Source organism: Eumetopias jubatus, unplaced genomic scaffold, assembly GCF_037043125.1.
Source record: "Eumetopias jubatus isolate StellerSeaLion01/CBP00866 unplaced genomic scaffold, mEumJub1_p1.0 scaffold_3, whole genome shotgun sequence".
NCBI lineage: Eukaryota > Metazoa > Chordata > Mammalia > Carnivora > Otariidae > Eumetopias > Eumetopias jubatus.
Genome location: NW_028274809.1, coordinates 154,175,246 through 154,247,334, shown reverse-complemented (window position 1 = coordinate 154,247,334; position 72,089 = coordinate 154,175,246). Strand labels below are relative to the sequence as shown.

Here is a 72,089-nt window from a genome sequence, read left to right as displayed (position 1 = left end):
ACTGTGTAAAGCATAAGTATTTTATTTATTCTTGCTGGGCAATATTCCATTAAATGAATGAATAAACCAAAATTTATGTATCACTAATAGAAATTTGGATTGTTTACCACATTTGGCATTTTATGAATGAAACTGCTATAAATATTTTGTACAAATCTCTTTGGTGGCAAATGCTCTCATTATTTTGGGACTTTATGCCTAGGAATATATATTCAGGGATAAAGGGTAGGCTTATGATTAGTCTTGGTAGAGCCTGTTGAACAGTTTTTCAAAATAGTTATGCCAATTTATACTGCCACCAAGCAATATGTGAGAGTTCAATAATTGTGTTTTTTTTAAGATTTTATTTATTTATTTATTTGACAGAGAAAGAGAGAGCACAAATAGGCAGAGTGGCAGGCAGAGGGAGAGGGAGACAGGTTCTCCACTGAGCAGGGAGCACGATGTGGTGCTCGATGCCAGGACCCCAAGAACCTGACCTGAGCCAGAAGGCCACCGCTTAGCCAAATGAGCCACCCAGGTGCCCCTCAAAAATTGTTTTTGTAAGTTATTTAGTTTTAGCCATTGTGATGGGTTTGTGGTTATAGCCGACTTGGAATTACGTCTCGCAGATATCCTTCAAAGGAGAACCTGACACAAAGAAGATAGTTGGCTAATAGCCACCAGCAGTTAATCATATTATCTGCCTTGGATTTTGAGCTCAGACCATGTGCTTTTCTGGTACTATCAAGCCAGATCAAGTAGAGCATTGCTGTAAGATCTTGCAACTTCTCAAAAGTGCAGAATTTCCCTGTGGGCAACATTTGTGCTGGCTCTCCTCTTTGGGCTGGCTAAAACATTCTCAGGACTCCCCTGAAGACTGAGGTTCTTCCTTCCCAATCCTCCATGTTCCTCCCTCTTCTTTCACAGACCTGCACTGAAAACTTTAGTATTTTACTTGCTTCCTCTACCATTGATCTTTTACAGGTGTTATCCCCAATACATCTCATTATATCAACCCTCCTCCTAACCTCAGTGTCCCAGAGGAGCCAATCAGTACAGTAGTGATATTTCACACTGGCCAAAATATTCATTTTCCTAATAAAAGCAAAAGTTGATCACCTTGTCTTATATATCTAATGGCTATGTAAATATCTTCTTTTGTACTGTGCCAATGCAAGCCTTTTGCTGACATGTCTATTGGGATACTTGCCTTCTTATTGGGAATATTTTTATATATTCTGGATAAGAGTAATTTTTCCAATACAGTACTATAAATATATTTTACCAATTTGTGAATTGCTGACTCACAATTTTGGTGTTTCCTAATGATCAGAATTTTGTAATTTTAATAATAACATTCTTTTCATATATTTTCTTATGGACAGTGGGTGTTTTCTCTTTATGTTTTTGGTCCTTTTTCTTTTAACTATTTCTTCCTTCTTTACTAATACAGTATTTAATATTCTAATTCCATTTCATTTCCGTATAAATTAAACACATAACAAAATAAAGGGGATAACAACATGATCGTTGCATTCAGTGCGAAAACTATTTGGAAAAAAAATCCAACAACCACTTGTGTTAAAAACTTTCAGCAATTGTAAATAGAAAAGATCTCACTTAAACACAGACAAGATATCTATATAAACCTTCAATGAATATATTATTTAAATGTTAAATTAAATGTCTCTGTCCTGTTTAGAATCAAGCCAAGGATGTGTACTATGAGACTTTCTACTAAACATTGAACTGGCAATCCTAGGAAGTATCATAACAAAAGAAAGGAAAAAAAAGAATATGGTATTTGAAGAAAAAGAAGTAAAGCTATCATGATTTGCAAATTTCATGGTTGTATTTATATATAGAGAGAGAAAAATAGAAACTATGAAGCTACGAAGAGATGAAAAGAGTTAATAAATGAACTAGGTATATTGCTAGATAAAGGTAAATATATATAAAAACCAGCATTATTTCTATATATTAGCAATAAACCATCAAAATTTGAAACTAAAAGTAATGCTAATTTGGTGTAAAATATAAAAATATAAAATAATGAACTATCCAGGAATTTTTTTTAAAGATTTTATTTATTTATTTATATATATATTTTTTAATATTTTATTTATTTATTCATGAGAGACAGAGGGGGAGAGAGAGAGAGAGAGAGAGAAGCAGAGGGAGAAGCAGGCTCCCAAGGAACAGGGGGCCTGATGCGGGACTCGATCCCAGGACCCTGGGATCATGACCTGAGCCGAAAGCAGACGCTTAACCATCTGAGACACCCAGGCGCCCTACCCAGGAATTTTTAAAAATATACCATATGTCCCCACTTAAAAATTCCAAACATTGCTAATGTGGTGCTTTATAAAATTTGAAGACTCTTTTGATAGCATGAAGGAATACATTAACATTTGTATAGATGAAAGGCAGCACTATTTGTTATTTACAGCTCCAAATGAGAGAAGGCCACCAGGTAGTACCACACAGGAAGTTGTACCTGGGAACAGGGTAACAGCAAGCTGGAACTGTGGGGGGAGGGTGCTGGGGGGGGGAAGCTTACATATGGCAGATGAGGAGGCTTCGCTAGGTTTTGCAGGCTCACTGTCAATTGGCTAATTTACATGTTCCAGAGCAGAGGACTGTCCCTAGTTGTCTGATATCTGGTCTCACAGGTTATGGGGGAAGGTATGACAGACTTGTGAGATACTGAGTGAGATACTGATAAGGGAAATGGTGTGAACTTAATCAGCTGCTTAAGAAGGGGAAGTGACTAGACTGTACAAGCCTTCAAAACTGAGTTAAGATAACATTTTAAAACAAAATTTTAAAACAAAAAACCCTATATTATCTGTGGTAAATGATGACGATTACTTTTTCAAAAATTAATCCAATCTTGCATTTCTGAAATAATATGCATTTCTCCAGATTTTTGTATTTATAGTCAAAAAATATTTACCTATTATTTTCTCATAATTGATGTTTTGATATGAGGTTATCGATAAGAGGATTATACAGGTTTCATAAAATTGCTGGGGAAATGCTCCTTCTCCTATTCTTTGAAGTGTTTTATGTAATATGAGTTTTACTTTTTTTCTTAAATGCTTGAAGGAATTCATTTATGAAGCCATTTGGGCCTGGAGTTTCCTTCGTGGAGAAGTACACTCTGAAATCTGTTAGTCAAATTATTGTCTCTTCTATTTGTATTAATTTCAATCCATCTTATGATTTTAATTATTTGTGTTACTTACAAAGCCAATTCTTCTATAATTTTCTCTGTGTTCTACTCAGTCCAGTGAGAGATGAAAATTTTTTTCACCTTAGGATGTCCTTCTTGAGTAGTTTTTCCATTTTGTTTTGCCCCTACCTGTCCATCAGTTTTTTTAAAAGGTCTTTTAATGTATCTAAATGTTCTTTTTCTCTCGTTTCTGACTAATGTTTAATGACAGATGACATTATGCCTGTTGATGTCTTTTGAAGAAACAGAACAAAGTTTTACTTTATGAACATCTAATTTATTTCACATTTACATGTTCACTTTACAGGTTGGGCTTCATTCTTTATATAACTCATTTTAAAATCTTATTGGCAATAATTAATATTTAAATGATACCTAAAATATGCTATTGGTATTTCATTAAAAATCATAACTCTATTACTATCCATCTAATAACATTAGTGATTATTATTTAATACATGTGAAAACTGAACAAGAGTTTTAATAATTGGCTCAAGAGACATCTACTAAGTGCACACTAGCAAATGACATAGTAAGCACTGAAACAAAGTCTGAATCAAAAACTCTTGTGTTTATCTATGAAATTACATTGAGTCACATGAATGATAATGTAATCTTTAATTGACTTTACATTTTTGAATTCACTAAAGCAATTGGTATGCTTTTAATCAATAGCATTGGGCATTGTGCTTGATGCTTTTCCAAGCATAAATCTTCATCCATGGTAAGCCAGTGCCTTGTTAAGGATAGAAGAAAATTATGCTTGTGTATATGTGTCTGGTTTATTTAGCAAAGAAGCATAAAAGACTGAAAGAGTTGTTAGTATTAGCAAAAAAATAAAATAAAATAAAATCTAATATCTCCTCAAAAGTTCCTTTGAAATCCATCTTTTTCTGTTGAGAAGTGTACCTGGAGATGACTAAATGAGGCCCTAATACAAACTGACTTTGTTAGGCTACCATAATTATATTTTTACCTAGTCACAGAAACATCCAGTTCTCACACCCTGTCAATTTTGTTTGACTCAGGGTTAGTCAACAAATTGAATAAGGAAAACTCGATTTCATTGTTTTGGATATTTTCACCATAAAATTCACTAAAGGTCTAATTCCATTTTTCTAGCTACTTACATACATGTCAATGTGGCTGTCTTAATTTACTCTAAACTCATAACAGCTAAATCTGGGGGGCATTTTGACTTTGCTAAAAACTACTCCTCATAAGCATTCCTAGCTCTTGACATTTTACTCACCAAATCTTTCCTTAAATGCCACTTCTAATCTTATATTCTTAAAACAGCTAAAGATAAAAATTTCAAAATTGAAAATTACAGTCAGATTAATGGTACACTTTCTGTAAAAACTGCTAAAGTTTTAATAACACAAAGATTAAGCACTCCCTCTAAAATCTCATTCTAAAAACATTTATTGAACATTTACTCCATTTTATAACATGTTTTAATAAAAATTAACCTGCCTTACATATTTTACATTGCAATTCTTTTGGATAGTTCTTAGATAAAGCAAGATAAAAATTTTAATCCTTCTATATTTTACATGCATTAGCATCTATTTACATAGAGTCTGAACTTCTCTAATTTGGTATTTTGCATAATGTTGTTTTAAATAATGACATTATACTTTTTAGCATGTACCTTCTATATATTTATCGAAATTTTAGTTGGGGATATTAGAAAATATTTTAGCTTTTATTAATAGTTCATACCCTTTTGGCATTTCAATATTTACATGTGGATATCAGACAGTGGAATAGTATTATTTTTTTTAAGATTTATTTATTTTAGAAGGAGAGAGAGAGCGCACACATGAGTGGGGGGAGGGGCAGAGGGAGAGAATCTTCAAGCAGACTCCCCACTGAGAGCTGAGAGTGGAGCCCAACACAGCGCTCTCATGACCCATGAGATCATGACTTGAGCTAAAACCAAGAGTCAGTTGCTTAACTGATTTGAGCCACCCAGTTGTCCCTATACTTTGTTTTTAAGTGAAATTTTTCCCAAACGTGTTATCTTCTCTAAGGCATTAAGACATTTTAAGTTCTGGCTCTATGTCCCATTTTCTCTCCAATTGTTCTTACACTGTTCAGTTGTTCCAAATGAGTCATGTCTCCATACATTTTAGTCTTTTTCTGTTAGAAAAACCCAGCAGAATAGCTGTCCACACCATGCTATAAATACTCATTTCAATCAAAGCTTAAGTAAAAAGTCTCTATATTTCCAAACTAAAAACAGTTTGAAGACATTTGCAGATTCTAAATCTTTCTTATTGTGTGGAGGCAGATTCTAATTTAGAAGGCAGTACCTCTATTCCAGCTGATATATGTTGCTGCCCTTAGAAGTGCAATTAAGCTGTGTTAGTGGAGAGGTCACATCAGAAATCACAGAAATTAAACATTTATAACATTGGATCAAAAGTGATTTGTGCATCACACTGATAATCCTCCATTTATACAATTACCCAGTCCTTAGATTGCTTGGGTCTCGAAACATAAAAACCATTAATAGAGCAAAAATAAGTATGAAATGAGCATTAGATGCAGTTTCTAATGAAAAATGTATTAGTCCATGCTAATGCAAGCAAATAGAAGTTAAAAAGATCAGGGTAAGCATGATCAGCTGCAAGAGCATAATCATTCATGATGCTCCTAGCAGTAGAAAAATCAATGTTTCCAAAGGCTTGGGAATTTTAGCAAAGTGTGTGAAGTTCCAAAAGTATGGTCTGTACTTTACACTGGGGCACCATTTTCTGTTCTAGACATTGTATTTTAATAGAAATATTGACAAAATTATACTCATATCAAATAAATAACTCATTTTTTTTCAACTACCTACTATGTGGCATGCTAGAGGTTGGGGTAGGCAACCAAGAATAAAACATAGTTCCTCTTTTATGAATTCAGAGTCTAGTTAAAGGTGGCAGACAAAAATGAATAAATCGCAATACAAGATTAAAAATTATGAATAAATATGTATATAGAATCTTATAGCAAATAGGTGAGAGAATGTCACATCTGAATACATGAAGGAAAGGAAGTATCCAAACAAGGATCATATGGGGGTAAAATGGAAATATTTTCCTTGAGGGATGAGGCAGCAGCTGCATCCCTGCTCATTCCTCTGTAGAGGGTCTACTTGAAAGCAAAATAGGTTGGATAAGGAAACCAAAGGTCTGATTTTACAATGCAAGATTGCAGGCTCTCTGACTCTTGGGACCACATATACTTACCTAATTCTGAAATTAACCTTTGTTATGTATAATGTATAAAGGAGACAATCACTATGTGCATCTATTTGTTTCTCAAGGAGATAGAGGATTTTTAATTTTTCTTTTTTCCATTTTACTGTTTAAATTTGTGTACAATTCCATCCAGACTTGTAGTTACTTTTGTGCTAATTTAACAAATATATGCATGTCTGAGAAGGTTTATTTTATGTTAAATTGTTTTCCAACTTTCTTCTCTACTGATATGAAAACAACTTTGTTGGCAGATTGTTTTATTTTGCCAGCACTGGACAATTGCATATCAAGAATTTGGCAGAGCAGATTTCTGCATTGGAAAGAAGATTACTAAATTCCCTTTTAGTTGTAAGTTGTATCTTGTGATTCAATTGTTTTCATTAAGAGCTAAGTTAAACCGGATATACTAGGGTAATACATTCTTAGTTTCTAAAAATGAGAGGATTAAACATAATATGTTTTTTTAAGTTGATGCATTATGATAATCAAAACTATCTACAGCCAGCCACAAAGCTCTCAGTTTCTTCCAACATGAATTGATTATTGTATACTATCTTCATCAGTATGAAATTATACTTCTACTTCAGGGAACTCTTGATAAGGGAGATACAAACTGTAGATAACTTTATTGTTCTGAAAAACCCACATGTATAAACATTAAAGCTTTCCATATTTTTTAAGATTTTTTTATTTATTTGAGGGGGCATGGGGGAAAGGCAGAGGGAGAGAAAGTCTTAAGCTGAGCTGAGCATGGAGCCTGATGCAGGGCTCAATCTCAGGACCCTGAGATCATGACCTGACCCTAAACCAAGAGACTGACACTTAACCAACTATGCCACCCAGGCGCCCCTTAAAGTTTTCCATTTTTAAAGATAGCATATCAAGTGACTGTTTATTCTGAAGACTTTGTGAATCACTTAAGTCAAAATCTTTGTTTTATTGTGTCCACTAATACTCAACTATTTTATCATGATACTTACCCAAACTTAATCAAGTCCCTGTGTTCAGAGACCAGATTTAAACAAGTTTTGACTCAAAACATTAAATTATCAGACTTTGCCCCCTCTGCTTTGGGGTGGTGCGAGGACTCTATCAAAGTAGCAACAGTATTGTTTCACAGACATGTTTCGGTAGTATATATGCCTAATGGGATGTATAAACTGTATTGATACATATAAATGAACAATTCATGTAGAACAAAATTAAGAGATTTGAGTCCAATTAAATAAAAGTTCTGTAAACCCAAAGTTATTGCTATGGTGTATGTTGGCAGAATAAGCCACATAAAATAAACCTTACTTGACACTGTTAAAGATTGGAGAAAAAGGTGAAAAGTGAAATTTTAGATCTGTATATCTGTATCTCTTTATCTATATTATCTATATCTACATCTATAGATCGCAATAATCCAAGCAGCAAACAAAGGAAAATGCATCTCATTGTCTCCTTTCCCAAGTTGATTTGGTAAGCAAGGGAAGGCAAAGATAAATTTCTTATCTTTTAATCCTGCCCATTCTTCCCTCACATAGACCACAAAAAGTTCTGTGAGAATGACAAGAAAGAAAAAAGAATCAGACAAATCCTGATTTTTTTTTACTCCTAATTTGGAGTGAAGCAGATGGTTAGGTTAGGCAGAAATTTGAGGGGTAGATACACAAATTCCAAACATCCTAATGACAGAAGCTACTCATAAAGTTTGCATTTTTCCACAAGGCATGAAAAAAGCTACTCAACATGTGTGTGTGTGTGTGTGTGTGTGTGTGTGTGTGTGTGTCCCATTGGGAAGATAACTGGAGAGTGAAATAAGATTATCATCATCACCCAGAGTTCATTATCTCCTTCAGTAAACAGGAATTTAGCAGAAAGGAATTTAAATGAGAAAATATAGAAGGCAAAATCCTCTAGAGGAATATGAAGGCTGGGGAAATAAAATACTCCAGGGACTCCGTTGAAGTTTTCTCTCTAGCTGGACACTAACAGTGCCATGCCCCCACACACTGTTAAGGAAACAGCTGTTTCCTTCTGAGATCCTTCCAAGATCTGTTAATGGAATGGAATGGCTGAGAAGGAGTTAGTGAGGAGTTGTGGTGGAGAAACAAGGAAAGAAGAATATTGTACGACAAATTGCCACTCTTGAAGTGTATCTTTAGGAGACCTTAAATTGGAGGAAAATACAAAGTTAAGTCATGTGATCCACAGAAAAGCAAGAGTAATTTTCCTATGTGCCCACAAAGGAGTGGAGAACTGGTGAAAGGCACTTAATACTTAAAAAGAAAATTATTCACTAAATAGCCAGGGCAAATAGTTAGAAGTTTCAAAATAATGAACAAAGCAATGTTGGTCCTGAAATAAATTCCAGATGAATAAAAATTTTCTCATTTGTCACCCATAACTTGGAATGATCTAGGAGATCATATGTTGAATGTATCTATTGTAGGTGGAGAAGACAGGTTGCAGACAATAAATGAGGAAATTCCAATGTTGTCAAATTGGAATAATGTTTTTTGTGAGTTTGAGAATGATTTTTGGACACTTCATAGTCATGAAACTTTAAAGAAATATCATTTGAAGTATTCTCTTTCATTGACTGCTGTCTTGTTAATGTTGAATTTACAGAAAATTTTGAAGAAGTTCATTAACTACATACATGATATGACAGGAGTATTTTCTTTTTAAAAACAGCTAAGTTTTAAAAGTAACTTGTCTCCATTTTAACATAATGACAATAAAAACTCTTCTTATTACTTAGGATTCAAATGAAGTATAAATTTACTGTGATTCACCTTCCTTAGGAAGATTTTATAGACGATAACTACTAAAGGGGCGCCTGAGTGGCTCAGTCGGTTGAGGGTTCAATTCTTGGTTTTGGCTCAGGTTGTGATCTCAGGGTGGTGGGATTGAGCCCCTCGTCGGGCTCTGTGCTCTGTGCGGAGTCTGCTTGTTGTTCTCCCTCCCCCCCGTACCTCCCCCTGCTTCCATGTGTGAGAATTCTCAGGGCACTCTCTCTCTCTCTCTCTGGAATAAACAAAAAAATCTTAAAAAAAAAAAATGACTACTAAAAACATTAAAATTTCTTATCAAACTGAAATCTTAACTCCACACAAATTTTACTAATACTTTCCAGTCATGAATGGACTGTACACATATTTAATACATTCTTAGCATCTCAAAGATGTGTAAACATCTTGAAAATCTTTCCAAGATCTGCTTCCCCACTGTATAGCATTCATTAAAAATATCACACAATTTCTCCAAAGCTGCAATGCCTTTAAAATATTTAGTGTTTTCTTAAGATAATTTTATAAAGTAATATAAATGATATACTCACACACATGAATAGACACCAAAAAAAAATAGAGTGAACAGATGTTTGAGTTAAAGTACATCTGTTGGCAAGTAAAGAAACTTTATGTATGTTAAATTTCATCTACCGTTTATTTTTTCCTTGATAGTAAATATTACAACTAAAAATGGTATTTTACCAATTAAAATCATGATTACCAAGAAGGGAATTTTCTACTTTTGTACCCTAAATGTTGCATTTATTCCATATTTTTATCTTATAAAAGTCACACAGAACAAAAATCATTTTGTGTATGGGAAGTGGGATTTACCTGTAAAGGCATATTTATAATGATTAATTGTAGCTGTATACTATTAGTAATTGTTAGAAGAATTGTGTTGGGATACATTATGTCATCAACTGACTACGTTTATTGTTATTAGCAAGAAAGATACTAATTAGAATCACTTTCTAATTACATATCTGCATATTTTATATTGATATAAATAGCTGCATTATTTTCTTGACACCACAAAGAATAAAAAAGAGTCATGATTTATTGCCAGTTGTGGCAACCTATAAAAAGTCAGTTAAGTAAAGCTGAAGGAGCAAACCCTAAACAATGGTGCACACATTTAAAAAGGGTGCCATAACCTGAAGGATTAAGTGGGTGATATTTATGCAACTGATATTTCCTACATTTGCATATTGTTGGCTTCTGTAATATCTTAGAACATGTTTAAGTTGATCAAATAATTTATTAAAATAGCCTCATGGACATTTTTAATTATAGTAAATAAGCAAAAATATCTATTGAAAATACAATAGATACTGATATTATGTACAAGGGAAAAAGGGAAATATTTTTATTTAAAATACCAATCTTCATGGGCAGTATCTTTATTTTATTTTTAATTATATATGTCAATATATGATGAAGAATCCCAGCTTTCTCAACTTTTCAACATACTTATCCCCAGAAGCCTTTTATTCATTCAGCGACTGCATGAGGTTAAAGGTACTATATTTGGAATAAGAAAATCTAATTTCAAATATTGGAATAGGAACTTATTTTTGAAAAGTCATAGGTTTTGCATAAATCACCTGGCCTCCACAATTTTGTATAAAACTAGCTTAGAATTTTGGCTTAGGAATTTAGGTAGTATAGAAGCACAGTAGCATATTACATTACACAAACTCAGTGTATTTGCTAAAAAGTTGCTTTTCTCTCCTGAGAGCTGCTTACTTTTTCTCAATGTATTTATTCTAAAGCATCAAATTTAGAAGGTACCAGCTAGTTTACTTTTTAATTAAGTGTTCTTACAAACCTATATTTCCTTTTGTAAGACGCAATATTACACATTTCAAAATATATTTTAAGCTAAAATGTGAATTATATAAGTTGTATGTATATTAGTAAAATATAGATAGTATGTTCGATATATATTTACTTTAAGATCCAGGCATGCATTGAAAATAATAGTGTGGAATAAAAGTGTGTGACAGCTGTACATATAATCCCAACAGTTTTAAAAAATTAGAAATCTATTTCTAGTGTTTACTTCTACCTGGTACTAGTTTGGGGTTTCCTGTATGTGATGAATAGGATGGTCTTTGAAAGCATCCTTACTACTTAATTTTTTTCTCCTTTCTGTAAGAAAATGAGTTTCCTTTTTCTAGATGGAATCTTATAAATCATGTATCTTGAAATTGAGAAGTCTCTTTCCCATGCTGTCATCAACTCTGTAAAACAGCTTCTAACAAGAACATTCCTCTATCAAAAACTTTATTCATAACAGAAAGTACTACACATTTCATATCTGTCTCAAATATATATATTTTTTTCTTGGATGGCCTTTTCTTAAATTCTGAAGGGAGGGGAAGTGTAAAGAATCTATTCACAATTTCACTGTGATTTTTTTTTAAGGATTTTACTTATTTATTTAAGAGAGAAAGAGCAAGCAGAGGGAGATAGAGAGCACAAGTGGGGGTGGAGGGGCAGAGGGAGGAGAAGCAGGCTCCCAGCCAGCAGGGTGCCTGACAACATGGGGCTCTATCCCAGGACCCTGGGAACATGACCTGAGCCGAAGGCAGACACTCAACCCACTGAGCCATCCAGGTGCCCCTCACTGTGATTTTTATGTAGGTATATATTTATATATGTCTTTTGCCCATTTAGTCAGGCATTAAGTGCTGATATCTTGGGAAACACTTCTGTGTCGAGTTGAATGTGCAAATATTCATTAAGATCAAGAGCTGTGGAAAGGACTCAAGGAAACAGGATTGGGCAGAGAGAAAATGAGCACAGTTCAGGTGAAACAGTTTCTGGTGACCTCACATAAACTTGTGGAGGTAAAATGGTCCCTTGGTCACTGGACAGGGGAAATCCTTAAAAGGATGTGATGTGATGTAGGGCATGGTGGCCTCTGCAGGGGAAGCAATTCCTGAGGAGCTGATAGCTATAAAATATCTGCTGACAGGACTTTCAGCAATTAGGATAAGTCTTTCCTTGAATGGGGACCAAGGTGACACATCTTCACTACACAGAGTGTTGCAAAGCACATAACAGAAAAGTTGGCATTGGCATTTGGATGTTTCTACTGGATTGTTGATAGGTATGTATGTGTGTGAATGTATGTGGTGAGTGTGTGTCAAAGATTTTTCTACCAATGTACTCTTCAGTAAGTCATTTTAGATATTATCATCTTGGGAAGATGAGAGGTAAGTTTTAGTAATTGATAATTATGATTTTCTGTTTATTAAACGTTAGAATTTAAAGTCTGTTTTTTTACTTAAATCTTTTTTATATGTACTTTCCAATTGTTTTCTTTCTGCGTTTGTGTAAAATTGGAATTGATTCTTCACCATATGTTTAAAAGAACACATCATTTAAACCAGTGTGGCGGCATTATCTTTAGAAAATGCATTTTAAATTATCGATTCAATTTTTTTAAAGTTTATAGCAACATTCTAGTTTTCCATTTTTTACTTCAAACTTGATTATTTATATTTTCTTAGGAATTTGTTGATTTTAACTACATTTGTAAATGTAATCATAGGTTGTTCATAATAGTCTCCAATTATCTTTTGCATAAAGATGTGCTTGCTAATCTTAAAATTTACTGTTTCTTAGGACCACAAATCCATACTTTATATTAATGTTTAAAACATAAATATGTTATAAATTATTTTTGTCCAGAAGAGATACAAATACCTTCTGCAAAGCTTTTTAAAAATCACAAACCTAGGGTTTTATTATGGATCTCAAAATTTATAACTGTGGGATCCTGAGACTCTCCTAGGTGGTCACAAAGCCAAACTTTTAAAATAATCAGGCGAAGAATTACTTGCCTTTTTCATTTTGTTGATATTTTTGCTGGATATGCAAAAATAGTAGTGGGTACCTTCATATATGTGTGTGTGTGTGTGTGTGTGTGTGTATTTGTAGGTATACAATGTATAGTCTATATTTTTATATATATAGCATAGATAATATATATTCACTTATTAATATTCTTTTGAGCAGTAACAAATATTATTTTAAAATCTCTGTATTGAATACACATTTTTTATTAATTTCTTTAAATATCAAACTTTTTTGTTTTGCTTTGTTGTTTTAAATATCAAACTTTTAATATCTTTTTACTTTAAAATATTCTGTGAGGAAATGTGCTTCTGCTGCATACCAAATTACAGTAGTTCTTTCCAGGGAAAGTACACAAGACATTGTTTGAGTTGCAAGCTCAAACACATCCCCCTCCCCCCAATCCATGGCCAGCTGTTTTTATTCAAAAAACAACTTGACAAAAAAACTGATTATTCACTTGTGGGTCTTTGGCAGACATTTTCTTTCTTTCTTTCTTTTTTTTTTTTAAGATTTCATTTATTTATGTGACAGAGAGAGACACAGCGAGAGAGGGAACACAAGCCCGGAGTGGGAGAGGGAGAAGCAGGCTTCCTGCAGAGCAGGGAGCCCGATGCGGGGCTCGACCCAGGACCCTGAGATCATGACCTGAACTGAAGGCAGATGCTTAACGACTGAGCCACCCACGTGCCCCGACAGACATTTTCTTAAAAATGAACAAGGTGAAACTGTCACTTCATGGAAAACAACCACAGTGTTTGTTGCCAATAATAAAGTGACAGTGTTCAAGCTCCTCAATATTTAAGTTTTCTTATGTGATCAATAGTGATATTAATAAATGTGATTTTTGATAGTGTATAATGTATGACAGAATGTAATGTGTAAATATTTGAGATATCTGCCAACTCCACAAACCATAATTCTACCTCAACTTTGATAAAACTAAAAATAAAATAGGAAATTGTAATTAGAAATTATAGACTTTTCTCTTGGAAGTTGGAGCAATTTCAATTTGGGGGAATAAAATGTAGAAATAGATTGTTAACATGTTATGATAGAATAGGATATTAACTTGTATAACATACAATTAAAGCTGAAATTAATGATCAGTTCCTAAATGTAATTTATATTTGTTTTTGGAAAAGATTAATTAAAATCTAGGCTCATCCATGGGAAATAATACTGTTGATGTTTTAAACAATTAACTGGATAGACTTGACATCTATAAACTATTTATCCAACAACAGCAGTTTACACATTCTTCTCAAGCTCATAAGAAGCATTCAAGATACACCACATTCTGGACCATGAAACACACCTTAATATGTTTAAAAGAATAGAAATAATACAATCTTCTCTCAGACCACAATAAAATTAAACTAGAAATTAATAATCCAAAGATAACTGGAACATTCTCAAATTCTTGAAGATTAAACCACACCTCTAAATAACAGAAGTGTAAGGGAATAAATCCCAAGACAAATTACAAATGGTTTGAACTAAATGAAAATAAAAACACAACTTGTCAAAATTTGTGGGATTCAGGGAAAGCAGTACTTAGTGGGAGCATTATAGGATTAAATACATATACTAGAAAAGAAGGATGTAAAATCAATAAGTTATGTCTCCACCTATGTAAGTAGAAGAATAAATTATGTTCAATGTATTTAGAAAAGAATTCAAATTAGAGTGGAAATCAATAAGTATGAAAAAAGGAAATCAATACAGACAATCAATGAAAAGATCAATAAAATCAATGTCTCTAGTAAGAGGGGATGAAAGAGGGGATATACCTATAGATCCCATGGGTGGCCATTAAAAGAATAATAAAGGAATACAATGAACAACTTCATGCACACAAATTCGATAACGCAGATGAAATGGACCAATTCCTGAAAAGACAATCTTCCTAAACTCGCATAAGAAAAAGTATACAATCCAAATATATAATATCTATTAAAGAAACCGAATAGATAATTAATAACCTTCCAAAACAGAAAGCACTATCCCAAATGGGTTCACTGTTGAATTCTACCAAACATTTAAGGAATAAATTATACCAATTTTCTACAATTTCTTTCAGAAGATAGCAGCAGAGCTAATACTTCCTATGAGGCCATTATTACTTAAATTTCAAGTAATAATGATATTACTTAAATATCAAAATCAGGCAAATATTAGTCTATAGTTTCCTTTACTTAAAGACTTTACTTAAAAACTACAGACTAATATCCTCAATTAAAATATTAGCAGTTGAATCAAACATTGAATAAAAATAATTATTCACCCCCATCAATTTGAATTTACCCCAGGTATGCAATTCTGGTTTAACATTTGAAAATCAATTAATGTAATCTACCACATATTCAGGTAAAAAATAAAAATCATATGATCATATCAGTAGATACAGAAAAAGCATTGGGCAAAATCTAACAATCATTAATGATAAAATTGTTGGTAAACTAGGAGAACTTCCTTAACTTGATAAAGAATACCTACAAAACCGTACAGATAATATCATAATTAATGGTAAAAAAATCAAAGTTTTCCCACTAACATAAGGAATAAGGCAAGGACATTGCATCTCACCATTTCTTTTCAACATCATACTGGAAGTCTTGGCAAATTCAATAAGGCAAGAGAAAGAAATAAAATATACACTGAGTGGGAAAGAAGAAATAAAACTGTCTTTGTTTATAGATAAAATGTTTCTCTATATAGAAAATCCAAGAGAATCAATTTAAAAACTCCTCATACTAATAAATGGTTACAGTACAGCTGCAGGAAAAAATATTCATATACAAAAGTCCAAGCACTTCCTGCATACCAGCAATTAACAAGTGGAATTTGAAATTGAAAACACAATAATGCTATTTACAGTGGCACTCCAAAAAATGAAATACTTAAGTATATATTTTTAAAAAATCACAGGATCTATATGAGGAAAACTATGAAACTCTGATGAGAATCAAAGAAGAATTAAATAAATGGAGAAATATTTCATGATTATCAATATGAAGACTTAACATGGTCAAGATGAAAGTTTTCCCAACTTGATCTATAGATTCAATGCAATTCCATTCAAAATCCTAGCAAATTATTTTGTAAATATTGACAAACTGATTGTAAAATTTATATGGAGAGGCAAGACTCAGGACAGCCCACACTATGAAAGGAGAAGAATAAAGGTGGAACAGTGATGCAACGCAACTTCAAGACTAATTATAAAGCTACAATAATGAGGAAAATGTGGTATTGTTAAAAGAATAAACAAATACACAACGCAACAGAGAGCCAAGAAATGGGTCCACATAAATATAGTCAACTGATCTTTAACAAAGGAGGAATAACAATACAATGGAGGAAGGATGATCTTTCCAACAAATGGTGCTAGAACAGCTGACATCCACAGGGAAAAAAAGTAAATCTAGACAGAGCTTTTGTATCTTTCATAAAAATTAACTCAAAATGAATCACAGAATTAAATGTAAAATCCCAGAACCTAAAACTCCTTCAGAAAACATAAGAGAAAATCTAGATGACCTGGAGTTTGGTGATGACTTTTTTTGGATATAACACCCAAAGCATGATCCATGAAAGAAAAATGGATAAGCGTTTGACTTCACTAAAATTAAAATGTTGAGCTCCATGAAAAATACTGTTAAGAAAATAAAAATACAAGCCACACTGGGAGAAAATATCTGCATAATATATATCTGATTAAGAACTGTTGTCCAAAATATTTCATGGTATTTTTCTTTTATCATCTGTGTTTTGTAACTCTGTATACAACCTATGATATTTACCTACCAGTTTGTGTACGATATATTTAATAAATACTGCATTTCCTGATTTGATGTTTTATGAGTGCTTTTTGATGAGAAAAATGAAACGGATGGATGATACACTGTGCCATAAAAGATAATGTCTTAGGTCTCTTGTGGAACCATTGCTTCAGTTACATCTAGACATTTCAGTAGTCAATTAATGACTGATAAAGCTAAAGATCAATAGCAGTAAGAATAGTACCACCAGATAATGTGTTAAATAAATGTTATTGCTAATTGTAAATGATGTTTATTACAGATCAAGACATAGAATTTAATGTGAAATGCTCACAAATGAAGCTCTGGATTAGGAAATTAGGAGGCATTCTTTCAATAATAAAGAAAATAATTAAAATAGATTTGTTAATGGATAGAAAACATATACAAGTCTATCATTAGGAGAGGAGCAGTGGCTAATAGTAAGTATTACAAATTAATGTAAAAATATTAATTTAAGCAAATATGACAATAAATTATTGCTTGGCAGTATTGATATAAATTTTTTTAATTAAAAACAACATTTTCTCCCTCCCTTCCTTCTTTCCTTCCTTCCTCTCTTTTGGATTCTTACACCATGATCTCTTAAAGAAAGTACCTGGGATACTCTACCACAAATGTTTATCTGTATACTCCAAGTGGAGAAAATAAAAAAAATTAAGCATAACATATTTACCAACAGCATTATCTGTAAATATAAAATACTATTTGTAAATATATGTAACCATAAAATTTATGCTACTTGCATATTTAAGATGGACAATATTACATATAAAGTAATTTGTTAAACATGATTTATTGCCCACAATTCAGAATCATAGTTATGTTGGAAGTACATTTAAGTATTTTCCTATCTGAAGAAAAGATAATAGACAAAATGAATTCTTTAAATCACTTCCTAATCTATAATTCTATTTAAATATCAATAAATAAACTAAATTAAAATCAGGCCATAATCATAAACTTCAGTTAGTTTATCTTTCCCCAGGCACTGTAATTGCCAGTAAAACCACTATCTTTGATTGTTTTAAATACAAATTAAAACAATATGCCTGAATATGATTATTAAACTAGAGTTTTTAAAAAGGCATCTGCAGTATGTGAAATTAAGTGATTTACCAATACAAAGGGATTTTTCTTTTCAACTGACGAAAGATCAGATTATAACACAGGTTGTTTAGAATAATGTGAATTTGAATTATCACTCTTAGTAGTTACCAAAGACCTTTCTGTACTTCCTTAGCTATCACAAAGCACATGTATCATATCAAATGCCACAAAAGCTAAATTGATCTTCTAAAGTTTCTATTATCTTCTACAATACAGCCATAATATAGAATGATTGATTTTTATTACATTAATTCAATGTAATGGCATTAAAGTTAAGTAAGCAGCCAGGATTAAAAAGGATAATTTCTAACTCTTTCCTATTAACTTCAAGTATGTCATTTTTCTCTGTGATTGTTCAAAGTATGACTGATGAAGTCATTGAAAAGATCCTTTCTCTATGTAGACAATGAAACATAACAATGTAATGTTGAAATATAAAAGCTAGAAAGGGATTCTCCATAGAAAAAAAATAAGACAAACAGTAGAGTTTTAAGGTTTAATTTTAGGTACTATGAATGAACCATATGTTCTCATCTTCAGCATCTGCTAGTTATGGTGATCAGGTTAAGTATTTTTTCAATAAGTGAAAATATTTTGAATTGCTGCTTTTTTAAGTAGGTGGAGGCCATGCAATAAACTAAAACTAAATGGAATGTGTTGTTGTTTTGCTTTGAAGATCTTGGTTAGGGATTCCTGAAATTTATAATTTATAGCTCATATTAAAAAAAAATTAAGAATGCTCATAAACTTTGGAGTTCTTTAACATTTTCTAACCTATTCTAAGAGATGCTAAAAAAATGCTTAGGTTTAAAATACACATTTTCATTATGAACATTCAGCAATCAGAATAAAAGATCTTTTCAGACAACATCTATCACTGTGATTTAGTATTATACTAATTTGAGGTCATTCGAACTGCTAGGCATTAGAATGTGCTCTTTCTGACAGTGTAATTAAAGGAGTATGTTCACTTCTCTGATGCTTATAAGTTTACATTTATCATGACGCAGACCTGAAGAATTCTCCACTGATTTTTGGAACTAATGAATAAAGTGGATCTTCTTGAGTTTCCTACAGCTGATGAAAAAATTTCAGGGCAGTTGGAAACCTCCTGAAACATTTAAAGTGTTCCAATGAATGGGAGATTGAAGACTATACCCCGACATCTGTGGACAGGGATTGTGATGGTTGAAGAGGTCTTGCTTTATGGAGAGTTAGTATTTACGATGAACCATGCTTTTTGCTTATGTGAACTATTCTATTCTTCAATGCCAATTGTGTAGAACTTAGTAAAATTTGGATTGAAAAGTGTTCTCAAAATTATGTTTTTGGAAAATCTATGATTCGAAAGTTGCATCTCTGAGCACCAAGAAGTACATATGCATGGCAAAAACACATCTCTTTAATGATGCCTATAGGACAAAGATGGCAAACATTTTATATGTACATTACTTTACAGGCTAGTTATTGTAAAACTGCATATATTGTTTATGAATATGATTTTAGATAAGTAGAAGAGTATAAAATTGAGATAATGTTGCAGTATGATTATTTTAAGAAAACCTTAAGAGAGAGACAATGATATAAACTCTAGGGCTTTCTATCTTTTGGTGCACCTGTTGGAGAAACTTTATTTCCCATAAACTTACCTGTCTGCTCTTTTCCATATTATCACCAAAGCAGCTAGGCTCTAATAGAGAAAACTCTGTAACAGAGCAAATGGGTCCTATTCTAAATTTACCAGCCCCTACTTCAAAGTCTTCCTTATTATCATCCAGAAAGAAAGAGTTCTTACTTCTAACGATGATTTTAAATGTACTTAATTTTTCTTACAAGTGCAGATATATTACATGTTTGTTAGAAAGGATTAAAACGGCACAGAAACATATAAGAAATAGTGATTTAGCACTTATAATTTAGCACTTACACCATATGCAAGATCATGTCATAGCATGTCATAGGAGTTTAGGACAGTGGGGAACACGGGCATTCATCAAAACAATCACTTAAATGAATTTAAATTATGAACTATGATAAGTGTGTCAATAAGAGGTACTTGAGGGCACCTGGGTGGCTCAGATGGTTAAGCGTCTGCCTTCGGCTCAGGTCATGATCCCAGGGTCCTGGGATCGAGTCCCGCATCAGGCTCCCTGCTCCTTGGGAGCCTGCTTCTCCCTCTGCTTCTCTCTCTCTCTCTCCCCCTCTCTCTCTCCCTCTGTCTGTCATGAATAAATAAATAAAATCTTAAAAAAAAAAAAAGAGGTACTTGATACTATGAAACCGGTTGGTCCCTGTTGGAGTTGACAAGGGAAATTCTCCAAAGAAATGAATGGCTCGCTGAGATCTGAAAATGAAGAATAATTAAGTGCAGGGGTCCTCATGCAAACAGGCTCTGGAGTGTAAGGAGAAGAACCCATAAGGAAACAGTGTAAGGAAGACAGCAGGATGGGGACTAGAAAAGAAGGAGCTTGGTGAAATTTCATGAACCCTGTAGTGTTAGTCCAGGACCAGATGGCTTTGTTACACCAAATTATTCTTGTACACCTAATACAAGAAGAAAATTTTCACCTGTTCAAGATGGGGAAAGCTATGCTTCATACTGTGTCCTGATGCAATTGTGTTGACCTCTACCCCCTCAGCCCAATAAGGCTACCCTCTTGTGCTAAAACTAGTTGCAGTGCCGACTTGGGCAAAGTCAGCTACATTCAGATATCATCCATGATGCTTCTCTCCATTCAAATGTGGAATTTCATCCAACTTCTGGCTGCTTTTGCTGACACGCCTGTACTTTCAGTTTGTTTTTAAAATTGTTCCGCTTGGATTTTATCATATTTTACCAGCAGGAAAGTAAGTGCAATAAATGAACAGATCTGTCTATCTATCTATCTATCTATCATCTACCTATCTATCATAAAATTTTCCCTCTTTACTCTTTTTTTAAAAGGCTTTCTCTTCTAGACCTTATAAATAACCAAGCTCAAATTCAGATCCAAGGATACATAATAACCATCAACATACAAAATTTTGTTTTTTAAATATAAATAAGAATGTCCTCATGATATTTGAATCACCTGAAATAAAATATCTGGTAATATTTGGAGCACCAGCCTGGCTCAATTGGAAGAGCATGCAAACTCTTGGTTTCGGGGTTGTGAGTTCGAGCCCCACATTGGGTGTAGAGATTACTTAAATAAAAACTTAAAAAAAAAGATAAACATTAGGGGTGCCTGGGTGGCTCATTCTGCTAAGTGTCTGATTCTTAGTTTTGGCTCAGGTCATAATCTCAGGGTTGTGAGACTGAGCCCTGAGTCAGGCTTTGTGCTGGGTACAAAGCCTGCTTAAGATTCTCTCTCTCCCTCTCCTTGTTCCCCTCCCCCCGCTCTCTCTCTCTCAAAAAAAAAAAAAAATCTGGTGATATTTCTTCAATGAGATTGAATACATTAATTTCTGAAGTAAGCGGAAAGAACAGGAAATGGAAGGTAAAAACTAAAATAAGAATAACTCTTCAACTGATTAGGAAAGTACTTCTTTGCCAAGGAGCCAATCACTGTTTTTATATTGTAAGCTTCTTTCTACTAATTTTTGAAATTCCTTATTACCCTTATTCAGTCAAATATGTAAGTATTTAGTTAAAGGTGATTAACAAATGCATGAATAGCTGAGTGTTTTCTTTCCCTTCTCCTAATTCTGAGAGTAGAATTTACTTCTGTTTACTTCATGCTTTGCATATATACTCAAAAGATAAGTTTTTGGTTTATATTTAGGGATTTTTCACATACACCAGAAGAAATTTAGAGTAAACCTATACAGACCACCAAACTGAAAAATCATATTTACTTATGTTCTGGATTTCTGACCCTTATTTCATATGAATATCAGTGAGAACACAGTTTAAATTCCAGAGGAAAATAGTTGTAAATTTCTATTTCATTCAGAGTTCTCAGAATTTCCCAGAGTGTTTATATTTTCATCAATACTGATCTATTCCTGGAATGTCTTCTTGAAGGCCCTGACATATGAATGATATTAGTCTGTTAATATTTTGTTTTTAACGAAAAGTGATATTAGTTATCTTTGCTATGTAGTAAAATACCACCAATTTTGTGGCTTAAAACAAAATTTAGATTCTGTGGGACAGAAGCTTGGACATTACTTGGCTGGATCCTCTACCCAGTGTCTTCACAAATCTTCAGTTGAAGGTGGTGCAATCTCATCTGAGGCTCAGAGTCCTCTCCCAAGTTCACTGGTTATTGTAAGTTTCTTGAAGTTGTGGGACTGAAGCTCTCAGCTTCTGGAGATCACCTGTTATTTCCTGCCACATGGCCTTCTCCACAACATGGCAGTTTGTTCTTTCAAGGTCAAGACGAGTGACTGCTGCTTCCGATCTTTTACCTCTAGAGTCCCTTTTACAGGGTGATTGTCTTACAACCACTACCAAAGATAATCTCTCTGTTGATTAACTCCGAGTCAACTGATGAGAGATCTTAATTACATCTGCAAAATCCATTTACCTTTGCCATGTAATGTAATTTAAGCGAAGGGGGGCTATGACATATTCACAGGTCTGTACTCCACAGAAGGGAATTATACAGGAAATGGACACCAGGGGGCAGAAATCTTGATGTCATCTTAGAATTCTGCCTACCATGTACGTTTAAAAGAAATTTTTTAAATGATACGATTAAGATTATTGTTTCAGGAAAGTGTGCAAATCAAAGTGTTTACTTTATAAGTGATTCACTGTTGTTTTTAGTATATGGTGGTCAATTAAATATTTAATATTTTTCATGTGAAATGACATGCGATTCCTCCAATAGATAAAATAAAGTGCAGGTTTAGGTGATGGGGGGGAATTAAGTCAAAACACTGCTTCCTCATACATGTTTCAATCTGTTAACAATTTGCCAAGGATTTTTAAAGCTTCTACATGAGAAGGAAGGTATTTATTGAATGCAGTTGGAATTAAATGCATTTAGATAAGCTGTGATTTATAATGTTACCAAAATCTCTTCCATTGTCTAGTAAGGAAATGCCTTAAAGTTGGAAGAAGAATCCTGAATTAACTTTTCTGTTACATGAAGTACACTTACTAGTCTCACCCTATTTAAACAGTATATAGGGAGCTCTATCGTTTGTCTTTCAATACTTGGTCCAAGACTAAATATCAAGTAACTGATAAGGTTTATAGTTTTCTGGTTTATCATTGCCATTACCAAATTAAGTTTCATTGCTTAAGTGTACTTGGATCTGTTTGGCACTTTAGAACATGGTTAGGTTTCTTTTTCACAGATTTCAGTGTCTTAGAAGGGCTTATATTATTTAAACTATTTGTATGACTGAAGATACACTAATTTTAAATGTTCTTAAAATTTTAGAGAGATTAATACAGCTCAATTCTGCCATCACTGTTTTGTATTTTTTAAAGATGTCTTGATAGGTGCAAGTCGTAAAAGGAAAATTATGATACAGAAATGATCTGTAATAATATTCACTCCATTGTAAGAGTTCATCTTGCTAAACAGCTTCTCATTAAGTAAATCAAGCATTTGGGGGCATGACTATAATTATATGTTCCTTAATGTTAAATTTATTCAATATCTATTTTTCAATTAGCTGGATGGAATTTTGTCTTCCAATATTTAACATGCATATGGTGCATACTGCTGTGTGAAACCTAAATCCTTTGGTTTTGCTTTACATGATTAACATTTCACCCAGCTTAAACTGTATATTTGATTTTAAACTTCTGGGATGGTCTGTGATGCATGCTCGGAATGAAAAAACAACAGCCTCAACTCTGAGAAGATCATTCTGTTATGGTCTTACTAGCAGAACTGATCCATCTGCTCTCAACTTCTTGCACTCTACAATTCACTTGTATATGTGTCTGTGTGTGTTTCATTCACATTCTGGCTTCTGCAGAAAGCTTTGGTTACCTTTCAAACGCAGTAAGAGATGCCGTCAGTTTATTCATCTGTTCCTGCATGTAGAGGACCAAGAAAGAGACCAGAGAAAGTAATTACAAATTTCTATTTCTGAAAACTTCCTACAACTGTATTGAATGAAACAAAATCAAAATAAGGACAAAAACAGCCTCAAGTGTGGTGTTTTACAGTGGGTGGGTGGGGAGGCGGATTTAATGACCATACTGTGTAAGAGTATGTTTCATTAGGTGAAAATTTCAACACTACTCAAAAAGCTGCTTGTCTTTGCATTTATTCTTTATCTCTTCTTTTTCAAGTACTGCACAGGAACTGTGTGCCTGTTGCCAAAATATTCTACGCAATTTTTAAGCAAGAATAACCTGAAGTAACCAGCGTTTTAATTTAATTTTTAAGATTCTTCACTGCAAAGCTCACAAGGGAATAGAGTCCATGTTTCCAATAGTAAAACATGGGCTATTCTTAGGTATGTATTTTATTTCGTCAATTCCCTGTCCCTCTCTCCCAAAGCCAGTTGCTAGTCCGGTTGAGAATATGGCATATACTAGCAGCCTATTTCCTTACAAAAAGTACATAATAACTTCCCACGAACTTGAAAACCAGCACACAGTCTTATAACTCCTGATGCTGATGATGAGTTGTTACTTTTTCAGCAACCATTACAAAGATTCTCAGTTTCTTCTGAACCAAGGCCATCCTCAGAAGTGGGTATAACATCACCATGGATGGTCTTGTGAGCATAAGATAATACACTTTGTTCATGGATTAGAAGATTTATTTTTCCATTCAACAGATATGTGTGCCACATGTACAGTGTATACATCACTATGTCAGTGTCTGGTGTTAAAAAAACAACGTTCAGTAAAAATATGTTCAGGAGCAATAGCTGTTATGGAAATGAAAATTAAAACCACAACAAGATATCACTATGTACCTATAAAAATGGCTTAAATGAAAAAAAAATGTGCTATCACAAAATTTTCTTTTGGGCTTAAAGACTCTGAACCCCAGAAAGCTAAAGGCAAAGTCCAAGGAGACAACTGCTCTTTCAGACTATATCATTCATTCAAACTAGCAAGTGGTGCTTGAGAGGCAGCAGCAGGGAGGCTGATTTAATCCAAAAGGGACTCTTTAATTTGAGAAAATGAGGAGTGACTTATTTTTTGCTTTGTTCCCTCTCAGTGGACTTTTTTTTTATTATTATGTTATGTTAATCACCATACATTACATCATTAGTTTTTGATGTAGTGTTCCATGATTCATTGTTTGCGTATAACATGCAGCGCTCCATGCAGAACGTGCCCTCCTTAATACCCATCACCAGGCTAACCCATCCCCCACCCCCCTCCTCTCTAGAACCCTCAGTTTGTTTCTCAGAGTCCATCGTCTCTCATGGTTCCTCTCCCCCTCCAATCCCCCCCCTTCATTCTTCCCCTCCTGCTATCATCTTCTTTTCTTTTTTTTTAACATATATTGAGGAGTGACTTTTAATGGAACATCAGCTTTCCTTCAGACATAAATATAAATGAGGTTAAAAGCAATACCAAGGTGAGCTATAGATAATATCTAAACATTTGGCATATCCCAGTTGTAGTTTATCACTTTAAACCTCACCGCTCAATTTTTAAATTATGTGCAAGGAAAAAAAATGTTATTCCAAAAGAATGAAAATACTCATGTACCACAGACTTAGCAGAAGAATAGTTAACATATCTGCAGTAGAAATTTGGCATAGACTTGTTATACAGTGACAATTATTATTTTGTGACCATGGGTTGCAGTGTGTTTACTTTAATACAAGCTTATGGATATGGACTACCTCTTAATCACACCCCATTATTGCATCTGTCTTCTTTGTAAACTTTTGTGTTTAATTCACAATGCAATACCAAATTGCAGGTCAATGTAATGGGTCTCAACTTTTTTATTCATTCTTACCAATAATTATGTTGTAAATATGATCACATAATAAATAGAATGGTGTTCTTTAGCACCATCTAGCTTACTTTTTGAGCAAGTCACACAATGAAATTTATCTTCTATTACACCGGTAATGACAATTTTAGAGAGTATACCTATGAAGGTCTATGAAGATAGGTCAAAATGACTACAAGCATTAATGTCGTGTAAAAAATTACTTTATGCACACTGTTGCTTTCTCATCGCATTAAGGGATTTGTCTTTATGTACTGTCACTATGTCTTAAGAAATCATTTTCTTTGTGCTAATTGCAAGAAGTGCTTCATTTAAGTGGGAACATTTCACTTAATTGCTCTTCAGGTGCTGAGAATCTTTAGAACTAGTGTATTTTTTATCAATGGAGATTGAGAGCACTTTATAAAAATAATTTATTAATTCTTACTTTATGTCATGAAATACAAGTTATTGACATTGCCTTGAGAGAAAAGAGCTAAGTCATATACGGAGTAGGGAAACAAAATTAATATGTTGACCTATATTTAGCTGATAAACACAGTTAATCATGGAAATTAACATCTATTGTTTACCAAATACCTTCTAGGAGAAAATATTTTGATCAATTTCTGATTCTGATATACTAGGCTATTTTGATATATCCTAGCAGTTTGCATTTCTGTGCCATTTAAATTTATCTAATCTGCTTGAGGTTGTCACTCTTCAATTTCCTTTACAATAGCTGCAAGTTACCACCCAATTTATGCCTATTTCCAGACCAGCAAATCTATTTAGGAGAAAGCACAGAACTCTGAGAAATGCAAGACATACACTAGTGTAATATATTGTATAAAAACACTTTATGCGTGTTAGTTAAGAGAAACATTAAAGCAACTGGAATTTCAAAGGTAAGGTTTTAAAAAGTCAGTAATATGGGTACTCAAGCAAATATCAAAATGTTTTAATATACTATATTTATAACTATATAATTTGGTTACCTAATGTTAGGTGAATGAAATAAAAGAGGTCTAAAATAATCCATCAGTATTAGAAGTTGCATAATATTTGTTAAGATGGGTACATTTTACAATTTTCTCATTGAAAAAAAATTATTCCTGATATGCCTGGCTTGAATTGAAACTTAGAATTAAATATAATGGTGTTAGTTTGGTTATCAAAATTATATAAAATTTTAAGGTATTAGAATAACTAATCTCCAGTCTTACTCATTCACTTACCCAATAAGTATTTATTGAATAAACATTATTTTACAGTCACTGTCCTAAATGAGAAGAATTTGGTGGTACTCAATGCAATTAAAGTCTCTGATCTTAAAGAGCTTCTATGCTAATTGGGGGGTACAAAATATGTGTGTGCGTGCATATGCCCGTGTGTAAGTGTGATATGTGAAATAGTGTTAAGGGATGTACAGGAAATTTAACTGAAAGTGATAGTGACTTTTTTATTTTCTTAGATTGGATAGGCAAAGGAGTGACATTTAAGAAGAAATTTGCAGGTCAAAGAATCAACCATACAAAAAGGAGAAGGAAGAATATTCCAGGAAATTAGAACACCTATTAAAAGACTCTTAATGGCTAAAAGTTTATCATATTTGAAAAACTACAACTTCAGTGTGACCTTAACATAGTAGGTAAGATGAAAAGTGATGAGGTATACGACTGGGGCCAGACCTCATAAGGTTTTCTAAACTAGGGGAAGGAGTTTCAATCCTTCTTCCTCCCTCTTTCCCTTCCTTCCTCCCTCCTAATCCCAGTGGGAGTTCACAGTGGCTTTTATTAGGATCTTGGTAAAACATATGTAACAACAGGGACAGAGTCCATATATGTTTGCAAGTAGTATAAATGGGATTGTTTTATGAAATAAATTTCAGAATGTGTAGTTGGGAAAAGGAAAGTATCGAGGGGAATAAAATTACTTTAGGCTTGACAATTGCGTGTTAGTGTTTTCTTAACAACTGGATGCTGATGTTGCCTTTTACAAAATTGAGAGACTGCTAAGCATGTGATTTAAGTGATGGCAGAATCAAGATTTCTGTTTTGGCTTTTTCAGTTTTGAGATGTTTGTCTTGTTGAGGTGCAAGTAATTATTGATATGTATCTAGTGTTTGGACTAGAAGTCAGGGTAGGAAATATACCTTTAGGAAACATCTTCACATGCATGCACTTTTTTCTCCCAAGAAACAAACCCATAAGCCTACTTAAGATAGGTTCACTCACTGGTTTTATACGAGATGAGAAAGAAAAATCCTATTTTTTATTTTGTTTTGTTTTCTTTCCATTTAAAAATAGCATATTGATTATAGGAAATTTTAAAGCAAAGTAAGGAAAAAAGCAACAGTCTCGACAGGAATGAACATAACGATTAGTAATTTGTTGTATTTATTTATAGATTTTCAATAACAAATTATAAAGGCAAGAATGTTTACTTGGTAACATTGTTGCAACTAAAATATCACCAAACAACTTTAATATAATCAGGAAGTTATTTTTTGTTTTGGTAACTCTAACACTAGTTCTATTCAAGAGGCACACTTACCTCACTCATCATTTCCAAAATTCTGTCCCCCATGCTATTTTCTTTACAGGACTTCAGACTCAACAGCCCAGTACATGAGAGAAGCAGAAGTGAAATGTAGCTACTATGGATAATGTTTAGCTAGATGCAGTGTTCAGGAAAAGCATTACACAGAACAGAATATCCCAATCTGTTCCCCCTACCCAAACATTTAGCATTTTCTCTCCTTTCTCCTCTGTTTTGTAGGGGAGGCAGCTACTCTTCAGTACTTAATTTAATTTATAATATTTTGCTGATGGCCAGGCTTCCATATTTTCCCACATTATCCTCTTAGCATCTGCCCTTTTCATTCCTCGATCATTGTCTATAAGATTAAAAAGTCTTTATTCTGGAGCAAAACCTTGTTTTTTACCCCATGCTCTGCCAACCTGGAAACAGCTCCAGTTTTATCTCATATTTATACAGAATGCCAAATCCTGTTCCCTTACTTGTCTCAGCTGGGGAGCCAAGAGTGCATAAAGCAGCTGGTGGCAAATGTGTATATAGCAAAGAGGTAGGGCAGACTCTCCTTCTGCAAAATTCAATGCTGTACTAAGATTTTTGCAGTTAGGGGTTCTTCCCTCTGGAGGAAACCAACACAATTGGCTCTGTTAAAACTCATTTACTATACACAACCTCTCCCAGATGGTAGCCTCTGACACCACAGAGTGCCCGAGGCAGAGTTGTGGTTGTAAAGATGTACCTATGAAAGTGATAGCGTAAGGAATACTTTTTTAACAAGCAGCTGGAAAAAGGCATTTAGGAGATGGAGACTTTGTCACTCTGCTCTTCAGACTCAGTGGTAATGCTGTTATGCTTTGCAGTTAGCATAAAAACTGAGGTGCTATTTTGCTCATTTGTACATGTGTTAGAGATCTATTTTAGGTTTTCATTGTTTTTCTATAAATGTGCAACATGCTTTTGAAGACAGAAATGCTACAAAACTTTGCATATTTTGTTCATAATGCAATCTTTTGTTTTGAGGAGATTTCTCTTTCTAAGCCTATGAATTTAGGTCACTTTGAAGTTGAATTCTCGTAGAAAGCCATTATCACATTGCCTATTGTCTTTCTTCTCGTATTTTAACCTTAAAGATTGAAGGTCACATTTACTGTGCATCTACAATGTTTTTGCTCATGCCTCTAAACTCCGTCTATATATTTTCTATTGATTTCAAAATTAAATCCAGACCTGGATGAGTGATATGGGACAAAAAAGGAGGGGGTGTTGAAATGAATAACTCAGTGTGCCATTCCATATTTGCAAAGAAATATATTAATAACAATCACACTTAAGGGGCGCCTGGGTGACTCAGTCATTAAGCATCTGCCTTCGGCTCAGGTCATGATCCCAGGGTCCTGGGATCGAGCCCCGCATCGGGCTCCCTGCTCAGCGGGAAGCCTGCCTCTCCTTCTCCCACTCCCCCTGCTTGTGTTCCTGCTCTCACTATCTCTCTCTCTGTGTCAAATAAATAAATAAAATCTTTAAAATAAATAAATAAATAAATAAAATAACAATCACACTTAAGACATTTTTTTTCTTGATTTGGTAATATCTTGCTAATTGTTTTGTTCTTTTAAAATAAATAACTCTCTTTGTTCTTTTAAAATAAAAGAACTGTCTTTGTTCTTTTAAAATAAAGCTGAGTCCTTGGGATGCCTGGGTGGCTCAGCCGGTTAAGGGTCTGCCTTTGGCTCAGGTCATGATCTCAGGGTCCTGGGATTGAGCCCCACGTGGGGCTCCTTGCTCAGCGGGGGGCCTGCTTCTCCCTCTCCCTCTGCTGCTCCCCCTGCTTGTGCTCTCTCTCCCCCTCTCTCTCTGACAAATAAATAAATAAAATATTTAAAAAATAAATACAAATAAAACTGAGTCCCAGAGTAAGTTGCAGATTGATAGTTCACGTATAAAACATGATATAATCATTTTGATTTTTTTAAGTATCTCCCTCATCCAGAAGAGAATAGACTAAAACTAGCAGAATGTAAATTCTTAAGGAACTCAAAATAACTACATTGGGGAAACTAAATCAATTTTAAAATTGATCTTCTAGTGTATAATAGAATTTTTTATCATAGCTTGATTTTTTTTCTGGAATATCAGAATTTTGAGATTAGGATGTCAAGATTTTGGGCAGATTGTAAAGTCAGTTCATAATGTAAGTGATTTGACAATTAGCTTTATGCATAATTATGTCATTTATTCACCCATTAAATGTACTGATGGTCTACTATGTGCTAGATACTGTTGAAATTGCAAGGGTACATTTTTTTTATTATGTTACGTTAATCACCATACATTACATCATTAGTTTTTGATGTAGTGTTCACCGATTCATTGTTTCTGTGTAACACCCACTGCTCCATTCAGTATGTGCCCTCTTTAATACAGCCAACAAGCACTCAAGTGAGACATTTTAAAAGTATGGCCCATTTGGCATAAAGTAAAAGTTGTGTGAAATAGCTAAAAATTTTAAAAATCAAAAGCCACCTAATCTCACTTTCACATAATATAGATAACAGAGAAACAAGAGAACTGATTCTATAATTTGCTAAGAAACTGACATTCCAGAAAGAGGCAAGAACTTATCAATGTAGAATAATATAAACAGAAAAAATGATTATAGCCAAGTTCTTCCAATTCTCGGTGACAGATTCATTTGATTTTGAATTGCATGGAAGCTCTACATCCATCAATTTGCTTTTATTCAGAGATATTTCTGAGGGGGATTTTGCTAGACTGTTGTTCTGGAAATTAGTTTTCTGAGTTGCATATGCCAGAATGGCACTCCTGGAATTTGTTTTTAAGTGAATGCTTTTGAGATTATAAAGAAATACACAATATACACCATCAAAAAGTTATTTTCAATCAAATAATAAAATGTTTTTCATGTATATTTTATATCCCAACTTAATAATAAAATAATTTATATTTTCACCAGATGTCTTTATTATATCAGTCCAGATTTTTCTATTTCTCATGTGAGATCAGCACATTTCATATACTACACATTCGGGAAACAATAGAGAAAAGTGAAAAATAAGAATTTACAAGCTTGTGATTGTTCCAACTAATAGGACCCTAGTAGATTGTTCAAATAGTAGCTTATCAAAGATAAGTTCAAAATATTTACAAAATTTACAAATTACTATAATGAATACACACTAATAATTAATTGTTTTAATTAAACATTGAATTTGTAAGGAATAACATTGAAATAAATTGAAAATTAAAAGAGAGAATTTATGATGGGGTCTTACTTTTCAACAAAAAGAGCTGTGCTTTGACTAAAGTCAAAAACAAATCTATACTCTAAAATATTCTTTCAGCATATATCTGCATCTTTTTGTCTCTTCATTTCTCTTTATAAATATATTCAATTAAATCAATACAATAATTAAGTAATTAGTAAATTGATATTAAGACAATCCAAATATAGATAATATCTATAACTTTAAAAATCTGATATTGAATGGGCTTTATTTCATTTTTAGTGTCTTGTTTTGTTGCAAAGTTTTATTTAAATTCTAATTAGTTAACATATAGTGTAATGTTGGTTTCAGAAGGGATGGGCTTTATTTTAAAATAATGTTTGTTGATCCTACAAATTATTACATCTACTTCTATTTTGTTTTATTTCTTTGAGGGTTCCCTTTAATAGTCTTTGATAAAATAACACATGCAGTAAGTTCTGCCACATTAATATAATGTCAGATTGAATGCAAAAATGAAAGCTCAAATACATTGAATAATTCTTTGTGGATCTTTAGCAAGGCAGTAACAGTGGTTTCCACATTTGAAATGCTAACAAATCAGGGTGTCTGGGTGGCTCAGTCAGTTAAGCATCAACTCTTGATCTCATCTCAGGTCATGATCCCAGGGTCGTGAGATCAAGCCTTGTGTAATCTCACTGGGCTCATGCTCAGCAGGGAGTCTGCTTGAGATTCGCTCTCTCCCTCTGCCTCTGCCCCGCCTGGCCCTTCACTCTTGCACGTGCTCTCTCTCTCTCAAATAATAAATCAACAAATCTTTAAAAAAAGAAATACTGACAAATCACAAAAAGTCCCTTCATACACCTTATGATAAACTATTAGCTTAAATTCCACAGCATAATAAATACAAAAATAATTTGCCTATGCAAATAAATATGTGTTTTCTAATACTGATTAGTATATTATAAGATAAAACTCACAGATACATTTGTCATACTTTGAATTTTTGAAGAAGGATGCTGTAAATTGTGTGAGTTTTAAAAATCCATTTGATATATATTGAGGCCCTACGGATTGTCAGCCTTCTAATTAACTGCTGCCAAGACAAAATAATACCTAAAAACCCTAACTTTGCCAATTTTGAGTTCACAATAATTTATTTTATCATTTTACAGAGAGATAAACCAAAATCCAGCAGGATTAGTGCTTTGGAGAAACAGAGCACACAAGGTTTACAGACAGATGTAGGGAAGCCACAGGGACAGTAGCAGTGAGGGGAACTGTTGAATGGAGGAACAGCCCTTATCATTATGAGGTCAAAAAGGGCAAGGAGAGGGTATGGTTGATGAAATCTAGAAAGAGAAAGTTGGAAAGGTCTTCAGATTGTGGCTATGGCCTTTGGCGGTGGGGCTCTGCTTGTATAAGGTGAACCCAAAGACAGGACACTGGAGAATGTAATAATGCAACCCCCCACTCCTCCCACCCTCTGATCGCCTTCTTGACTTCTGGTCTTACTCGTTGGCTTAAATCAACTGGAAGCAAGAAGGCATTGGGGACAAATTAAATACACTCAACAGCCAACATCCTGGGGCACTGAGCAAGGTATAGCAGGATGGAGAGTGAATCCAGATTGGCAAGCAAATGATATCCCACATCCTCCATTCTTTCCATTCTTTTTACCCGAAGCATACACCCCCTTTTTTACTTCGGGTGAAATACTGTGTTCCCAGTACCGTCTTTCATCCTCTATTATATATTCATAAGTGATATTAATTTGAACATACTCCTTCCAGAAACCTAAAATATTAGCTTTCCAGGGTTCTTCATATGAGGTAGTGGGAGGGGGTTGATAAAAATGAAATAATTTATTATTTCATAAAGCATATTGCCATAGTCCTCTCTTTTATATTTAGTCATAAGGCTTAATATTGTGATCATATTCACCATCTCCCTCCTCTATGTTCCCTTTAACTTCAGCTGGACAGGGTCTTCTACCTACCAACTCTCCACTCCCACATCATCTGAGTCCTTTGGGACCTTATCTTTATTGAGTTGAATCTTATTAGGACTATTGGGCAAGAAGAATTAAAAAACACCACAGTGAGTTATATTGGTTAGAAATTTTTTTTCATTGTCCCTAGTATGAAGAAATTTTTTTCCAAGTAGAATTGATATACAACCTTCTCCTATGCTGTAGGCTCAGTGGACAAGGACCCCCAAATGCCCAATGACAGCCTTAGCTTCTATTTTGTCAGAAATGTGACTTACTTCTCTCAGAGAAGAATTCATCCTTCTGGCACTAGAACCTACCCCCATCAAGACCGTAGGGAGAAAAAAAAAAAGATTTCCTTTAGTCAGATTATAGTTTTAATAGTGTAATGAGTCAATCCTTTTTTCCCTTGGTCTCTCTTCATTTTGTCTGTGGGATAGATGTCACCAGAAAGAGACCTTTGGTTTAAAAAAGCATACTGTCAGTGAGAATTCAAACTGATGCAGCCACTCTGGAAAACAGTATGGAGGTTTCTCAAAAAGGTAAAAAAAGAACCACCCTACCATCCAGCAATTGCACTACTTGGTATTTACCCAAAGGATACAAAAATACTGCTTCGAAGGGACACATGCATCCTGATGTTTATAGCAATATTATCTACAATAGCCAAATTATGGTAAGAGCCCAAATGTCCATGGACTGATGATGAATGCATAAAGAAAAGGTGGTGTATATATATATATAGATACACACACACACACACACACACACACACACACACACACACACTAGAATATTACTCAGCCACAAAAATAAATGAATGAAATCTTTCCATTTGCACTGACATGGATGGAGCTAGACAGTGCTATGCTAAGCAAAATAAGTCAGTCAGAGAAACAAATACAGTATGATTTCACTCATATGTGGAATTTAAGAAATAAAACAAATGAACACAGACAGGGATAAAGAGAGGAAAACCAAGGAACCGACTCTCAACTATAGAGAACAAACTGATGGTTACCGGGAAGGGGTGGGGGGGGTGAAGGGGAGGTGGGGATGGGTAAAATAGGTGATGAATATTAAGGGGAGCTCTTGTGATGAGCACGGGTGTTGTATGGAAATGTTGAATCACTAAACTCTACATCTGAAACTAATATTACACTGTATATTAATTAATTGGAATTTAAATAAAAACTTAAAAAAATAAAATATATAAAAATACACTCTTATCATGTGGGACAGCATCTCAGTTATATGGTTTCTTAAATTAATATTGTTTGGCCATTTCACCAATGCCAGCTCCCTCTGATGATGGAGAATAGTCAGGCCAGTTAAATTGTGTGGGAATGAACCTATTTTCTTTTGCAGGATAGTCATGTTTGGATAAAGTCACCTCTGTAAAACACAGAAGTGATTAAAACACTTTTGTTTTGAAAGCATTCAATAACTTCTCATTTCCCCTAAAATAAAACTCAAACCTTTATTATGAAATATAAATTTCAAGCTTTAATTTTCCTTTTGTTTTTATTGTGTACTAACAATTTCTGGATTCTCAAATTAAAACTAGATTAAGCCACTTGCTCTTTATTTCTTTACTCTTTCAGACTTTTGTCTACAGTTCTGCATTTCTAAAAATATCCTAATTCACTATTTCTACTTATCCAACATTTATTATTAAAATTCAGCTCAAAAACCTAGCTCTTCTAAATTTGCTAGGACCTAAGGGCACTATATATATTTTTTTATAAACTTATAAGTTTATAAACACACACACACACACACACACACACACACACACACATATATCCCCCCCCCCCCCCCCCGCCGTGCCTTGTTTCTCTCTGTTGAAATATCTGAGAGCAGGGGCGCCTGGGTGGCTCAGTTGGTTAAGCCTCTGCCTTCGGCTCAGGTCATGATCCCAGGATCCTGGGATCAAGCCCAACAAGAGGCTCCCTGCTCAGCAGGGAGTCTGCTTCTCCCTCTCCCTCTGCCACTGCCTGTGCTCTCATTCTTTCTCTCTTTCTCTCTGTCAAAAAAATAAATAAAATCTCAAAATAAAAGAAATATCTGAGAGCAGTTAATATACATAGACTGTAACTCTATGTGACTCTGTGGCTCATTTCTGATTTTAAGCTCCTTGAAGCCAGAGATTACATTAGATAATTTTGTGAATCATGGTACCAAGCTTAATAGGTTTTCATCAGTTCTTTATTGAATTTGAATTAATGCAGAGTTTTATGTTAAGAAGAGTATGATAAAATCATAATGATAATAAGTCAATCATACTTTATGCTTGAGTTACAATTTGTTTTTCATCCTTTTTTTTGAGGAATCAATGTCATAAACAGAGCGCTTAAATTGTCCTATTTGTATTCCTGATGTTTTGTGAGGCATATTTTTTTTTAAAGATTTATTTATTTATTTAAGAGAGAGAATGAGAGAGAGAGAACATGAGAGCGGGGAGGGTCAGAGGGAGAAGCAGACTCCCCGCTGAGCAGGGAGCCCGATGTGGGACTCGATCCCGGGACTCCCGGATCATGACCTGAGCCGAAGGCAGTCGCTTAACCAACTGAGCCACCCAGGCGCCCATGAGGCATATTTTTTTTTGCACATTTTTATTTTACTATGTTATGTTAGTCACCATACATTATATCATTAGTTTTTGATGTAGTGTTCCATGATTCATTGTTTGCATATAACACCCAGTGTTCCATTTTGTACGTGCCCTTTTTAATACCCATCATCAGGCTAACCTATGCCCCCAGCCCCCTCCCCTCTAGAACCCTCAGTTTGTTTCTTAGAGTCTAAAGTCTTCCATGGTTTGTCTCCCCCTCTGATTTCCCCCCATATTTGATGCTTCTCTGCTATCAATTTTTACTGAAGTGGCTATTCCAAGCAGAGAGGCAAAACATCTTCAAAGTCTCCTGCTGACTTAGTGAACAATGAAAATATTTTTACATAGGTTAGGGAGTACTTAGGACTTATTTGTTATCCATGATGATTAAATTAGTAAACATTTATTAAAATACTGAATAAACCAATACTTTAATAGGATAAAAGCATTTTACTGTAAGCGTGTAAGATGGTTGCTATTTTGTTGACTAAAGTAGGTGTAATCATTTAGTTCTACAATAGACTTTGCTAATTACAAAAGCGTGAAGAGTTTTAAAAATATTTTTAAAATTGAGATGACTGTACAAAAATGTTCATTTGTGTATATTTTCTCTAATTGTTTTATATTGTAAAATGTTCACCCAATAGTTATGTGAAGATGAATGCTGAAAATTTTAGTCCCAAAGACATTTTGAAAAATTCCTGATTATTTCCACTAGATAATAATAATTTGTCAAGAATAAATGCAAAATTGGATGGATATTATAGTTTTTACTAACGTTACATGAGACCATAATGTTCACAAATTTAAGGTAAAACAAAAACTTGTGATTTAAAATTATATTATTTTTTGTGTAATTTTTATCGTATTTTGAACTTTAATAATGTTCTTTGCTATCAATTTTGGCATGAAATATCGAGTTGATGTTGAGTATATTAAATTTTTGCATTGGAGGCACTTGGGTGGCTGTCAGTTCAGCATCTGCCTTCAGCTCAGGTCATGATCCCAGGGTTCTGAGATCGAGCCCCGCATCGGGCTCCCTGCTCAATGGGGAGTCTGCTTCTCCCTCCCTCTGCTCTTCCCCAGCTTGTGTGCAGTCTCACTCTCTCTTTCTCACTCTCTCTCTCAAATAAATAAATAAAATCTTTAAAAAAATAAATCTTTGCATTGAATCAATTTTTGAAAACTTAAGGTTAATATTAGTAAGTGTAAATGTGCTAAAATTAGGAAATTTGGCAATTTATATATATGTATATATCATGAAATTGTTCATTAGTTTGTCAATTTTTCACTCATTCAACAAATACTTAATATATTGACTATCCAACAGCATTGGAAGACTCTGAAAAACCAATGATAAACAAAACAAATACAAACACCCTGTCATGATGCTTAAAGTTAATCAGAATCTTAACAAATGACTATAGATAGATCATAGCTACTTACATGGATGGATGAAAAAACAGATAGATGGATAGATAGATGGATAGATAGACATAGATGTGTAGTTAGATTAATCAATGTAAGTAAACACTGAAGATAAATTTAAGTGAGTATAACAGGAATACCTCCTTGGAATCTGAGAGTCAAATTAAGTCTATTTGAAAATGAAAAACTTAATAGGAGGTCACCAAATGATGAACAGGGAAAGGAAGTTTATGGAAAGAGAAGAATGTTTGCTTTGGTGTGATGCATATTTCATTGTGTTCAAGAAATTTAAAAGAAAGAAAGAAAGAAAGTCCACAGTAAGTAGAACTGGCACATGAAGGGGAAAGCAACGGCAAGAGAGATGAGATTGGTGAATCAGGCGTAAATAGAAAATGCCACAGAAGTAGGGAGCAAACATGTAGGCTTTGTGAATAGCCTAATTACTATGGGAAATAATTGAATTGTTTGAATCACAGAGAAGTTGGAGTATTATGCTTATTGAAAAATCTCTCAGCTTTATGGAGAATGAATTGGAGGTGGGCCTTGGACCTGAGTAGAATGAGAGAAACATGTTGGGTTGTACTAGAATGATAACAGGCACCATGGAGAACAGTGAAGCTATGGATACGTATTTTAGATGTTAGATGTCTATAGGTTGGTGATATTTTAAAGACCAAAGTAGGAAGGAAATGAACATATAACATTATATCAAAGATAATCCCTAGCTTTTAGGAAGAATCAGCTTGTTAGATACAATGAAACTTATTGAAATGGAGACCATAGGTAGACTAAATTACTTTACTAAATCAGTGGAGGGCCAGGTGCAGAGTGGGGATGGAAGAGTGGTGGAGTGAGAAGTAAATCAGGCATTCATTTCTGAACACATAAATTTTAAAGTGGCTAAGAAATATGTGTACCACATGAATTATCAAGAATATATTTGAATATATGGATCTGAAGTTTCATAGATAAAATAATATAAATTAAGAGATGATACCAGATGGTTTTTAAAATGCATAAATAAATTCACCTAGAAATAGAGTGAACATGACAAAACAAGAGAGTCTAAGTAGAGGAATTCCAGTATTGACACATCAGATTGAATAGCAATAGCTATGAAAGAAAACTGAGAAAAAATAAAAAGCATCTAATCTGATGGAGATTAAGGAAAGAGAATATTTCAAAAGAAATGTTCATTCAGTTGTGTTGAGTGTTGCTAAGATGTCAAACTAATTGGCTAAATATGCAAAGAAATGATTTCAATATTAAGATTACTGATTACTTTGTTTATATTCCAGACAAAGACTTATACAATTTGCCTTCATGTATCATGCCTAGAATTAAAACTAAGGGGGATTTGAAATATTAATGAGTAACATTGCATCAATAGATTTTTAGATAAAACCCTTAGAGAAGAATAAAATCGCATATGTGTTTTCTTGCGAAATGAAATTGATCTATAGCATTAATTAAATTTAGGAATTGTTTATATTTAATCAGTCTTTACAGAGTGTTATCAAATTGTATGAACTTAGGAAAAGAAAGTAATACGTGGCATTGTTATCAATTCTATTAAATATGGTATAAAAACTGTTAGCTTTTGATGATAATATTTAGAGATAGCTAGTACAAGTGTTAATATTTGTACTAAATGGTTTATATCAAGTAAACTGAAATTTTTAAATGTGTAAGAATTAGACTTATGTTTATTAAGAATAAAATCTTGCATGACATTCAGAACAAAGAGAAATATTCTTTTCTCCATCATCCTTTCATGTTTTACTTCAAATGCATTGATGTTTAATAGCAATTACTTGAATCAAAGCAAAATTAATCCTTGTTTCATCTGTAGTTAAAAAACACCTATGCAGTTTTCACAGAATTCAAAGATAAACATACATGGGATTCTGTTTCCTACCCACTCCATTATTGCAGGATTCCCCAGAAAACCTCCAGTCTTACAAAAGCAGCTGCTTGTATTTAGTGATAATCCTCTGTACTATTAGTTTTGTCTTTTGAGATAGGAAATTGATTACCTGACCTTAACATAATGAAGACTTTGCATGTGTCTTGCCTTCTGCCTCAGACAGTAAATTAGTTATATAAACAGTGAAAAATAATTAAGAATACAATGATGCTTTAGTTTGATTAGAAAAAAATTAAGGAAATGAAAAATAGGCTTTTGTTTTTATTTTCCATAATATTTCTTAATTTTATTTACTTTTATTTATTATTCTTATTTTCCATAATAAATTACAAATTAAAATTCTACTGCCTTAAATAATGAATTTTATGGTGAGTTTTTGTAAGCACATCCATAAATATTTTAGCAGAGAGAGATGATGGGTAAAGGAGTGACACTTAATAGAATTACCTATCAGGATGCCTGTGTTTCTATCCAAAGGGAGAAGTGCTTTTCAGCTTGGGTACCCCACAGAGTATGACAATACCCGTTCATAAACTGAACAAAACCGATCAGTTACAAAAAACAAAGAATTGAACATCTTATCTTACACATACATGACTAGTTAGTACTGAGGAATTAAAAATTAGTCTGAATACCACTCTGAATAACAAATATTTTATGTGTATTTAATTTTCATTTATTTACAAAATAAAATTTATATTGTCCTCAAATATAGTAAACATTCAGCCATAACTGACAAATTCTATTTCTTGTCCTTACAATAAATTCTTAGCATCTCATAAAGTCTTATGTCACAGTATAAGATAAATTCTATTGAGAAAAACTGTATTGAGAAAAAAATCTGTATTTCCTTCTGCTAAGTACCTAGTGTTCTACTAGCCTTGACAACAACTTCAAGTTTTTTCTTGGATCCCAACAGAGATGCAAGTGGAAAAATAAAAACTTCATGAAGGCAGTACTATGATTGTGAATTCTTGGAGTGTGTGGAAAATAGACAGTATATTTAATATATTAACTATATTAAATATATAATATATTAAGTATATAATTAAATATATAGTAAATTAAATAAATATATATATACTATATGTTAAATACACAAACATACACACACACACACACACACACATAGACTGGTATATACTAGTTTGTTTCAAATGTGATTTGAAAATGTGATTTTTTTTTCCCTCCAAGTTTACCTTTTCTTTCAAAATGTAACCTTCCAAACATCCTAGAATTCTTTTTAAGTCTTCACTTTTTACCTGATGTGGGCCAGAGGCTTCACTTTCTCCTCCATCACTTTCAACAATACAAATCATGTCCCCAGTGCTCCTTAACCCTCTGGGTTCAGTAAAGCTTTATTTTAAGTTTCTGTAGATTGCTCTTAACTTCTAATTTGTTTAGATATGCACTTTAAAGGATGTTTGTCTTGTCCAGTATTTGCCTTATGCCAGTATTACTAGGTTTTTATTTTATTTATTTCTAAGCATGTAGCTTATTATATTTTTGAAATCAAAGTATCATAGCACTATGATATCTGTTAATAGATGTGGAAATTTTCCACATTTTTTTTAATTTAAAAATTATCTTGTTTCTCTTTATGCTTGTATTTCCTTCACTCATTTTAAGATAACATTTTTCTCTAAGTGTTGTGAAAAAGTAGCATTGAAGTTTTTATTGGATTGTTTTTAAAAGTTTGGATATATTGATCTGTTCATAATTTTGAATGTTGCCATCCATTAACATGGGCAATCTCTCCTTTAGTCGGATTCTTTTTAAAGTGATATTTGTAATTTCTTCATAAATGTCTACTAAAATTTGGTATTTTCTAAGAAGCTTATGTTATTGTTGATGGAAAATTTATCCTGTTGCTTATTTTTTTTTAGTTAATGTTTTTTATTAATCCCTATACAATTCCTTGTCTTCTGGTTTGTTGAAGCAATAGGTCAGACATTTACTACAATGATGTCTGTTAAAGTGGTTAGCCATAAAATCTTCAGCACCACATTCATCTGTAGGGCACTCCCCACAAAGACAACTGATTTTGCTATTCTCATCCACTTTAAAATATTTCAGAACAGCCACTTTAACCTTCTTTTTCTTATTCTTATTCTTGGGAGTGGTGTAAGACTTACTCTTCCTTTACTTGGCACCACGAAGTCTCAACACAAGATGAAGAGTGGACTCTTGGAATATTGCAGTCAGACAAAGTACATGTATCTTCCCATTGCTTACAAAAATCAGTCTCTGCTGATCAAGAGGAATTCCTTCCTTGTCCTGGATCTTGGCCTTTACCGTTTTCTATTGTACCTGGGGTTCAACCTCGGGAGTGATGGTCTTCCCCATAAGGGTTTTCACGAAAATCTGTATCTTGGTGGTGGTTCCACCACAGATGGTAGATCAGAAAGGGATTCTATTGTATTTTTTAAATTAGTTATTGCAATTTTATAAACTCAATGATCATTTGCATATGCTTATCCTCTATCCACAAATTTTAATTTTGATTTTAAAATACTTCTTGATATACTATTTAGGCAGTTATATTTTCTGCAAATGATATTTTCATTTCTTTCTTGCCAATAATCATGATCCTCATTTCCCTTTTCTTGTCTTACAGAATTAGCTAACTTCCAGTATAATGTGAAATGTCTGAGGTATAGTAATTTTTGTTCCCACTAAGCTGAATTGAAATGTTTCTAAAGTTTGATCACTATGGATGACCTTAACTCTACATTTTTAAGATCCCCTTTACTAAGCTAAGTTCCCTTCTATTCTTAGTTTTTAATGATGTATGTATTTTGGGGTGCTGGATGGCTCAGTCAGTTAAGCGTTCACTTTTGCTTTGGCTCAGGTCATGGTCTTGCGGTCATGAGATCTGGCCCCTAGTGGGGCTCTGTGCTTAGTGCAGAATCTGCTTCAGATCCTCTCTCCCTTTCCCTCTCCCTCTCCCGCCAGCTCCTGTGTGCTCTCTCTCAATCTCTCTCTCTCAAATAAATAAGTAAAATGTCTAAAAAAATAATAATAATAAAATGTATGTATTAAAAAATCATCTATACACTTAAACTTTAGTTATTTTTTACTTTGGTTTTTACCTTTATATGTTTTGTATTTATTCAGTTAATGTGGTATTTATTAATAAACGTTCTCATGTTTATCTAGAAAAAATACTGCTGAATGTGATATGGGTGGATTCTTAGAAAGCTAATAAATAACACCCTTTCCTTCATCTAAACAATTAGAAAAAACAATTTGGTTGATTGATGAGAAAGGAAGATCAAAGGAAATCAGATTATTATTTATATTCCGAAAAAAGACAGTGATAGGATACTGTGGCTTATTTTTCTTACCCATGTAGACTTGCTAATTCTTCTGTTCAAAATTAGATAGATTTCCTCTTGGGGTCATTCACACTGCTGGAAAATCCCAAGTCTTTCCATTAAGGTTCTGCTGTGGTAGGTAATCTTTGGGTTTTCCTTGTTTTCTTTTTTTTCTTTAATTAGATTTCTAATTTGCCTTTCTATGTCTATTATTGTCACATTTATTTATGTACTTACATATTTAAATATATAAATATATCTTTATGAGAATGGAAATCTCTAGTTTATTTGTAGTATACATTTGCTTTATCTAGTAGGTTTTATTATATATTAATTCATTGAAATTCAGTTCTGTTTCAAAAGTATTCTGATTTCTATTGTAGACTATATATTTTTTCTATTTTTCTGTTCAAAAAAGACTATTTCTTTTTTTACTCTATTTGTGTGTAGATCAGATTAGTATGTCCTGGTAGTTTTAAAACTTTTTATTTATTATTAAGATGAGTATTTATTATTATATTTGTGGTTACAGAGTTTGTTCACTGATTCAATAAATATTTATACATCACCCACTCTGTGCAAGATACTTTTCTAAGAACTAACACTACATCAGCGAATCAAACAGATACAAACCCATAATTTAATGGATTGCATATTCTAGGAAGAAATTTGGGAGGGGAAAGCAAGATAAAGAAGCAAAATTCATTGTATGATAAAATCTAAGAGAAAAAAAAAGAGCCTATAGGGAAAAGGAATAAGAATATCAAGAATTATAATGGGTCCAAATGTTTATCCTGCTTACAGACCAACACATTAGCTCACCACAATATTATGGATATTGATTAAAGAGATGAGACTCCTGGGTCAGAGGTAAATGACATTATTACTGACGGGATAGCAAAAATCATGAACATTAGCATATTTGCCTCAGTTCTGCTTGAACCTGAGTCCCACAGGGGCAACACTGATAGGCCAAGAAAGATGCCTGTACCCACAGTTTGTTAAATTACAGAAGAGGAACCTGGAGCATAAAGAACCTGAATCTTTTATAATAGAGAGTAAAAATACCTGTCATTTGTTCTGAAGGAGACACAATATTTTCCAAGATTGTTCATCATACAAATATACCAGAAAGATAGTCCAAAAAAAAAGCCAAAACAAAACAGTTTGTGTCTTTGTTCACAAGACCTGCAGAAATGTAAAAGAGTCAAGTGTCTCCCCGTAATATTCACCTCTTGCTTTTACAACATCTTGGCCTCAGTTTAATTTCCTCATGTGTAAACTGCTGTTGGGCATTCTGCATAATGTGACTAACAGTGGCTGAGATCAAATCTGTTCTATATGTCTCACAGGGAACTTAATTAAGGCTGTCCTCTACAGGACTCCAAGCAGCAGAATTTATCAGAGAACAGTTCACCAAGGGACCGTGTTTAAGCTCATTTCAGAGAAATCATCCTAGTCATGTGAGGGCTACAAGATCTACTAGTAATGTTTCTTTAAATATTTGCAAGTATTTCATGACCACTTGTAAGGTGTATGTCACGATTTAAGGAGGGAAATAAATTAATTCCTAGGGTTGAATCCAGAGCAGAAGCATAGTTCCCAAGGCCCATAGAAAGAAAGTGTTGGTTTCAACTATTGGGGCCTTGAAAGTTGTACTTACATCTGCTAAGAGGCAGAAGTTGACAATACCTCCAACATAACCTCACAAATGAGTGGTAGGTCCGAGGGTTTCCGGTTCAATTGAATAATTGAGTTCAGTTCTTGTTTTTGGAGGGAAAGTTATTCCAACCTGCCTAACTTGCCCAAACCAACAACCAAATGGCGTTCCTTCAGCCCATGGAAGGACAGAGAAACAGCCAAGAGGATAGGAGTGAGAAAAACATCCTGAGGTATTGACAGGAATTTGTGGGGGACATACAGGATCCAGGGCCATCCCTTTTGTTTCTGACAGACACTTCAAAAGCTAAGGAAAAGAGTGATCAGATTGTGACAGGGTTTTTTTTGACTGCCAGAAAAAGTGAGCATTATAAGTATGCCCACATAATCCCAAGGAACTTTACTTAGTGCGCAGTCCTCTCTGAATTGTGTCAGCAATTACCATCTACCTCTGCTGGTAGAGGTTTGATAAAAATGCAGTCAGGACTGAGGCAGCTGAGGCTCTGACTTGCCCACTAACAGGGCATCATCTAAAGAGTGAGATCTTAGGACATCAGAGATAGAGACACACATGCTAAATTCTGACTAACCTACTGGGGGGAAATTCCAAAAAGAATTTGTCTCATTAACATTTCTCCACACGAAACTCTCCATTATCATGATAATACTCCCTGGTACTCACGGTAGAGTGAAGTTCAAACATGTAACTCATTAATTTCTGTTATGCCCTCAGATGTAGAAGCAACAATAGTTTATTGATTTGGCCTAAAGCATCTCCCATACAAGGTCATGTTAGTGCCCCTTTCCCACTGTGAAATTTGCCAAACCCCATCCACTGAATTTGGGCACCCCTACTGCCCGAGTATAAGGCAGGATTGTAACTTTGGTGCCTGCATCTAAGAGAGACACGGAAGTTTTATTTCTTCTCCCCCCCAAAGTTACTCACAATACACAGACCAATGTATATGGTTTCCAGTTTTTATTGTGAACAATGTGTCTTTGGCCGACCTCTAATCATCTCAAAGTATGTTAGATGTTAGATCAGGGTAGAGAGAGAGGGAGAGCTCAGGGTTGTAGAGAATGTGGTTCCTTACTCTTCTCTAGTTATCAAGGCCTTTGAGGCACAGTGGCATTCCAACATTCTAAGAACAAAGACTAACAAAGAAAATTTGTTTATAGGTCCAGCGTCAGTATGATAAAGCATGGGAAAATGATGGATTTGAAACAAATAGAAACTAAATCAGTAAGTGACATGGCCCACTCTTTTGGCCACTCACCTCCCATATATACTATTCTTGAAACCTAGTAAGATGCAGCTATTTCTCTTTCAGATATGGTTTTACTTTCTTCCCAAAATACAGAGGCAGACATTCTCAGTACTAATTGTATACATCTCCAGTTATATTAATTACTTAATTCCTGTCAAATTATTACTGATCATGGTGTTCAGTAGTACTTTAACAGAAATTTAGGAGAAATCAATAAGACTTAATTGTGGAAGTTAACAAAAATTATGTATGAAATAAAAATGGGGGGCACCTGGGTGACTCAGTTGGTTAAGCATCTGCCTTTGGCTCAGGTTGTGATCCTGGAGTCCCGGGATTGAGTCCCACTTTGGGCTCCCTGCTCAGCAGAGAGCCTGCTTCTCCTTCTGCCCCTCACCCCGTTCATGCGTGCTCTCTCTCTCTTGCTCTCAAATAAATAAATAATCTTAAAAAAAATAAAATAAAAATGGAAAGAAACACAAAGAACAAAATTGTATATATGCACACACATACATGTAAACATAACAAGCAAGGAGAAAATATGCAAAGCTACTAAGGTCATCATTGTGAGGCCATAGTCAACAGCTATGACTTCATTCTTCTACCATCCATTCCATATTTCCCTTGACACTGGTAAAATCTTCAAATGGTCTGAGTTCCTTACTTCGTTGAGTTACATAAATCTTCATTTTTGAATGGTGTGGCTTTCACAATTTCTGCCTCATTTTGGATTCTATAGCTTCCTGTTGATTTTTCCTATGGAAATGGAAGTACTAAGAAATGTCCTAAGAGAATCCCCTGGTCTCCAGACATTCTCTTTCTTGTATTCATCATACAGCTGTAATCCAATTTCTTTTGGGTAACCAAAACTAATCATTCTGTCCGGTAGAACTACCCCTTTTTTGACATGATGTTTTAGTGGCATAAGTATCCCAAAATGACTAGGTGCTGATCTCATCTTCCAAATCAATGGAACCATTGTTGTGTCCATTAGTGGAAGGACTACCCAAGTGAGAAATAAGATATCCAAACTGTCAGGTAAAAGTCATTGGTATAGGAAGCAAAACTTTCCTGATTGGCTGATTAAGAATAATGGAAGACTTACATGTACTTCCATTCCTTGATTCCCAGACCCATGTATTCGGGTTATGGGGGGAGACTGCACCATATTATGGTCCTTCATTGAAAGCAAATCCTTATTTGATGGAGTCAAAGCTCCATCTATTCAGAGTGTTGTGTCCTGATAGGTGCCATAACTGAGTCTGAAGACATTCATTCGGAAGGTTCTGAGTAAGGGGATTTGTATTAAGATCAGTTAATTGAATGGGTGTGAACTCATTGTTTTATTTCCTTTTCAATAAAAGTAATTTCTTCATCAGAAACTGTACTCTGTATAGTATATAATGATAGATAAACATTCTGGATGTGCGTGGATGGTGGTGCCAGCAGAAACATTACAGGCAAAGAAGGCAAAACTGTATCCAGAAATTGTGTCAATTGTAGTGAAGACAAATCTCTATCTCTTAATAATGGAAGATATCCAATGAAATCAGCCTGCCACAGATTGCTGGCTGGTTCTCTGGGTAATGGTTCTATATTATGGGTTCAATGTTGGACTCTGCTCTTGATCCGTAGCTGAACAGTAGTGGTAAGAGGTAAGTCTATGTTGTTAAACCCATTACTAGACTCCTTTCTGCCAATATGACCACTTTATTTATGAGCCAGTTGAACAAGTACTTAAGATATCTGGGGAAAGAGTATGACTCACATCCACAGAGCATATTATTTGTCTATATGATTACTAAAATCCTCTGATTAAGCAGATGCCCTTTGGTGGGCATTCAAATATCTTTAAAGTCTGTACCTTTTCTGAGAGATTCGTCTACATATCTGTTTTTTTTTTAATCCACATCTTTTCTCACATTCAAATGTGGTATAGGTTGCCTTCAATCCAAAAAGTTTACTATGCATTATGCTGCAAGGTATAGCAACTTTTCTTCACCTTAGAGGGGTTGTCTTGGCATGCTACAGACCACTGAACCCCCAAAAACTTCATTTAAGTAGCAAGCCCCTAAGGTTTTGTTGTGTTTATCTCCTACCCCCTATTTCAAGGGTTGAAAAACTTTTTCTGCAAAGGACAATATAATAAATATTTTAAAATCTGTGGTAGGTATGATGTCTGTCACAACTACTCTGCTGCTCTAGTATAAAAATAACCAAAGACAATATGTAAACAAATGATCATAGTTTCGTCCCAGTAAAACTTTATTTCTAAGTTTGAGATTGTCCATCTCTCCTCCAGTTGGAATATGTCATACTAAGATATGACATATTCCATATCTTCTTACTCATTACTTCTTACTCATTAGATCTAATCAAAATGATGCCATTGGTAATGAGCAGTGGAATGTGAAAAAAAATAAAAGGAAAAAAATCAAAATATTTACAGACAATAGTAGGACAAAGAACAGAATTGACATTGCCCTGAGACAATTGTGAAGCCACACTGTTGGCCCTACTAGGTAAGGGAAAATTCCTTCTCATATTCTATATTGATATAGGGAAGCCAGTATTAGCCAAACCAATAGCTGCATACCAAGTGCCCGGGGTGAGGATTTGCCCAATAAAGGTATTACATCAAAACAGCAGTTGCAACTCAAGTTAAAACCAGAATAGGCTGGAAATAATACAGTTATTATTCAAGTACCCTCTGACTTGTGTGCAGACTAAACAGGTGACATACCTTGAATTTAATAATTGTTACTATGAATGATTTTTTAAATACATTTAAAAATTAAAATTAAAAAATGGCATTATCACCTGCAGTTTCACCAAGGACATGACAGTGCTTCTGTTTAATTATCTTGGTAGAGGGGAGACTAGGAGGAGTCTCATTATGATAGAAGATGACTATGACAGAGTTGAGGACAATGGACATACACTTGCAAGGCATGTGCCCCAGAAAAAAACTCATGACAGGTTTTCAAGTATAGAAAGGCAAGTTGCTGAGAAGAAACACCACGGCATGACACTTCTATTAGCAAGGAAGGCTGTATAATTCAGGGTCCAAAATCCTGAGGTTCATCTGGGTCCAAAGTTTCCATTCCAAGTTTCAGGGTCCCTCATTTTTCCTAACCTACACCCTATTTATCACATGAGAAACTTGAGGCTGTAAATCCAGCTGTCATTGCACACAATTAAATTTTTTTTTGAGATTTTATTTATTTATTTGAAAGAGAGAGTAAGAGCGAGCAAAAGCCAGCGAGAGAGAGAGAGAGAGAGAGCATGAGCAGGGGAAGCGGCAGGCAGAGGGCAGAGGAAGAAGCAGGCTCTCCACTGAGCGGGGAGCCTGATGCAGGGCTCGATCCCAGGACCCCGGGATCATGACCTGAGCCGAAGGCAGACACTTAACTGACTGAGCCACCCAGGCACCCCCACAATTAAATTTTGTATTTCTTTTTAACAATGTTGGTTCTGATGATACAAGAAGTAACAGATCATTTTATGGCTGTTATGGAAGTTCTGTAGTTTTCAGACTGAATTTAAACTGAGAGTTAAAGACTTGAGCTGGTCATTTTCTTTCTATAAGCGGTGCATTCAAAGGAATGCATATAACACCACAGTCAGACAGTGGTCCGTAATTACCCCGGAAACAGTCAAGTGGAGCAGCCTCTTGGGCTCTCAAGGTACCTGTTTCTGTTAGAATTTTATCACGATCAACCCCATGTGATGACTTGATAAATGAGATGCCACTCCATGCTGTGCATTACTAGCTTCCCAGTGACCATTTACAAGGAGCTCAGCACTGCACTGAAACCCAATCCAACCCATTGTAGAGAGGCTGTGGGCCAGAATCACTCCTAGTGTCAACTCTGTATCAGTCAGATCCAATCGGGAGTCAGGAAAAGCTCTTATTTTGAGAAAGGGAATTTTAACAGAAACAGTGTTCAATTAGGCAAAGGTGGTTGACTACTTAAAGAGGTAAGGAAATACTCAGGAGATCTAAAATTAGTGAAGGCAAACACAAAGCTACTATCTATAGTCGAGTGATGACAAAGGAAGATGCCCACCCAAAGACAGATTCAAATTTCTTTGAAAAGGGTTAGACAGGGGCGCCTGGGTGGCTCAGATGGTTAAACTGCTGCCTTCTTCTCAGGTCATGATCCCAGGGTCGTGGGATCAAGTCCCGCATCGGGCTCCCTGCTCCTCAGGGAGCCTGCTTCTCCCTCTGCCTCTCTCTCTCTCTCTCTCATGAATAAATGAATAAAATCTTAAAAAAAAAAAAGGGGTTAGACAAACTCAGAAGCCAACAGCCTTACTGGTGTCAAAGCAAGTTGCCTGAGAGGGCAAGCTGGAGCTACACTGTTGGAGTCACCCATGGTTGTCACAAGGTGTGGTCTAGAGACTTGGTGTGCCTGACCTGTACCTAGCGGTCACTAGGTGGGGAGAGTTAATGGAGCGCACTGCCACAGCTGCTATGGAAGTGGCTCCTTGCTAGGGAAACGCAGGTAGTAAGAAGCAGTTGTTAGGTACGGAAATAGTTGTCTCAGGGGTGGTAGAAACTTACTCATAGAAATAGCCCACTGACTGGGAGAGTGTGGCCTGAAGTGGTAGCAGGGATGCTCTTTACATCAGGTCCTAGGGGTAGGTAGACAAATGTCTCTTGACAGCTTGACTAAAACCTGCCATTAAAGCATCCTCGTGTTGGGAGAGTCTGTGAGGTCTACTAATATTGTTGGGAAAATATAACTGAAAACTAAATCTCCTGCTACTCGAGAAAACCTCTTTACAAAAGGAGAAGAGAAATAAAGCCAGTTTTATTATTGAAAGAGTATGAAACCATCATGTGATGTGCATCACAGGCATTTCCTAAATAGATTGCAAAAAAAACCACTACGAAATCTTACCATTGTACATAGCCAAGTGATATATTTTATACATTTTCAGGATAAATAATAACTAATCCTTGATTAAGAGGACTGTACGGCACCATTTGTTACATATAGCTCATCCTAAATCACCTGGTAATTGGAGTAGCCACTTGTTTTGCTAAATGCTTTTAAAAGAAAAAAAAATATTTCTTGTATCTTTACGACAGGAGAAAGGCTAGGTTTGGAGCTTGGAGCCAGGAAAGTGGGAGACAGGGCTGACATCTTGCATTTCAAGAGATGGCCCCCAAGCCTTGACAGGCTCCCCAGTTCCTGGGATACTCTTTCACCCATTGCATAGATTTACTTACAGTTCAAAGAGGCAAAGAAAGAACGTATGTTTTCTAAAGTAAACACTTCAAAAAGGGAAGGAAGTTGGAAGTCTCTTCCCTTATTTTTAGCAAGGAGAATTAAACTTCCATTTGCAATATGTGTTTGTTCTTACAATATGAGCATCAATGGGTCTCAGCAACCATGCTTAATAAAGGAAGCCTGGAAGCAGGACCACAACTGGGAAAGGAAGTGGCGTCCTACCTTGGTCTCCTTCCAGTGTCCCTAGAGTGCTCTCTCTTGACAAAGCTGAACATGTTTGCTAGCTGTAAAGAAGAGATTTTTAGGAAGAGGGTATTGCTCTAGACAAAGAAGGGTTGATTAGGAGCTGAGGGACGATAAATTGATAACCTTGCCCACATCCTATACACACTTTGCTTACTCTACTTTTTATGTCTAAAATCCCAAGATATTACATCATAAAAGCATATATATATAAATTATTACTCTTTATTGCAACAAGGGCCCCATGTGGGACCCCACTGTTGTGTGGTACTATCATTTAATCTATCGATGGATAATAAGTTGTATCCACAATGCACAGTTTAAAACTGCAAACACTACTGCAACAAGATATACTTGCATATGTGTATTTTTGGATTTTTGCCCGTGTATTTTAGAATAGATTTCTTGAAATGAGATCTCAGTGTAAAAGGGGAAACGCATATGTAATTTGCCAAATTCCCTTCCATAAGGTTGTACCATTTTGCTTTCCCAACAAAAATGTGAGTTCTTGCTTCTCTGTAGCCTTGGCAACCAAGTATTTTTGCAAACTTCTGAATGTTTGCCAATCATATAGATAAGATATGGTGTATAAGCAAAGCTGTAATTTGCATTTGTATTTAGTTATATCGTTTAATCCTCTCTTTTAGAGAGTTTATTGTCTTTACTCTTAAAGTAAAAGAAGTGAACTTAGAATTTGAATTTGGAATGCTACCCTAAGCAGTCTTCTTTTAATCTCCTAGACATATGGATCTTTTTTTTAATATTGATTCAAACACAATAAGGCATTTATTAATGAGTAAGATATACTTCAGAAACATGCATTGTTTCTGGAAACATGGTTATTATATAAAGAATTAATATAGAAACAATTTATTAATAGATTTAAGGGGATTGGCAAAGTAAGCTGAGAACTCCTTATAAAAAGTAGGAAGATAAATATTAGAAAAACCACCTAAGACACGTGGAAAAACAAAAACAGATACCTGTGAATCTTGGAGAGAAAAAAAAATGTGAAGTTCAAATGAGAAGTCAGAGGAGGTACAGTAATATTGCTGATTAGATCTGTCTTAAGGTAAGACGCATTACTTGTTCTAGAAAAAGTAGAAGAGGACAAGATACAGATCTTTCTTCAAAAAAGCATCTCTACAATAAGTTTCAACAGTTACATTTACATTTAGAAATACAAGTTAAGAACTATTTTCATAAGGAAAAAACAAAACACACCACAACAAAACAAATCTCCACTCAAGCATTTCAATCTTAATGCCACCCAATCATAACCAAACATTTTGGACTAGTTTGTTTGTTTGTTTCTTTGTTTTTTGCACGATTAATTTAATGGTCTGTTTCTTCTTCTCCATTTCCCCACAAAAGAATACTATTTTTAAAACTTACTTTTACTAGGGTATTTATACTCCATTTAATTTTTAGAAATAACTGGCTTTGACTACAAATATCCGCTATATCGTTATGATGGCAAACTCATGGAAATCAAATCTAATTTATGTGAGCTTATATTTGTTCACTTAACTACCAAATTGACCTGGGCAATAACCAATCCCACTTTTGTTTGGTGAAAATGCATAGAATATATATGAGTGAAGTAGTGTGCATTAGGGTGGGTGAGGTGTAAGAGAAGTGTTTATAAATTCTACAACAAAAAAAAAACCAAAAGAAAATTTAGTTAGATTTAATAGAAGCTGACATACTTCAGGTGTTTTTTAACCCCATCACTTTTTATGTGGGTGTGACTCTCAGACAATATCTCTGAAAGTATTGTTTCTTTTCCAAATTCATTCACCTCAGTCTCAGCAGAATAACTTAATTAACACACAAAGTATGAAAATAGTGTCCCTCATATTTATAAATAAATGAATTTTAAATACTTATGTACCTTGGGTCATCATCCTCTCAACCAAAATTTTAATTTGCATTTGACTTAAACACAGTTGTTTTTCAATGAGTTTCAGAAACATCAACTTCATACATACAGAAAAAAAAATGTAAACTGATTTCTCCATGTGAAAAAGATTGGAGTTTTTATTTAAAACAAACAATATTGGGACACCTGGGTGGCTCAGTCGATTAAGCGTCTGCCTTCGGCTCAGGTCATGATCCCAGAGTCCTGTGATCCAGTCCCACATCAGGCTCCCTGTACAGTGGGGAGCTTGCTTCTCCCTCTGCCTGCCATTCCCCCTGCTTGTGCTCTCTCTGTCTCTCTCTCTCTCTCTGACAAATAAATAAATTAATTAAATCTTTAAAAAAATAAAACAAACAATATAAATTTGTCAGTGTAATTTGATGGCCGCTTTAAAAAGCAGATGTAATCTTAGGCTTAAGTTATACAAGAATAAAATATAAATCTAGGGAGGAGATAGCCTCATTATATAGTTTGATGGTTAGAATTTATCTAGAGATGATATAGAAAAGCCCACATACAGTCTCATTGTAATTATACATGCAAAGAGTTCACTACCAATGTTAATTTGAGATGGTGAGGACATAAAAATACTTTCACTTGTGACCTTCAAGTACTCACTCTAAATCAGGTATCAGTAAATATAGACAGGTCTCAGAGATTATACCAGATGTAAGAGGTTCTAAAAATTTACAAACAGTGATGAAATGAATGAATAGTAAGAATTTGCACTTAAAACATGACAAATGGGAGGTTTCTAAATGACATTAGAAAAATGATATCTGCTCAATATAACCTTTTGCAAATATTTAAAACAATATTAGAATTAAGACTGACAATCTTTGTGGTAGACTGTGTTTATTAAATGAGAGTGGACTGGCCATCCCATTTGTTCCTTCTTGCTGTTAGCCAAGAGATGGATGGTCCTTTGCTTGAGGTAGAGGATATAAGAATCTACAAGGCACGGTTCCTGCTCCCCAATTTACATCAATCCATTTTTGTTAAAACAATTTTGGTACCTTTTTCAGTAAGTTAACCAGATGATTTTCACTGGTTCTTTGTTTTTTTTTTCTTCTTAAGAATACTCCTTCCCCAACACACACACACACATACACACACACACGTACACATATGCACAGAGCCATGAGTTTGTAATTGTTAATTTTCTTGACACTTAACATATATTTCACCCGGATAGCATAAATTTAGATTGAATTTCCAGTGTAGAGTTTTTCCGATTTGTAAGCACTTTTATTTCCTTGTTTTTACCTTGTTCCTTTTAAGAGTATGTCACTATCATATGACCTCACTGATATGAGGAATTCTTAATCTCAGGAAACAAACTGAGGGTTGCTGGAGTGGTGGGGGTGGGAGGGATGGGGTGGCTGGGTGATAGACATTGGGGAAGGTGTGTGCTATGGTGAGCACTGTGAATTGTGCAAGACTGTTGAATCACAGACCTGCACGTCTGAAAAAAATAATACATTATATGTTTAAAAAATGAAGAAGAAGAAGAAGATAGTAGGAAGGGAAAATGAAGGGGGCAAATCGGAGGGGGAGACGAACCATGAGAGACTATGTACTCTGAAAAACAAACTGAGGGTTTTAGAGGGGAGGGGGATGGGGGGATGGGTTAGCCCGGTAATGGGTATTAAAGAGGGCATGTACCGCATGGAGCACTGGGTGTTATATGCAAACAATGAATCATGGAACACTACATCAAAAAGTAATGATGTAATGTGGGGTGATTAGCATAACGTAATAAAAAAAAGAGTATGTCAAATACCATATATATAGATTTTGTCCATGTTGAAACTCTACTAGCATGGCTAAGACATACTAAATTCCTCTATCACTTTACAAATTCTGGCGTGTGTTTGTTTTTCTATTCGTAGTTTACCTGGGGAGATACAGATAACATTTATGATCTTTACTTGCTCATATGAGAATTGCTGCTGTTAAAATACCCTGAAAACAGCATTTCAAATTAAGCCAAAAATGATTTGCCCCATGCTGTTGTCATCTTGTGTGAGACTTAAACAAGAAACAACTGTGAAATAAAAGCTACTAGTAATGCCCAGAAAACTGAAGTGAAACATAAAGAAACTCAACCATGACGGGATAGTTCATTTTCTTTCCCCATGCTTCTACTAAATGAAAAGGAGATGATAATGTGTGACATAAAGTTGAAAGAGATCACAAAACAACAGATATTAATTCTAAATATAGTAAGAATGTATAAAATGGATCATTTCTCTAGTAGTTTGGTCTTCATATAATTAAATGACTATGCACTACTGGTGTATTAAATGGTGATCCATTGAATGTGATATTCTTTAAAATTAGAAGAAATGACTTCTGAATAATTGAGTTTTTTACAACATGAGTATCAATATTGGAAGAGTCATTTCATATTCTGCTTGTTTCAATTAAAATTACTGCATATTTATTACTGGACCAAGAACACTAGTTTTTAGAGTAATATTTTTCCAAGTCTTTGACTGCTATAGGGGCCATTTTCTTGACAAGTTTTGCTCTATTTTCTAGGTTTTAAACCTCTAGACCCTGCGGTCATGTTAATGCAGTACCTGGTGGAGTAGAAAGAAACTGAACATACTTCAAATCAACTACACTTCAACACAGTGTTCTCTTAAGTTACATGAAGCATGATGAAAATTGTTAATGTATGTGAAATCATTAGTTCCATTTCCAACATTATCCTATTTAAAAGAATCAAATACAATTTGTAATTAACATGGGACTATCAATGAAGTTGTCATTTGGAAGGGTGATTATTAGCCATTAAAAAGTGAAAAAATCTATTTACTCTCACATCTGATATCCTGTGTGGGCATTTTGAAAAGTGCAATAGTATTTGAAGCCATGTTTCAACCCAGAATTCATGTGTTAATAACCCTGTGCTACAATAGCAATTCAGAATAGTTCTATAAAAATCAATTTACAGTTAAATTTATATTTAATATTCACTCTGTGATTTTCTCTTATGAAGTTCTTAGGAAATCTTACTCAAGTTGCACTTTGTTTAATGGAGAGTGAAGCACACATCTGTTTGTACTATTAGCTTATTATTAGGTGAACCATGAGCTTTTAAATTAGTGGCCCCAATATCTAACATTTTAGTATATAATGTTATATAAAAACAAATGAGAATTTTATGGATTTTCTGTTTTTAAACATTTCTTAATATGTGATTGATTCCAAAATTAATTTAGGCTTTTTTAACAATTAATAAAATGTGGCATAGGAACTATGCTTTCAAAGCTCGTTGGGTGTTATTACACTATTCTATCAATTGCATTTTTTATGCATATGTATTATTGAATTTGAGCCTTTTAAAAACTTTATTAAGTTAGTACTATATGCTTAGACAGGAGACACACCAAAGAAATCTTCCCTGAGCTCCAAATGTTAGTAATGACAAAGTCAGGATTCTTTAAAGCAGGCTTGTCTGGCTCTAAATGCGTTATTCTTTGCACTGTGAGGGAGTATTTATTATTTAAAGCTGGCTCTGGAACCTTTTATAACATTTAGTCAATTAAATCTAAATCAGAAGGGTAATATGTTAAACACATAACAGGAGGGTATTTAGTCTAACTGAAGTACAAGAAGGGAACGTTTTGACAAAGTCAATATATTTACAAACACAATAATCTCTCATAATCTTTAGCTTTAAAACTTTCCTCTTATTATGTGTTTGGTTTTCTTTTTATTCTGATACTACAAATATAGATTACCAAAGCTTTGTTTCCAAATAGTGTTTACAAATTAGTTGAAATCATTAAATTAATAATTTTAATATACTTACTTGCTAATGTCTGTGCTAACCCATATATTTCTTCCTAAGACAAGTAAAAATGTTATAGCATTTTCAAGGTTAGAAGCTTTCAGAGAAAAGAAGTTTTCCATCTGTATTTTTTATGATGATATTAGTTGATCTACGTCTGGTATCTCTAACAGATATGCCCTGTAGGGACCAGATTCAATTGAAAGAAGCGGGGGGGGGTTGGACATGAGAAATAAATGGAAGACATTGATAATCAATCATGGAGTTCTTTCCTACTTAGTGTGGACAAGACCTCAAAATCCTTCTCAACAAGTACTCCAGGAAGCCACTACCAATTGATCAGAGTTGGCATGTCAGTTGAAACCTATTTACCATCCCTGCCCTCAATTCCATTCATAACACAGTTGCCAAACTTGTCTTTCTAACATTTCATTCCCCTACTAAAATCCATCGTTGACTTGACATTGCCTTTAAAATGAAACACAAACTCTTGAATATAGCATAAAATGGTAACACAGCTTCTGCTTATTTCTTCAGCCACGACGCCAATCCTACTCTCCCAAATACACCTCAACACAGACACATGTATATACCCTTTCTCTCACTCTCTCACACACACAGTGCATTCCCAAATAGACACACACATACACACATATACCACCACATACTTTAACATACACTTACAGACAGACACATAAAGAGACACACATTTGCACTCAACTCAAATAAGAAAAATTTAAAAGATTATTCCAAATCTTTCAAAAGTTGCATATTTTTTTGTCTCTATTTCACTCCCCATCATCCTTCACACTTTTTGAATTGTGTAATCCCTACTTAGCCTTTCTGACAAATCTCTTCCTTGATTATTGGGCTGAGTTCTGTGTCCAAGATGCCTCTTTTATATTGCTTTTTAGAAAACCATTAGCACTCAGTATTTACTATTGTCATCATATTGACTAGATTGCATTTATTAATATTGGTTTAATTGTCTATATAGACTGAACATATGTGAGAGTAATATGGGATAATTACTTGTTTTCTAATGCATAGAATTTGTATACCATATAATAAACATTCAACAGTTATTTGTATTAATTGAACATATATTGTTTCACTATTTTATAATTTATATACTAATATATATTTATCGCATTATATGTGTTATTATTATAAGTGTTTTGTACGTACTAATTCACTTAACCCTCACAATAGCCTTTGACTTAAAGACTACATTCCAGCTATAGAGATGAGAAACTTGATGTCTTTATTCAATTTTCCCCAAAGGAGACTGGGATGAGGATTATTAAGCAAATGATTTATCTAGAAAGTACTCCCAGGAGAAACCAGAAGGAAATAGAGGAAGCAGGGTGGGAAGGTAAAGAAGCCAAGTAAGGTGTAATTTCTAGCTAAGCGTGACCTTATCCCAGGGGGAAGTTCTAGAATATAAATTAGGCCTTATATATTGTCCTGAAGGCAAATGAGCTGAATTTTTACCCTACTGCATCAGTTAGTCCTTGGCTAACAATACCCCAGGCAGTTATAAGCTTCCAGGCACGTCCTCTCTCTCTACCTACAGTCAAAACAGCTTTAGATGCAAATGGGAGTCTTTTGAGTAGAGTTCCTAATGTTGCAGTTTGAAGCCAGTAACACATAGGTGAAGCTGGAATGAACAAAACAGTTAAAGGGATCTAGATCCAAGGAATCCTGGATGGGTTCCTACAGGCTTCATTATAAGGAAATTAAATAACTTGCCCAAGTTCTCCCAGTTAGACAGTAGAGCTGGAATTGGAATGCTGAGCTTCCTGTTCTCAATTCTGTGTCCTTAACTACTGTACTATACTGTTATTCTTCCTTTATGTTAATTTAGAACTTTAATCATTCAGCCTGGTTTCTACCCAATTGACTAAACTATCAGCTAAAATATGCTACACTCTAAAGTCTGACCAAATCATTCTTTGAGGTTTATATTTTGCAGGGTACAATGTGTATTTTGGTAAGAGTAGGGGCTTTGGGATCAGACAGTTCTGGGTTATAATCCTTGATCCACTCTGTATTATTCAGGGTCTCCAGAGAAACAGAATCAATAGCATGCGTGCATATACAAAGATTTATTTTAAGGAACTGATCCACATGGTTATGAAGGCTAGCAACTCCAAAATATGCAGGGTAGCCTGAAAAACTGGAAGAGCTGATGTTACAGTCCTGGCCTAAGTGTCATCTGTGGGTAGAATTCCCAGTTGCTCGGAGGAACTCAGTCTTTGTTCTAGTGAGACCCTCAACTGACTGGATGAGTCCCAACCAAATTACAGAGGGCAATCTGCTTTACAGACAGCTCACAGATTTAAATGCTAATATTCACCCCAAACCATCCTCACAGAAACATCCAGAAATGTGATGTTTCATCAAATGTCTGGGCATCATGGCTCAGTCAAATTGACACAAAATATTAACCATCACACACACTTTTATAACTACCTTTAAGAAACTTACTAATTTCTCAAACTGAGTTTCCTCTTATATTTTTTTCTTGTTTTCTTTATCTTCTACTTGTTTTCTTTATCTTCTTATCATCATTAGTAATGACAACATTGTTAGTTCAAGCCAAGAATTAAATGGCATAGAATGAGAATAGGACAAAGCACCTAGCAATGTAGCCCATAATATATATTCCGTAAATGGCAGTATTTACAGAAAACAGGTCTAATTACTTCATTTTTCTCCCTCAAAGTTTGTGGGTTTGGAGATTCAAAGCTTGAAAAGGTACATGTTAATGATTAGCTTGTTTGAATGATTATAACGGATCAGAGCATACGATTGTTCCTTTTATACTGCCCATTTCTTTGCCTTTGTAGAAAAAGGAGAAAAAAATACATAATGTTAAGAATCTTAAAAATAATGGTATCGTGAATAAAAGACTTTAATTTTCAAAAAAATAAGAATGTTCCCCTGCTGAAAATGACTCATTTATAATAATCTAAGTTTCAGGAATATATTAGCTGTCTCAGAACCCTTAAGAAATGTTTAATGCAGTATTGCTTTCCAAGTGTTAAATTGTTTTTACTTTTTCTTTTTTGGTGACTGTTAGAAAAGAAACTGAATATCTTATATTATCCAATGTCTACTACACACAGAATGGACAATGCAGAAATGTTTGCTTATAGTATATTGAAAGCAATATTACATTAAAGTTTCTTAAGTTTTATATTCTCATGATGAAGTGAGACTTACAAAAAATAAAAAATGCACACAACACACTATAAAATCAGCCCATCAGACAGGAATTAAAAAGGGGATTCAATAGACAATTAATAATGAGTGTGAGAGGCAGCAAATCAAGGTGATGGGAGGTAAGGACTGACTTACTGTAGAGACCCAATCATGACCCAAAGGAATGGAAGAAGTTGATCACCCAAGAACTAGGAGATAAGTTTTTAGAGATAAGGGAAATCAAATACAAAACACCTGAAATAGGAAAGAAGATAGCATGATATAGAGTCTCAGAGAACCAATGATGCTAGAACATAGTGAGCTGGGGAGAGTAAAGTAACATTAGAGAAGCAGAGGTAGACCAGACAAGAATTGGCCCAATTGTCCACTTTATTCTAAGTTTTTTTTTTAATTTTTTTATTGTTATGTTAATCACCATACATTACATCATTAGTTCTTGATTTAGTGTTCCATGATTCATTGTTTGTGCATAACACCCAGTGCTCCACATAGAACGTGCCCTCCTTAATACCCATCACCTGGCTAACCCATCCCCCCATGCCCCTCCCCTCTAGAACACTCAGTTTGTTTTTCAGAGTCCATCGTCTCTCTTGGTTCGTCTCCCCCTCTGACTTACTCCCCTTCATTCTTCCCCTCCTGCTATCTTCTTCTTTTTCTTTTTTCTTAACATATATTGCATTATTTGTTTCAGAAGTACAGATCTGTGATTCAACAGTCTTGCACAATTCACAGCGTTCACCATAGCACATACCCTCCCCAATGTCTATCACCCAGCCACCCCATCCCTCCCAACCCCTACCCCTCATCAACACTCAGTTTCTTTCCTGAGATTAAGAATTCCTCATATCAGTGAGGTCATATGATACATGTCTTTCTCTGATTGATTTATTTCACTCAGCATAACACCCTCCAGTTCCATCCACATTGTTGCAAATGGCAAGATCTCATTCCTTTTGATGGCTGCATAATATTCCATTGTGTATATATACCACTTCTTCTTTGTCCATTCATCTGTCGATGGACATCTTGGCACTTTCCACAGTTTGGCTATTGTGGACATTGCTGCTATAAACATCGGGGTGCACGTACCCCTTCGGATCCCTACATTTGTATCTATGTGGTAAATACCCAGTAGTGTAATTGCTGGATCGTATGGTAGCTCTACTTTCAACTGTTTGAGGAACCTCCATACTGTTTTCCAGAGTGGTTGCACCAGCTTGCATTCCCACCAACAGTGTAGGAGGGGTCCCCTTTCTCCACATCCCTACCAACATCTGTTGTTTCCTGACTTGTGAATTTTAGCCATTCTGACTGGTGTGAGGTGGTATCTCATGGAGGTTTTGATTTGGATTTCCCTGATGCCGAGAGATGTTGAGCACTTTTTCATGTGTCTGTGGGCCATTTGGATGTCTTCTTTGGAAAAATGTCTGTTCCTGTCTTCTGCCCATTTCTTGATTGGATTATTTGTTCTTTGGGTGTTGAGTTTGATAAGTTCTTTATAGATTTTGGATACTAGCCCTTTATCTGATATGTCATTTGCAAATATTTTCTCCCATTCTGTTGGTTGTCTTTTGGTTTTGTGGACTGTTTCTTTTGCTGTGCAAAAGCTTTTCATCTTGATGAAATCCTAATAGTTCATTTTTGCCCTTGCTTCCCTTGCTTTTGACGATGTTTCTAGGAAGAAGTTGCTGTGGCTGAAGTTGAAGAGGTTGCTACCTGTGTTCTCCTTTAGGATTTTGATGGGCTCCTGTCTCATGTTTAGGTCTTTCAACCATTTGGAGTCTATTTTTGTGTGTGGTGTAAGGAAATGGTCCAGTTTCATTCTTCTGCATGTGGCTGTCCAATTTTCCCAACACCATTTGTTGAAGAGACTGTCCTTTTGCCATTGGACATTCTTTCCTGCTTTGTCAAAGATGAGTTGACCATAGAGTTGAGGGTCCATTTCTGGGCTCTCTATTCTGTTCCATGTGTTCTATGTGTCTGTTTTTGTGCCAGTACAATACTGTCTTGATGATGACAGCTTTGTAATAGAGCTGGAAGTCTGGAATTTTGATGCCGCCAGCTTCTTTTCTTTTCTTTTTCAACATTCCTCTGGCTATTCGGGGTCTCTTCTGGTTCCATACAAATTTTAGGATTATTTGTTCCATTTCTTTGAAAAAAGTGGATGGTATTTTGATGGGGATTGCACTGAATGTGTAGATTGCTCTAGGTAGCACTGACATCTTCACAATGTTTGTTCTTCCAATCCATGAGCATGGAATGTTTTTCTATTTCTTGTGTCTTCTTCAATTTCTTTCATGAGTATTTTATAGTTTTCCGAGTACAGATCCTTTGCCTCTTTGGTTAAATTTATTCCTAGGTATCTTATGGTTTTGGGTGCAGTTGTAAATGGGATTGACTCCTTAATTTCTCTCTCTTCTGTCTTGTTGTTGGTGTATAGGAATGCCACTGATTTCTGTGCATTGATTTTATAGCCTGCTACTTGACTGAATTCCTGTATGAGTTCTAGCAGTTTTGGGGTGGAGTCTTTTGGGTTTTCTACATACAGTATCCTATCATCTGCAAAGAATGAGAGTTTGACTTCCTCTTTGCCGATTTGGATGCCTTTGATTTCTTTTTGTTGTCTGATTGCTGTGGCTAGGACTTCTAATACTATGTTGAATAACAGTGGTGATAGTGGACATCCCTGCCACGTTGCTGACCCTAGGGGAAAAGCTCTGAGCTTTCCCCATTGAGAATGATATTGGCTGTACGTTTTTCATAGATGGCTTTTATGATATTGAGGTATGTACCCTCTATCCCTATACTCTGAAGAGTTTTGATCAAGAAAGGATGCTGTACTTTGCCAAATGCTTTTTCTGCATCTATTGAGAGGATCATATGATTCTTGTTCTTTCTTTTGTTAATGTATCGTATAACGTTGATTGATTTGCAGATGTTGAACCAGCCTGGCAGCCCAGGGATAAATCCCACTTGGTCATGGTGACTAATCCTTTTAATGTACTGTTGGACCCTATTGGCTAGTATTTTGGTGAGAATTTTTGCATCCATGTTCATCAAGGATCTTGGTCTGTAGTTCTCCTTTTTGATGGGGTCTTTGTCTGGTTTGGGGATCAAGGTAATGCTGGTATCATAAAATGAGTTTGGAAATTTTCCTTCCATTTCTATTTTTTGGAACAGTTTCAGGAGAATAGGTATTAATTCTTTAAATGCCTGATAGAATTCCCCTGGGAAGCCATCTGGCCCTGGGCTTTTGTTTGTTGGGAGATTTTGGATGACTGCTTCAATTTCCTTAGTGGTTATAGGTCTGTTCAGGTTTTCTATTTCTTCCTGGTTCAATTTTGGTAGTTGATACATCTCTAGGAATGCACCCATTTCTTCCAGGTTATCTAATTTGCTGGCATACAGTTGCTCATGATATGTTCTTATAATTGTTTGTATTTCTTTGGTGTTGGTTGTGATCTCTCCTCTTTCATTCATGATTTTGTTGATTTGGGTCATTTCTCTTTTCTTTTTGATAAGTCTGGCCAGGGGTTTATCAATCTTGTTAATTCTTTCAAAGAACCAGCTTCTAGTTTCGTTGATCTGCTCTACTGTTTTTTTGGTTTCTATTTCATTGATTTCTGCTCTGATCTTTATTATTTCTCTTCTCCTGCTGGGTTTAGGCTCTATTTGCTGTTCTTTCTCCAACTCCTTTAGGTGTAGTGTTAGGTTGTGTATTTGAGACCTTTCTTGTTTCTTGAGAAAGGCTTGTATTGCTATATACTTTCCTCTCAGGACTGCCTTTGCTGTATCCCAAAGATTTTGAACAGTTGTGTTTTCATTTTCATTGGTTTCCATGAATTTTTTTAGTTCATCTTTAATTTCCTGGTTGACCCATTCATTCCTTAGTAGGATGCTCTTTAGCCTCCATGTATTTGAGTTCTCTCCAACTTTCCTCTTGTGATTGAGTTCTAGTTTCAAAGCATTGTGGTCTGAAAATATGCAGGGAATAATGCCAATCTTTTGGTACTGGTTGAGACCTGATTTGTGACCTAGGATGTGATCAATTCTGGAGAGTGTTCCATGGGTACTAGAGAAGAATGTGTATTCCGTTGCTTTGGGATGGAATGTTCTGAATATGTCTGTGAAGTCCATTTGGTCCAGTGTGTCATTTAAAGTCTTTATTTCCTTGTTGATCTTTTGCTTAGATGATCTGTCCATTTCAGTCAAGGGGGTGTTAAAGTCCCCCACTATTATTGTATTGCTGTCAAAGTGTTTCTTTGCTTTTGTTATTAATTGCCTTATATAATTGGCTGCTCCCATGTTCGGGGCATAGATATTTATAATTGTTAGATCTTCTTGTTGGATAGACCCTTTAAGTAGGATAGAGTGTCCTTCCCCATCTCTTATTACAGTCTTTGGTTTAAAATCTAATTTGTCTGATATAAGGATTGCCACCCCAGCTTTCTTTTGGTGTCCATTAGCATGGTAAATGGTATTCCACCCCCTCACTTTCAATCTGGGGGTGTCTTTGGGTCTAAAATGAGTCTTTTTCAGATAGCATATCGATGGGTCTTGTTTTTTAATCCAATCTGAAAGCCTGTGTCTTTTGATTGGGGCATTTTGTCCATTTACATTCAGGGTAACTATTGAAAGGTATGAATTTAGTGCCATTGTATTGCCTGTCAGGTGACTGTTACTATATATTGTCTCTGTTCCTTTCTGATCTGTGCTGCTTTTAGTCTCTCTCTTTGCTTAGAGGACGCCTTTCAATATTTCTTGGAGGGCTGGTTTCGTGTTTGCAAATTCCTTTAGTTTTTGTTTGTCCTGGAAGCTTTTTAACTCTCCTTCAATTTTCAATGAGAGCCTAGCTGGATATAGTATTCTTGGCTACTTATTTTTCTCATGTAGTGCTTTGAAGGTATCATGCCAGTCCTTTCTGGCCTGCCATGTCTCTGTGGATAGGTCTGTTGCCAATCTAATATTTCTACCATTGTAGGTTACATATCTCTTCTCCCTAGGTGCTTTCAGGATTTTCTCTTTGTCTCTGAGACTCGTAAGTTTTACTATTAGATGTCGGGGTGTTGACATATTTTTATTGATTTTGAGAGGGGTTCTCTGTGCCTCCTGGATTTTGATGCCTGTTTCCTTCCCCACATTAGGGAATTTCTCTGCTATTATTTGCTCCAATATACCTTCTGCCCCTCTCTCTCTTTCTTCTTCTTCTTCTGGGATCCCAATTATTCTAATGTTGTTTCATCTTATCGTATCGCTTATCTCTCGAATTCTGCCCTTGTGATCCTGTAGTTGTTTCTCTCTCTTTTTCTCAGCCTCTTTATTTTCCATCTTTTGGTCTTCTATATTGCTGATTCTCTCTTCTGCCTCATTTATCCTAGCAGTTAGTGCCCCCATTTTGATTGCACCTCATTAATAGCCTTTTTGATTTCGATTTAGTTAGATTTTAGTTATTTTATTTCTCCCGAAAGGGTTTCTCTAATAACTTCCATGCTTTTTTCAAGCCCAGCTAGTATCTTTAAAGTCATGATTCTGAACTCTAGGTCCAACATCGTACTAATGTCCGTATTGAGTAGGTCCCTGGCTGATGGTACTATCTCTTGTTCTTTTTGCTGAGTTGATTTTTTTCATCTTGTCATTTTGTCCAGAGGAGAACAGATGAATGAGAGAACAAAATGCTAACAGGTTAACAATGCCCCCAGCAAATATACTCTATACAAATCAGAAAAGACCTGAAACCAGGGGAAAAGAAAGGGAAAGAAAGAAAAAAGAAAGAGAAAAGAAAGAAAGAAAGAAAAAGATTAAAAACAAAAACAGAACAATACAAAAAAAACGAATATGATCAAATATGATCAGGCTAGTGCATAGATCAATGCCACACACTAGATTTTGGGTGTATTTTGGTCTGTGAGAAAAAAGTGCCTCCTAAAATTTTAAAGGAAGAAAGACTTATATATGTACAAAATAAGGGTTGGTAGAATGAACGGATGGAAGATGACTGTAAAGATGAAAATTATAAAAGATTTTATAAAAGGAATTGATACGATAAGTTGTTTGAAAAAAGAAAGAAGAAAATTAAAAAAAAAAAAGGGAGACTGTGATCAGGCAGGAGACTAGAACAAAGCCATACACTAGTGATTTTGGGTATATTTTGATCTGTTAGAAGAAACTGTATCTCAAAATTTTAAAGAGAGAATAACTTATATATATATATATATATATGCCAAAAATAAGGGCAACTACTATGAAGGGATAAAATATGACTCTAAAATGAAAAATAAAAAAATGTTTTCTTAAAAAGAGGGATTGATAAGATGTTGGTTGAAAAAGGGAAAAAGAGAAATTAAAAAAACAGTTAAAAAATTAACTTTGAAAAACTAATGAATCATGGTAAAAAAAGCCATGAATTCTATGTGCAGTATTCCCCTAGCGCTGGAGCTCTCCCATTCTCCTTGATTGGTAAACTTGGTCTTGGCTTGCTGGCTATTCGTGCTGATCTTCTGGGGGAGGGGCCTGTTGCCATGGTTCCCAAATGTCTTTGCCGGAGGCGGAATTGCCCCGCCCTTGTCGGTCCCAGCTAAGCAAGCTGCTCGGGTTTGCTCTCAGGAGCTTTTGTTCCCTGCAAGCTTTCCGTAAGGCCTTGGAGGATGACAGTGAAAATGGCGGCCTCCCAATCTCCACCCCAGAGGAGGCAAGAACTCGGGGCTCCACTCCCCAGTGTGCCCCCAGAGAAAAGCAGCCAGTCACTCCCGTGTCCCCGGTCTCTGGCCGCACTCCGTGCTCACCCGGCCTGTGACCGAGCGTTTCTATCTCTGGCACCCGACCCCGTGTGGAGTCTCCAAACCCAGCAGATCTCTGCGGTGTGCTCCCGCTCTACTCCTCCCGGGGGGAGGAAAGGGAGTCTCCCTGGATCTGCCGCTTGTTGGGTCCCTGCTGGAGGGGCAGTGGCCCGAGTGGGCTGCGGATCACAGTTTATGGCCACCCCGAGCTGAGAGCCCGCGCCTCAGCTCCGTCTCTGCAGCCGGCTTCCCCGCTCCGATACCTGGGAGCTCTGCCGCACTCAGGCACCCCCGGTCTTTCTGTGACCCCGAGGGTCCTGAGACCACACTGTCCCACAAGGGTTCCACCTCCCGCTTAGCCACTGGAGCGACGTCCCTCCGCGGAGCCGACTTATAAAAGTTCCGATTTTGTGCTCCGCGGCTCTATCACTTGCCAGAAGCGGCCGATGGAGGCCCCCTCCCCCACCGTCTCTCCTCCCGAATATCGCCTCGGATTCACTTCTCTGCACGTCCTACCTTCCAGTAAGTGGTCGCTTCTCTGTTCAGAGAGTTGTTGCTACTCTCCTCTTCGATCTCCTGTTGAGTTCGTAGGTGTTCAGAATGGTTTGATCCCTATTCAGCTGAATTCCTGAGACCAGAGGAAATCCAGGTCTCCTACTCCTCCGCCATCTTGCTCCGCCCCCCACTTTATTCTAAGTTAATGAGAGCTAGGTGGTCGCAGATCAAGAGTGAAAGTATAATGTAAGTTTTGAGAACGAAGGCGGAGCATGGGAGTATGCAATTTAGAACACTGAAATGAAAATAGGAATCCATTTGACAAAAAGGAAAACAAAAAAACAGGTGTTCAAGATTTTTGTTAGAGGCAAAAGCATAGAGGGATGTTAGGTGTAATGGAATAACTTTTTTAAAATTAAGGGAATTTAGTTCTAGAATCATGGTATTAAATACATAAATCACATGGTGTCATGGCCACACATTCTATCTCCACTACTACAAGTTGGTGGAGATATGACTTAGTGATCTCCTCTTTGGTTTTTCCTAGAACGGTGAAAGAAACACACACTCCCCTTCTCTGACTCACAGCACAATTCCCAATCTCCCTATAGGTATTATCATGACAAAGAAGCCCTCTTTCATAAATAAGAAGCCTTTCCTTATTTTGGTAGCTCTTCCAGCCACATAGTTTCCATAGCAAATTTGTGCTAAAATCAAGTTCTTTATTCACAATTCTTTGACTTTGTCAATCTCTCTAATGCATTTATCTCACCATTGGGTCAATATTTATGAAGACATCCTGTCTTCACTTCTTTCCATAACTCACTTAAATTTTATAATCCATCATAAGTAGTGTTAAATCCTTTTAACTTAACTTATTCCCCTAACACACTTTAATCACAATTGTTTGCTTAATTGTTTAATTTCCTTGACTCTATGCTTCTTGACCTCAAGGATATTGCTTATTTACTTGACAGTTCTTTCTTTAGCACTAAGAAGGCACTATCTATATTTATACTTATATCTTTGTACTAATGTTATAACTGAGTCCAATGATTTATTGATATAGCCAACTTGCCCAGTAAAAAATATCTAATCAATAAGAAGCAGTGTATTATAACAAGAAACAATGATTTAAGAACCTGTTCTGGGGCAAAAAAAAAAAAGGTTATACACATATCTATCTCCTAATTTCCAGGCATACAAAAAATAGGCAAAGTGGAGAAACAAGTTATAAACTAGTAAGTAGACAGATAATACATACATTGCTAATAGTCCCTTTTAGCACTGTAGCTATAAAAACCTAAATAGCAAATAATTCAATTTCAAATTAGTGATGGTATATTTTTATTATGTTCTTTATCAAATTGCTATAGAGAGAAAGATTCTATTAGAACAAAAACTAACATGCTTGCTGCAGCAGCACATACATTAAAATTGGAACTATACAGAGATTTGTAAGGCCCTTGGACAAGGATGACAAACAAATCCCTGAAGTGCTTCATATTAAAAAAAATAACTTATGAAATGTCAATTTAACTTTTATATTAATTTAATCAGATTTGGGGTGACATATTTTATTTTGGTTTTTATTTTGTAGCCAAGACTACAGTGATTTTAAAATATCATTGGTATAATTGATCCCTTTTTTCTGTGTAACTTCACAATGAAATACATAGTATTCTATATTTCAAGACAGAATGATGAAATTCAGTCTCTCAGATGACTGATGAATTCAGGCTGGGAGTTTGATTATCTTATTATTTTGGTCTCATATATATATATTGACATATTATGTGTATATATATAATAGATATATGATTAAATAATATATATTATTACTAAGGAATTTATTTGTGCTTGAATCTTATCCTTTTCTAAAATCCCTTCTAAGACAACTGAAGAATAGCTTTATCAACACTGAACAGACTCTTCAATGACATGTTTGAAATTTGTTGTAGTATTTACAAATAAAAATTTCTCTTTAGTATGTGTGTCATGGGTAATGAATATGACCACTTTCTATGTTTTAGCAAAAGAAATGTATTACAGTTAAAGAGAATCATAATTTCTGGGACCAATAACATGCCATTTTCTCTTATCTTTTGTTATTTAAAAGGATTTACAGAAGACAGAGCTGAGGTTAATAAGACATTTCATAACCCAATGTATTCATTATTCATTGCTGTGTAACAAATTGTCCCCAAACTTAGCAGCTGAAAGCACAGACCACCTATTATCTCATAGTTTCTGTAGGGCAGAAATTTGGGAACAATATAGTTGGATGAATTTAACTAAGGGTATTTCACAAAGCTTCAATCATGATGTTATCTGAGACTACAGTCATTTCAGGCTCATGTGGAGGAGAAACTGCTTCTAAGCACACTTATGTGGCGGTTGCCATAAGACAAGTCCTTACCATGTGGTTATTTCCACAGGAATACAGACACTGTGATAACCTTTCTTTTTCCAAAGCAAAGTAAGATATAGAGACAATTAAAGCTAGAGCAAGAGAGAAACAAGAAAGAATTCCCAAGATAGAAGACTCTTTTTAAAACCTAATACCAGATGTGACATCCCATTATTTCTGCCATATTTTGTTCATTAGAAGCAAGTAAAAAAAGAAAAATATATATAGCCCACATTTAGTGAAGGAAATTATACCAGAGCATTAACCAGGAGCCAAAGTTCATTGGGGGCCATCCTAGAGCCTGCCAACCGGAGTCTTTCCTCAGGTAACCAATGAGTCATCTTTCTACTATGCAAATGTATTCTATCCCCTCCAAATTACCTTGAGTTTCATCCTTATAGCATCATTTCAAAGTCCATAAACCCAACATCTAAATAAGGTCTAGATACAAATAAAGCAACCCAAATGTAGTTGCTTACGTACAGCACCTCAAGTGGGACCTCTCCAAATCTATGGATCTGAGAAAGTACAGAGAGAAGTAACCTGCCTCCTTTTCCCCAACGAACACCCAACATATAATACCAGGATAGGCCGAGGGTGGCCACTACAAGTATTCTCATTCAAAAAAAAAAGAAAAATTGGGAGGACAAAGGAAGAAACTAGTTGATAGTAATTATAACATCCAATTGGACAAATATTGGCAGTTCTGTGAGTAGGTCTCAGTCCAGGGAATATTTTTCTATGAATTTCAATTCTGCCCTCAGTGTTCTTGGTACCATCCTCTTAGTCATGTTCCCTTTTTTTTTCCTTTTTTCATGAAACATAACATGCATCTGCAATGATAGGTAGGCAGTTAGCTAGATATGAGTGGGGAACAGGTGTTTTATGACTGTTAAAAAGTTTCAAACAGCTGGGAGAGACCTCGGGGAACACACATGCACTCTCCCCTATGCCCAGTGCCCTACAGTAATCTATAGCTTCATTGTATTATATTTACTTCGAGCTTTTGACCCCCCATTGTGGAGGATGGCTGCCATGACATTTCCAACAAGCAGCATATGGGGCCAAAAACTCCCTAATACCAGCCAGTGGGAGGAATCCCTTAGATGACTGGAGGCCACCTTAGTCAGAGACTGCCCTGGCTATGATCCACAACCTATCCAAACATGAAAAGAAAAGATGATCCCGGCCCCCATGCTGTTGCCACCTCTGGGCTTGCCTGCACTCCCACCTTCAGAGTGTACTCTTGCTTTAAGAGTTATAAATGTTTACTTACTTGAGAGTTTGGCTCTGAATTCTTTCTTGGCTGATCTCAAGAACTGAGGCCATGGAACAGGATTTGCTACTGACACAGCTGAATAGATCTCTCTGTGTCCTTCTTGCTAATACAGTATTGGGGATCCAAAGGTCTCTCCTAATTTTGTACAATCTCTGACTCTCACTCCAAGCTGGTGATGTTTTTGCCCCTCAAATACCAAATCAGTATCTTAACCTTCTACCTTAGCCCACTAGAAAAAAGGAGCAAACTAAGCTTAAAAATAGCAGAAAGAATGAAATAATAAACAGGCTCTTCACTTTAAATGTACGTAGTGTGAGGGCGCCTGGGTGGCTCAGTTGGTTAAGCGACTCCCTTCGGCTCAGGTCATGATCCTGGAGAACCGGGATCAAGTCCCGCGTCGGGCTCCTTGCTCAGCGGGGAGAGTCTGCTTCTCCCTCTGACCCTCCCCCCCTCATGTGCTTTCTCTCTCGCTCATTCTCGCTCTCTCAAATAAATAAATAAAATCTTTAAAAAAAATAAAATAACTGTATGTAGTGTGATTGTAAATTATATCTCAATATAGCTGTTGTGTAAAAAATTTCAATCAGATGTAATTTGTGTTTTAAAAAATGAAAGTAAGTTCAACATGTTAATGATCACAGATTTTTTCACTTTAATCCTCTTTCTTATTTAGAAAATAAATTTGAAAACTTTTCAAAACTCTTAGCCAATAGCAAGTATAAGGATGTGTCTGTGAGGAGAGACTGGTGATGGTGATAGGTCTCCATATTGGTTAACAAAATTGTGTCTATATTTGTCCCAATA

General features: G+C 35.1%; 1 non-coding gene and 1 pseudogene across 1 annotated transcript; one reads left to right on the top strand and one right to left on the bottom strand.

Annotated features, from left to right (window-relative positions):
- Positions 1–41,549: 41,549 nt before the first annotated feature.
- Positions 41,550–46,580, bottom strand: LOC114210096 (ubiquitin-ribosomal protein eS31 fusion protein pseudogene; annotated as a pseudogene).
- A 22,423-nt stretch (positions 46,581–69,003) lies between these two features.
- Positions 69,004–69,107, top strand: LOC114213235 (U6 spliceosomal RNA). Its single transcript, XR_015767940.1, has one exon. It is a non-coding gene; the product is annotated as a U6 spliceosomal RNA (small nuclear RNA).
- The last annotated feature ends 2,982 nt before the right edge of the window (positions 69,108–72,089 follow it).